Source organism: Hevea brasiliensis, chromosome 16 (genome assembly GCF_030052815.1).
Source record: "Hevea brasiliensis isolate MT/VB/25A 57/8 chromosome 16, ASM3005281v1, whole genome shotgun sequence".
Taxonomy (NCBI): Eukaryota; Viridiplantae; Streptophyta; class Magnoliopsida; order Malpighiales; family Euphorbiaceae; genus Hevea; species Hevea brasiliensis.
Window position 1 is genome coordinate 49,410,789 of NC_079508.1, and position 72,089 is coordinate 49,482,877.

General features: G+C 34.6%; 4 protein-coding genes and 2 pseudogenes across 6 annotated transcripts; all 6 read left to right on the plus strand.

Moving 5' to 3' along the window:
• The window catches only part of LOC131174641 (putative UDP-glucuronate:xylan alpha-glucuronosyltransferase 3), a 2,424-nt pseudogene extending 1,326 nt beyond the window's left edge, over positions 1-1,098 (plus strand).
• Positions 1,099-1,707: 609 nt separating this feature from the next.
• LOC110636024 (uncharacterized) lies at positions 1,708-7,498 on the plus strand. 2 transcript variants are annotated; one of them, XM_021785536.2, is made up of 5 exons: positions 1,708-2,343; positions 2,663-2,730; positions 2,823-2,998; positions 6,428-6,536; positions 6,952-7,498. In XM_021785536.2, the coding sequence occupies exons 1-5, from the start codon at positions 2,061-2,063 to the stop codon at positions 7,258-7,260; spliced, it is 945 nt and encodes a 314-aa protein (XP_021641228.2). In that variant the 5' UTR covers positions 1,708-2,060; the 3' UTR covers positions 7,261-7,498. The 2 variants fall into 2 exon arrangements, with proteins under 2 accessions (XP_021641228.2, XP_021641229.2); XM_021785537.2 differs by lacking the exon at positions 6,952-7,498 and adding an exon at positions 6,643-6,945 and having other exon boundaries at positions 1,720-2,343.
• A 15,184-nt stretch (positions 7,499-22,682) lies between these two features.
• On the plus strand, positions 22,683-40,811 carry LOC110635999 (serine carboxypeptidase-like 42; annotated as a pseudogene).
• A 1,270-nt stretch (positions 40,812-42,081) lies between these two features.
• Positions 42,082-45,992, plus strand: LOC110636018 (protein trichome berefringence-like 7). 2 transcript variants are annotated; one of them, XM_058137851.1, is made up of 4 exons: positions 42,082-42,221; positions 42,384-43,318; positions 44,938-45,096; positions 45,250-45,992. In XM_058137851.1, the coding sequence occupies exons 2-4, from the start codon at positions 42,513-42,515 to the stop codon at positions 45,545-45,547; spliced, it is 1,263 nt and encodes a 420-aa protein (XP_057993834.1). In that variant the 5' UTR covers positions 42,082-42,221; positions 42,384-42,512; the 3' UTR covers positions 45,548-45,992. The 2 variants fall into 2 exon arrangements, with proteins under 2 accessions (XP_057993834.1, XP_057993835.1); XM_058137852.1 differs by lacking the exon at positions 42,082-42,221 and having other exon boundaries at positions 42,242-43,318.
• A 450-nt stretch (positions 45,993-46,442) lies between these two features.
• LOC110635998 (protein TRACHEARY ELEMENT DIFFERENTIATION-RELATED 7A-like) lies at positions 46,443-47,315 on the plus strand. The gene has a single exon (XM_021785503.2). It carries the CDS (start codon positions 46,675-46,677, stop codon positions 47,149-47,151), a length of 477 nt encoding a protein of 158 aa, XP_021641195.1. The 5' UTR covers positions 46,443-46,674; the 3' UTR covers positions 47,152-47,315.
• Positions 47,316-67,408: 20,093 nt separating this feature from the next.
• On the plus strand, positions 67,409-68,881 carry LOC110654927 (stearoyl-[acyl-carrier-protein] 9-desaturase 6, chloroplastic). Its single transcript, XM_021811066.2, has 2 exons — positions 67,409-68,089; positions 68,177-68,881. Exons 1-2 carry the CDS (start codon positions 67,424-67,426, stop codon positions 68,741-68,743), a joined length of 1,233 nt encoding a protein of 410 aa, XP_021666758.2. The 5' UTR covers positions 67,409-67,423; the 3' UTR covers positions 68,744-68,881.
• Positions 68,882-72,089: the final 3,208 nt, after the last annotated feature.

Sequence of the window (72,089 nt, forward strand, 5' to 3'; positions counted from 1 at the left end):
CAGCTCGTTTATTAAACGAATTTAAATTCAAGCTTTAGTTTGGCTTGTTTAGAAATCTAGCCAGATCGAGTTGAACTTTTATTGAACCGAACCTCGAGTAGCTTATGAGCTGCTTGGTTCATTTACACCTCTAAATCCATACAATCCAAAGGATAGGAATCCAAAAGCAGAAAAGGATGCTTACAATGAATGGAACTATAGTAAATTTCGCCTCTGGCAATTGACAGATTATGATAAGATCATTTTCATTCATGCTGACATGCTTATACTGAGAAATATAGATTTCTCGTTTGAGATGCCAGAAATCACCGCTCTATGGAATAATGCTACGCTGTTCAACTCTGGACTGATGGTGGTTGAACCATCAAATTGTACGTTCCAGCTGTTAATGGATCACATAAATGAGATCGAATCATACAATGGTAGGGGAGCAGGTGTAAATGAAATTTTCACATGGTGGCACCGGATTCTTAAAACACATGAACTTCCTGGAAACACTTTTGGGAAGGTGATGAGGAGGAGAAGAAACGAATGAAAACTCGTTTCTTTGGTGCTGATCCTCCAATCCTTTATGTTCTCCACTATCTGGGTTATAAACCATGGATATGCGTCCAGGATTACGACTGCAACTGGAATGTGGACATTTTGCAGGAGTTTGCCAGTGATGTTGCTCGTAAGACATGGTGGAAGGTGCATGATGCTATGCCAGAAAACTTGCAGAAGTACTGCTTGCTTAGGTCCAAGCAGAAGACAGCACTGGATTGGGACCGGAGACAAGCCGAGAAAGGTAATTACATTGATGGTCATTAGAAAATCAAGATAAAAGACAAACGTCTGAAAACATGCTTTGAAGAATTCTGCTTTTGGGAGAGCATGTTATGGTACCGGGGTGACAAGAACTGGACAGACAATGCAACTGTTACTCCATCACTTCCTCCTATTACCAACACATCACTCTCATTTTTGTGAATGATTATTCTTTCGTACTTACAATTTACATGTAGATGACGCACAGAATTCAATGTATTGAGTGTTGAGCTATGGATTCAGCAACTGTATCAACGTATATAGGGTCAATTGGTTTTATTAGAATGCTCATCTTCAATTGTCCTGAATTTTTTCTAGTCTGGCTGGTGAGTGATAACTGATAAGGGCATCATAAATCACAGCGTTAAACTACTGCAAGTAGCTGCCGCTTACCATATAATTTTAAAGAATCTAAATAACACGATATAATTTTAAAGATTTAAAAAATTATAAGAGATTATTATAATATATGATGTATAATAATAATTTTTTTAAATATAAAATTTATTCTTTTTAATATATTTTCAAAGTGAAGAGAAAACATATCATAGCAAAAATTTTATAAAAAAAAATTCATCAAATAATATAGTTATTATTATTATTATTATTATTATTATTATAGTAAAATATACCATCTCACACTTAAATTTAATAAAAAAAATTTTATGATATCTTAAATTTTTAAAAATACATTTTAAAAGGATTTTTTATTAAAAAAATAAAAATAAAAATAAAAATATATAAATTTAAATAAGCCATTAATTTATACAATATAATACAATTATACTCAAATTTTCAAAAATATCTCAATATATTAATTATATATATTATCTGATAAATTTAATAATATAATACAACTTAAATGATAAATAGCTAGGCATGTGGCTTTTCTGCTAGTATCTATACAAAAGGCCAAATCAAGGATCATTCAGATCAAAAGAACAAGAATTATTCGGGAGATTCCATTAGCTGAAAGCAATCGCAAAATTCTATTTCGCTCTCTTAATGGCTTCCCTACCTTGAAAAATTTCAACCGGCCAAGGAGGCCTGGGAACCACAAGCATCGACGTCGTTTTCAATGCACTGCGTATCAACGACATCGTTTACTTGAAACATGGCAACCTGCTTAAAGCTCCACAAGCTTCTCTATCCCCCTAAAATATCAGTAACTTCTCCATTTTCTGAGAATTGCTCATGCTCTTCACACCGCTGTATTAAGGAGGGAAGGGAAATAAAATTCTCACTTCTGAAAAATGGATTTGATTTCACCTTGGAATATGAGAGTCTCTGTAATCTCAGTTCCACCAAACAAGAGCTTCTCTTACGGCTACCGGTCTTCTCTTTCAAACCACAACTTCGCGTTTTCATTTTGGATACAGCCGTTTCATTTAAGTCCAATAAAGTCTAGCACACTTCATGCCAAGAAGAGAAACTCGCAGCCTGAGCCAGTTCTCAAACCAACCATAATTGAAGAAGCATTAACGGACAATGAAGAAGAAGAAGAAGAACAGCTTGTCTTTGATGACCTTGAAGATGGTAATAAACTACCCATTTGCTTTCTTTTTATTAGTGATTGTTCATTTCCATGTCCCTCATTTTTTTTACACTGTGTTGGTTTTTTTTGGGATATTCTTTTCTGTTTAATTATGTTCTTGGTGAAGTAGCTCTATGTAATGGTTATTTATGGTATGAAAAATTGAAAATCTTTGGCAGCTTCTGGGTTAAGCTGCAATGCCTATGCTTTTTAATTAGTGTTTGGTAATGAAATTGTAGTAGTGGAGTTATATTCATGCTTTTCCTTGCTTTGAAATATTTAAGTGTTGATCATTGTCTAAATGAAATCTTCATTGTTTAGAGGCATTGATGGATGGTGATGATGAATATTTGGAGGATGAGTACGTGGAGAATGAAGCAGATCTCTATGTAAGTTTCTGTGAAGGTTATTAGTAAAACTTCCTTGATTTCATTGGCCGAAGTTAAGGCAATTTTGCTTACTGTATTCTTCTTGTCCTAAGGCTGGAGATGGGGGTGGGGGAGGTGGAATTGCCCTTGCTGGGACATGGTGGGACAAAGAAGCATTGAGAATAGCTGAAGAAGTTTGCCAATCCTTTGATGGCGAGTTGAAAATATATGCCTTTAAGACATTGTCAAATTCTACCATTCAAGTGCGCATCGAGAGGCTTACAAATAAGTAAGTCATTGTTTGATTTCATATATGACAAATGGTATTGAATTTGGTATTTGGTACTGTTAATACGTAGAATGATTGCATTTTCCTTTCCTACAAGAATATTCACAGATTGTGACTCCTCAGTACATTTTTTGTATCTGTTATGACTTCGTTATTGAGCGTGTCTTGAATGGTGTAAAAACAATAATAAATTGATTGAGAAATATATAATTGAACTTTTCTTATGCCTTAGGGCGTCTCCAACGAAGTAGAGTTAAAGTTTGGTGAGTTGCTTAAATTGCCAAATAAATCTAACATTAGAAGATAATGGTTGTAAACATTAAGCGGGGATCTGAAGGATGGTGCATTTGACAGATGTCAATCTGAATGGTGTAAATGTTCCTCGTTATCTTCCTGAATAAGTTTTCCCTTGTCTCTTCCCGCTTATCAGTTTATGCTAGGTGGCCCTTAAGTTATCCTTCTTTTCCATTATTTGTCTTCTTATATGTAGGTGCTAACCAACTTCTTTCATAGACTTACAAATCAATTATCATTAGTTCTCAGTAAATATGTGTTTTCAATATAAATAATGGTAATTTCTCAATCTTTTAACAAAGAAATTGAAGTTTAACTGGGCTGAATTTTTATCTGAAAACAAGGAGTTAGTTGAGATATGAATTAGAATGTAATGTGATGGAGCTTTTCTGAAAAAGAAGGTAGTAGCTCAAATTCAAGAATTGCCTTTTCTTTTTCTCTTTTCATTTTTACGGGTCTTGTGTTGGCAAAAAAAAAAAAAAAAAATCCTAGAATTTCCATCTTTTATTCCTATCCAATTATTCCTGTAGTTGAATTAAACTGTATACTGTGTTTTGATACTTCTAAATATTATTTGTGGCAATTGGACTAAGTTGTTATACCATTTTGAAGCTGATTGATGTATTTTTTTTTTTTTTTGGCTACTTGAGTTCGAATGTCAATATTTCACACTTGTCGCTAGATTGATTACCAAAGGTTGTGCTGATAGAAAAAAGTTGAACGAGGTGTCTATGCTCAAGTTTTGGATTTTTTTTGAGACCAGAGTACTGGACAACATGATATGTATATGTACTACTCATGTAGAGGGTTCACTTGTCTCCTTGGGCATTCACATTGTCAGTGTGGTTTGTAGTTTTAAATAACAACCATTATTTGATCTAATCCTCTACGAAAAGTAAGAAAGTCCGAATATTTTGACCAATTCAAGGTAAAATTGGGGTTGCTCCCTCAGTAAAACTAGGATAAAGTTGAGCCAAAAGATTCCGATTCATTATAAATTCATGAGGAGTCCTTTATCTGTGGTTGTGAATGACCCATTTTTCTCAATCTTTTCGACCTCTTGGTTCCGTAAGAGCAAGTCAAAAAGATTAAGAAATAGAACCATCTGATTTGATTTGTTCTCAATGGCCATAAGATGATCATCTTAGGGTGATCCTTTTGTTGACGGATGCTCCTATTACACTCGTAGTTAGAAATGAATGGGAAGATTAAAAAGTTGAAAAAAGAAATGATTTTTTGGTTAGATGTGTGGAATTAGCTAAGCATTTTATTTGAACAAATATCAAACCATAATGGATGGTTTTATGTCTAGGTTTTTTGTCCTCCATTTACTGTGACACCCATTTTTTAAAGACAAAAAAAAAAAAAATTGTTTTTGTAATGGCTGTTATGCATGTTACATAATGGTAATAGTTTGTTACCTCACTTATTCTTTTAAGCTAGGGCAATAGCTCTTCCTCATTCTTTTTTCTGGGGAGTTTTAAACTGTTGTGTCTCACTTTCTCTATCAAATTTCCATCCTAATTTTTCTATCTTTATACAAATCGTTTACTTCTCTCATGAGCTAAGATCATCAACTATTTTTGTAGTTCTACACATCTATATTTTGCAAAAGTGAGTTATTTTATTTATTTGTTTATTTTTGGGTGTTTTGTGCTTATTTGTTGAAGAATATTATGTTTGATGCTAGGTTTTTTTTGTTAAAGATAGTATAAAGCATTATTCTTTACTATCTACATAGTTATTTTAACTTTTAATTAATTAATGCTATTGATGTCTAAGAATGATGGATTTAATATCTTTATTTAATATATTTATGCTTATTATTTAGTTATGTATTTTAATTTTATTTATATGTTTAAATATCCATTCACTCTATGAACTTTGCTAAATTTTCATAAAAATTTGTGTAGTGATAGGCTATTACCGTTATATTACAACCATTATAGGCTTATTTCTATTACCTACGATCGTGGATCGTGATCGTGATCGTGGATCGTGGATCAGGATCGTGGATCGTGACTAGTGTGTTCGATTCGGTTAGGAGGTTTGTCTAGGAACTAGAACTGAGCCAAAATTTTGGTACGGTTATGATTCGGTTCTTCATTATTTCTGTTTGGGTTCGGTTCAGTATGGTTTCGGTTCAGTTCTCGGTTCTTAAAATAATTTTATGTAATTATTTCTTTAAAAAGTCATAACTGAATTAGCATTTAAGTTTTGAATTTGATTATTCATACATAATATATCATATAATATATATTTTAGCTATACCTAAATTATATAATATTTAATTATAAGGTGCATATATAATTTAAAATTAAATATATTATATAATATAATAGTATAAATATATCATATAATATACATTTTAGCTATTTATTAATCGCATAATATGTAACTATAAAATACAAATATAATTAAGAATTAATTTATATATATATATATATATATATATATATATATATATAAGATAATAGTATATTTATAATTAAGAATTATAAGGTAATTTAATTTATTTATAACTAAAATTATAAAGAAAATATAAAAAAATGAAATAAAATATTAGGTATATTTAGTTCACAATTATATATACATATATAAATATATATAATTATATTGAAAATATATAATACATCTAAAAAAATAGAAAAACATATGTATAAATTTGATTCTCGGATCGGTTTCGTTTTGATACGGTTCTGGTTTGGTTCTTAGTGAAGAACCAGAACTGAATCAAAGTATCAAAATAAATTTGGTTCGGTACGGTTCCTATCAGTTCAATACGGTTCTTCAGTTCGGTTCCCCCAAGAACCGTGCATAGCCCTAACTATGACTACGAACGGCCGTGACCGCTATTTAAATCCATTACTATTAACTGTTTTTTTCTTTAAAAAAAATGTCTTCTAACTAATTATATAATTAATGAGAAGGATTGCTAGCTAAAAATGTGTAGATGGCCAAATCACCTATATTGTTAGTTAATTACCATTTTGACTTGCATATTTGTTTGTTATGTTAATGCAACATTTATGAAATCTCTTGCTATTAGTTTTTTCTCTTTCATAAGTTGTATAGGGTGTCTTTTAGTAAGGAATGCTTTGCAGGCTCTAATTCAGAAGGATACATTTACTGTAGGTCTGGTTCCCCTAGTATGGAAGATATTGAAGCGTTTTCCACAACCTATAGAGCTTGGTTGGATGAAGCTGAGCTTGCTAAGACTATGCCAAACAATATATCTTTGGAGGTAATGATTTCAGTATGTGCTGTGTAAGAATGAGTTAGTCCTTTTCAGGTAAATTCTTGATTAAAATTAGGATTCATATGTGCCAACACAACTTCTTGTTTTATAGGCTAATGGGTGGGGATGTATACAAACCAAGCCGAGCTTTGAAGAGCGTAGGCTCTGCTCATTAAATTTTCATTAAGCTCGAGTTTGAATGTGAAGTTCGAGTTTGGCTCGTTTAGATTTATTATACTTGAGCTCGATTCAAGCTTGGCTTACATTTAACTCATTTATCACACTCATGAGCTTAGCTCATGTTTAGGTCATTTATTAGGGTTGTGACTATGAGCTGGAGCTCGACTCATCAAACTGGAATGAAGTTTGCCTTCTCAATAATTTGCTAATTTTAACATTTTAAGGCCCAAATTTGCCTCAGGTATCATCTCCAGGTGTTGAAAGGGTGGTCCGAATTCCAGAAGAGCTAGATCGGTTCAAGGATCGGCCTATGTATGTGAAATATGTCAGTAAGATAGTTGTGTCAGATTCATTCTCGGAAAGTGATGGCATTTTTAGGCTTATTTCCTTTGACATGGAAACAAAATGTTGCACTTGGGGCTTGGCAGATGTGAGGATAAATAGAGAAAAAGCAGGGAAAGGAAGACCTCTTAGCAAAAAACAAAGGGAGTGGCGCTTGAACACACCCTTTGATTCCTTGCGCTTAGTCCGTCTGTATTCTGAAATTTGAGCATACGAACATTTTTTTTGTTCATCCTGAGATCATGCTTACCTGTAGAAAACTTCAGCAATACTTATTGATGCATCATAGTAAGCTCATGTCAAAATATTTAGTGTAGTTTGCAGCTGGCCATGTCTGGCACACCAATCTTTCTTCCAAATAATGAGGTGTACCAGTTTTATTTTGCTGTACATATCTGAATAAAACTTGACTTTTTGTTTCAAATAAAATTGATTGTTCACTCAAATGAAGTGAGGATCAAAATGGACAACTATACAGAAGTGAATAGTGATGCAAACATGAAAGCTATCATACCAAGAATAGTTTGGAGAGCTTCTATGCTGTAGCTGAAGAAAAGTCTCTTGAACTTGGAAAATATTCCCTGTCTTGTCAGAGATTGAGAATGCAAAACAAAGGTTTCTGAACCCACAAACTGTTTCCTATGGTATGTGTGTAATTTACTGTACCCTATTTCATATGAAAGTAGTTATAGAGATTTTTTTTTTGAGTTTTTTTCTTCTAATGATTCATTTCTGTAGTAAACTGATTTTGCTAGTTCTAATGGTGTTTTCCTATTTGTGAATTTGTGTTGTGCATACAATGTAAATGCCACTGTCATTTCTTTGATGGATCATATTTGAAAGCAGTTTTATCCCATGATGAGTTTGTCATCCTTCATATCAACTGTAATCGAGGTTTGACTTTTCATTATTAAAATTTTTAATTTTATTCTTAAACTCATTACACATGAACACATTTTTAGCATACAAGTGTAGCTGCTACAGTGGTGTATGAGATAGTAGGGCTTCTATTGTTACATTGCTCTATATAGTGTGAGAAATTCCTTTTTTTAAAAAGAAAAATTTCTTCCTCATTCTCTGAATCAGTTTGAATGAAGAAACATTTATATTTCTTGAGCATATAACATGGTCTTCTGGATAGATGGAGGAATTGACCATTTGTGACTCGTAACATAGAAGTGCCTTAGTCACTCATTTTCAAACATAAGAGTTCCTTAGTCACTCATTCCTATTCTTCACACTCCTTTTCTTGGTACATTTGGAAACTTTTAAAGGGTAGAAGTTGTCGGAGATTTAACCCTTGACCTTCTATTGCTTCTTTTGGCTTGCATTATTCCACTTCTTTGAGAGGAAATGACTTGATCATTTTCCTGGAGTGTCATGAGTTCAACTTTTTGATAGGCTACAGGTTCATTTCATTTGCATCTTTCTTTTTGACAGGCTACGGGTTCCTTTCATTTGCATCTTTCAAATTGAAGGTATGATTCACAAATAAGGTCCTTCATGATGATTATTCTAATGGTCTGATTATGACACTGATTTGAGATAGTTATGATAACTCTCTTTTTTTTCTTCTTCTTTTCTTCCTTATTCACAACATTGTCCTTTTTAAAATCATCTCATTTGTTGCCTAGCTTACTGTTGAAATGAATCATTCTCTAAATCTTCTTTATGTGGATTAATTTAATTATAAAATTGGCCTTAATAGTTTGATTAATGGATGGATTAACGTACTTTCATTCTGGCTGGCTCAGAGGTGATGAGTGATGCCTAGGAAACTAATGCACAGTCAAAATTTACTATTTCTCACCAACTTAAACTTTTGCCTACTAAATTGGAGTGGTCATAATTCTTAAGAGTTTGAGATTAGCCTAATACTCTCTCTCACCCCCACACACGTGAGTGTACACATACTCACTCGACTCTCTATATGGGCATGAACATGCCTTTGACTGATGTAAGAATGATGAGAAAAATTCCATCTTACATCATTATAGGATCATTCTTTAGTCTTTTTTTTATTCGGGTTTCTCACAAAGTCTTTTATGTTTTGATAAATTGGACAATTGTTATATATGTAAAATACAATCTTGTAATCTGGTATTCACTTGGTACCTTTGTTAAATATCAGACACACCGCCCTCACTATTTTACTCCTTCCACATATAATTACAACCGTTATTCTCCTTACTAGTATTCATTACATCCTTCCTTTGATTCCTTAAATGTTAATCATGCCAATGACAAATTGACGGTGCAGGATATTTGCGATTGCGAGTATTACCTGAGATTTGACATCAAGAAATACGTGCATTTATTTACATTATGGTTTTTCTCTCAAACAAGGCATCTGATTGTCAATACCAAATAGTACTTTACTCCTCTCTGTCTCTCTCTCTCTCTCTCTCTCTCTCACACACACACACACACACACACACACGTGTGTGTGTGTGTGTGTGTGTGTGTGTCTTCACACAAGAACATTTTTATGAGATAAGAATCAATTATTCTTTTGGTCTTCATTTTTCTGATATATTTTAACAGTGTGGAACTCTGGGATCAAAGTTTCCTTTCACTGAATTAGTGAAAGAAAACTGGCAGCACGCAGGGGACGAATGCTGGGGACCAGAAAGTGATTGCTACTTGTTTTTCAGCTTATAATATCCAAAATTATACCATCTATTTACTTTTCCTACACTTTTTCTTTTTGGAGAAAAGCTTAGCATGGCTGCTCATTCATTATAGATACGAGAAGGTAGCTTACTAGGCAACTTTCTCCTTCAACATGCCCCACAAATTAATACAGTGACTTGGGAGTTGGGATGCTCTTCTTCTTTCTCTCCCAAGCCTGTCACAGTGCCCAGAACATAAGCCAACAAAAAGGAAACAAATCAAGAGAATCATAGAACAAAGCTTACAGTCCAACTAAGGACTTCAGCAAAGATCATATACCACTAGACAAACCAGAACTAAGATGCAAAGTAGGATACTAGAATATAAAAAACTGACAGGAGAGAACCCAAAATGCTAATGACTACTGCTAGATTGTCGGTATCTTAAAGAATTGACACTTTACAGCTTCAAAGAAAGAAACTGAAGCATTACATTATTTGTAACTTAGATGTCTTATTATTCCAAATCTTCATTTTGAGATCAAAATATGCAATAATCAAATGGGGAATGCTTTTAGAAGACAACAGCTTTGATGATGTTTTTATTCCTTAAATTCTAGTGATTTGCAATACTTTTGACTTTAACCAGAGATACTGTATGGAGATAGACGGTAAGAAGAAAAAAAATGAAAGAAATGAGCATCATCAAATTGTGAATATGTGCTTTCAGGATATGCATAATTATTTGTTGTGCTTGGGGAGCTGATACACTGGCTATTAAGACTGATAAATTATGCTTGCAGAGATAGTGTTTGACTGAACATTTCGAATATGAAAGATTGGTTAGAGCTGTGGAACCGAAAGGTGAAATCTGCACTAAATATGGTTGGCCTTAGATGCTGTCTAATTAACCAACAGATTTCTCGGATTCTTATCCCCCAGATTTAATATTCATTATTTACTGAATTTTTTTCTTGTCATGCATCATTTTGCTTGGGATTGATTTTATCCCACTTGCTATGGCCATTCAATTCAAAGAAACACACCTCATCCAATGTTCTCAGACTCCTTGTGTCATTAATGGTGTGTTCCCATTTACTGAAGTTGCTGTTGTGGGTAGTGCTGGTGCCACTTTAGTATGGTCGTGACAGTTGTTGTGGTGGTCATTTTTGGTTAATGTAGGGCTTATGCAATTAAATGGGCCTTGTAAGTTGATTTCAATTCTCCATTCAGCCGAAAGCTGCCCAATTGTCGGGCACCCATACGTAATATCTGAGATCACCATTTTGGCTTTACCCAGCAATTTTGTAGGGTAATTTGTAATATACGATATCTCATTTTTATAATTGTATAATTAGGTGCTTAACAAGCTGGCCATTAGCCATGTACGCTCTTCTTTTATGGCTAATTATAGTATACGTTAAGATTATTGAAAAATAATTTTCTTTAAATATAAATATAAAATTTTATTATTTTTTTTTTATTTATAAGGAGTGGGATTCATATATTTACGAAGAGGAAGTATCTGTTTTGAGATGACTGAATAATCTCTTCTATTTTTTTATTAACCAGTTAAAAGTCAGCACAACATGAAATTTTTTTAATAAAATATCAATAAAATAAAAATATAAACCAGTAGGTATTATAATGTAAAGAATTATTTGTAAAAAAATTTTTAGAGAACGGTTTTATTATATTTATGTATAAGATATATTGACATAAATGTGTTATTAAACTCGAACTGAATCGATTGATTGAATTGGTGAATAAGTCATCAAATCGGTTCAGATTTATAGTTTAATCAGATAAGGAAGTGACTCAGTAGACCTGATGGTTGAATTGGTGAATTCGTCTGACCATTTCAATTATTCAATAAAATTTTTCTTTTTTTTTTTAATTTTTGATATAAAAAATTAAACTTAAAACATTATGAAAAATCTCTAAAATCAAAATTAATTGAGCTAACTTAGTAGTTATGTGTTTTATATTTTAATATATTTTTCAATATATATTTAATATTTCATAAATATAAAAAAGAAAATTATACATTTACAAAAAATTTTATGTTACTTGAGTACTTTTATATAAAATTTAAAAACATCATTGAAATTTATTAAATATAACTTAATAAATGTGGAAGATTTATTTTAAATAATTAAAATTTAATTAATTATATTATTTATAGTAATAGGTATTATAATTAATTAATTTTAATTAATTTATATATTTAATTAATTTTTATTTATCCACTAATTAAATCATGTACTCATTCACCCAATCCTTCGCTTAGTCAACCTCTAGATCGGGTTTAACAACAATGGTGTTTCGTCTTAAAAGCTTAGAGAAATTGGTTAGTGGCCGCATGCAGCTAATTAAATTTCAGAGAATCAACTTTCTACCGACCCCTTCTTCTAATTGATTATAATCCTTTGAAATTTAATTGAATCATATGCTTATAATTGTCATACTCATTTTCACTAGACATAAAGGGCTGTTTGGTTTAGCCATAAGATTCGGCTGATGGCTACAAGTGACGGGCTGATAATTGATTTGTATTAAATATTTAGTAAAATTTTGCCTAATTGTTAATGCTAGTATGTAAAATGATTGATAAAAATATTATTTTATTATAAAAATAAATAAATAAAAATTAAATAATATAAAAAAATATTAGTAAAATGTAATATATATATACTGCCTACGTAATATAGAGATAAATATAAATTTGGAGAATGATAAAATAATTTTTTTATCTTGAAATAACAATAGCTGATTGAAAATAACTCTAATTTCATAATTTTTTTAATTGCTACAGTGTATGAGATGTATTGGCTAAACAACAGCTGTTCGGCATAAAACGTTCATCAACTGCCCTACATTTCTAAACCAAACACCCTCGTAATTATCAAAATTTTCAATACAATTAAATTCTAATTAATAGAAAATAATGATTTTACTTTTACTAACCGGAATATGTATATTATTTTCTAATGTATCAATTGGCAAAGGCATCAGTGATGATGAATTTAAATCACTATCTGTGTAACACCCTCACTTTAGCTGGTCCATATATTCAACTATTCCGGTGACTCATGTTAGTCCGGATAATCAGAATGTTTGTAATTACATTTAAATGATAGTAATGAGACATAAAATGATAGAATAAATAATAAGAAAATTCAAGAAAAATTAAGAGAAAATAAAAGAGATAAAGTGCAATTAGGTTAAACGAGCCGGAACCCTAGCGATGGGTGACCACATCGAAAAGTCGCTGCGTAGACAATTGACGACCCTAGGACCGTGGGGAATCCTAGGAAATAATTTTCGAGACCTAATTAAAAAGGTTTATTGAAGTACAAATGACATTAAAAATGTCAAAGAAAAATTTAGTGAATCTATACAGACGAAAATTTAAGGAACCATCGAATCAGGAATTAAATTGGTATTACCGAAAAATTTGAAATACAATCCAAAGAGGGGCATTTTGGTCATTTAACATATAGAGTTGACTTTTGACCTAAATGTCCATTAAAAATGAGTGGTATTAAATTTTGAAAACCCATGAAAACATGAAATTACATGTGTAGTGTAATTAAAGGAAATATAGGGGGGGTATAATTAGAAATACTAAAACTTGATTATTATAATAATGTTAAAATCATTAGTGAGGGTATAAATATACATATGAGGACAGAATTCTCCACTAACAACTTCATCTTCTTCAATCTTCCAACAATGGCCGAATTCATCACTCTAAAATCCTCCGTAGAAATCCTTCATGCAAGCTTGAAATACCTCTCATCTTCAACATAAAATCATCAACTCCCTTCACTAAAGTTGATCCTCACATCTTGGAAAGTATATAGGCAGCAAAAAGAAAGAAAAATCTTGAAGTTTCACAAGGTTTGGAAATTCTTGGTTGAAGGTTAGCATCAATTTTCTCTTCCTTTCTTAATTAAACTTTGAATTAAGATTGTGATGAGTTGATATGTTAAAAAATTTGAAAGAAATTGATGGGTAATGGTGAACCTTTATTTCAGCAGCCTTAAATCCCATGAGAACTTTTATTAATTCTTCCACGTATATGGTGATTAGTGAGGTTGATTAGAGTGATTACATGTACTAAAACTTAATTATATGTGTATGTTTGAGGTTGACTAATTTGAATTAGGGTTTTGCTAATATGCTAGAAATTGACTAAATGGAGACTTGATTGATGTTGCTAAAATTTGATTGATGATATTTAGAAGTTCCATGAATGCTATTTGAAGTAAGGGAGTTGGAGGAATACAACTTGGGAGTGTACAATTTTCTTGCAGGTTGAGAATTATTGAGATCAGTATGTGTTTTGAGCCATAAGTGAATTTGTGTGATCCCAATTGGAGGTAAAATTAGATCTAAAATGCACCAATTTTCATGTAGAATTCATGTCCAAATTCTTCCTAAAAAGTGACTAAAGTTTGCCCTAATCTGGATTGCCATTTAGTGAACCTAGAAAATTGACCAAATAAATAGTGTTCCTTCATTTGGTCATATCTTATTGTAGACAGATCCAAATGACCTGAATTTTATACCATTGGAAAAATTAGACATGGGGCTACAACTCTTGTGAAGACACCAAAGCCTAGAAATGTCATTAACCAAGTCAAATTGCTAGTCTAAGTAGGGATACCAAAATTATCCAGAATTGAAACTACCCAGAATTGCTAGACAAAGGCAAACTAACCAGTTTTGGTAAAGAGACCATAACTTGGTCCATAGAACTCCAAATGACATGAAATAAGTGCCAAAATTTCAACAAGACATAGGCCTACAATATTGGTATTTTGACTAAAACCCAGAAATCAAGAGAATTAGGTCATTTAGCTAGGTCAAGACAGCATACAAAATCTGAAAACTTGCATAAGTAACCATTGAGTCTAGAATAGTCTTTTAAGCATAACTTAAGCTAAAAAACTATAAATGGAGTGATTCAAAAAGGAAATTAGAGAAGACACAATAAGGAACAACTTTGTTGAAGAGAGTTTAGCCAAATTATTACTGTAGCAATGACCAATGGAACAATAAACTCAAGGCATGAAATCTGAAAAATTGAAATAACATGTAATAAGCTTTGAAATGGATTTGGCAACAAATGCCAACATTTGTGGAATGCAAAATGTGGTATGTTGGTGTTATTAGAACCAACATACCTATTGCCTATGAAAAAGTCAATATTTTGGTTGATTAGTGAGGTAAATAGTAACTATTGAATTTCAATTGCAAAGAACTTCACATTTAAATTTGTAATATACCCTAGTAGGCCTAGTGTGATTGGTTTGGATAGATTGATATGCCAATAGAGTTTTGTTAGTAGTACTGCATATGGCATTATTCCATTCTATGATTTATGGTATTTTGTATCATTCTGTGATATTATGGCCTATGGCCATTCTGCTATGCTTGATATACTTGGCCTTGTGCCCAATGATTATTACGGCTCATTAGCTATTTTGTTGCACACCTGGAGATACTTTGTAATCGATGGTGTGATGGCCCAAGGTACTTGATACTTAGTGCCAGTTTACCCGTTTATCCAGTCCAATCAGTCGGTTATAGGTTACTTGGGCAGTGAAAAGTATTAATGAAATTAAAAATGTATTGAAACAAAGTATAGGAATTGAGTAATAAGACAAAGAAGGAAAAGAAAGATTGCAATATAATAAATATTCCCAAAGTTCAATAAAACTTAAAATGATGTTTAAGATCAGTATAGGATCAACCTATAAAATGCTAGGAAGAGTTGATACTATAAATTTTAATTAGCCTTCAACTAATCCATAACTTATTTAGTATACATTTTTCTTATAAGTATTACAATTTAGAAATTATTATTCTTATCTGTATAATATATTTTCATTATATTATTACACCACTAAACAGAAATGCTTAGTGCGCTGGATTTTCCATCACGTAGGTTCTGGAGATAAGGAGAAAGTCCAGTGGATATCGAACTGGGAGTTTGAGATTTTGGATCTGCATCAGTGTCAGAGAGTATCACCTCATCCGTGCAGTGCATTAGGTAGGGCCCACTAGGCCATGTTAGTTATTTTTGGTGTATTGTGAATATTCATTAAATTTTGTAATGTAAATTAGGAATTTATAGAATTACAATTGTACATGATGTAAATTATAACTTTTTGCAATAAATTGTATAGTGATGTAAATTGATGAAATTTGAGAATTCCATGTATAAATTGACTATGAATGGATGAACATCTGAATGAATTTGATGACTTGAAATTGAGTAGTGTTAATTGAGATTTTAAATTGAACTTGAGAATGTTGATGAGTACATGAATTGATATGAAATTGTTTTGAACAGGTGAATAATGTAATACGTCAAATATTAATAAATTAGGGGAAATTCCATCTGTTTCTCCGATAAAGTAAATCAATATGAATTTATATAAAATTAAATGTGATAACCAAGAATATAATGGAATAATTTAAGATGCTCCGATACACTGTGTGGCATGCCTTGCTCACCTACACTATAGACGGGTAAGGGGTGTTATAGTATGTCTCTTTTATTTTGGCCCCATTTGCTTTCTTCATATATTAATGTTGCTACATCAAAAATAATTTTATATATATATAAGTAAGTAGAGTTTGTTCATCTTATCAATTTAAAAAAAATTATTAAATAAAGAAAAAATATAAATTTTCATATCACTGACTAAAGTAATAGCGAAAAATTATAGCATATATTAAAAGCATTAAAAAATAGTATTTTTAGACAAAAAATTTCAATTTTTCCTTACTATAAGAAAGTAGAATTCATGTATTTATAGAGATAAAGCATGTGCTCGAAAAGTATTCAATAATCCTTTAGTAATAGCTATAATAAAAAAAACTTAAATATGTAAAGTGGTTAATGAAAAATTTTAACTCCAAATGCCACAAGTAATTGTAATACTTATAGAAATCTTAAAGAGTTTAAAAATTTTTCAATTTAAAAGGATTAAAAATAAAGATAATAACAAAAAGTATTAAAGATTTTAAAGGTTATAATAAAATTTTTAAAATTTAAGGGGTTAAGTATATATTTTTAATAAAAATAATAAAAAAAATTGTGCATAAATAGATGTTTACAATGTTTGAGAGGCCAAATATATATATATTTTTAATAAAATTTATAAAAAAAATACAAGGATATAAGTAAAATTTTTATAATGTTTGAAAAATTCTTTGTTGATAAAGCACGTCAACTGCCAATTAACGCCCTTGCTCCAACCACTACAGGAATTGTCTGCTTTGGCCCACCCCATCCTGAGCCTCACGATTTTGTCTCATAAATGGAATGAAGAACTTTCCAAGAGGTCACCCATCCTAGCATTTCTCTCGAGTGAGCATACTTAATCCCAGAAGTTTTCTAACTCTTCAGGCCATTCCACTTAAAGACGCCTTTAGTGATTAGTTTCCCTCATTTCAATGTATGATTTGATTCATTCCTGTGCCCCGCATTTCACTACCCTAGGTAGCCTCGCCATCATAGAAACTTATCGGGAGTTTTCTCTCTTATGCCACTCCACGCTCTCATAGGACCGCTTTCCCGGGTCAGGTCGTCACAAGCCCACCAGTTTCCGCCTGGTTTGTCCTTGAACCACACATCTACTAGAGGGGATTCAGCTCTGATTCCATCTGTAATGCTCCTACTCAACCACTAGAGGAATTGTCCGCTTTGGCCCACCCCATCCTAAGCCTCACGGTTTTGTCCCATAGGTGGAATGGAGAACTTCCCAGAAGGTCACCCATCCTAGCATTTATCTCAAGTGAGCACGCTTAATCCCGGAGTTCTTCCAACTCTCGAGGCCATTCCACCAAAAGGTGTCTTTAGTGATTAGTTTTCTGCATTTCAATGTATGATTCGATTCATTCCTGCACCTTGCATTCCACTACCCTAGGTAGCCTTGTCATCCTAGAAGCCTGCCGGGACTTTTCTCTCTTATGCCACTCCCCGCCCTTTCATCGGACTGCTTTTCTGGGTCGGGTCATCACAAGAGCAAATCAAGCTCTATAGTTTTATCTTATCAATCTTCAAAGACACCAAGGGAAGGGATCTTTTGTAAGCAATCTATGTATTCTACTGTTTTGGTGACCGGTGTCTGTCCGGACAGCTAGGATGTCTGGAATTATACTTAAATGATATTGAGGAGACATAAAATGATGAAATACATGATAAGAAAATACAAGAAAAATTAAGGAAAAATAAAAGAATAAAATGCAATTAGGTTAAATGACCTGGAACCGTAGCGATGGGTGACCGCACCGGGAAGTCACTGGGTAGACAGTTGACAACCCCAGGACCGCGCGGAACATCTAGAAATAATTTTCAGGACATAATTAAAAGTCTATTGAGGTCTATATGACATTGAAAATGTCAAAGAAAATTCAGTGAATCGGTACAAACGAAAACGAAAATTAAAGAAACCGACGAATTTAGAATTAAATCGGTATTACTGAAAAAGTCCGAATATGACCCGAAGAGGGGCATTTTGATTATTTGACACCTAGAGTTGACTTTTGACCTAAATGTCTATTAAATATAAGTGGTATTAAATTTTGAAAATCACATGAAAAATGAAATTATGTATAAAATGTAATTAGGGAAAAATAAGAGGTGATAAATGGAAATATTGAAACTTGATTTATTTAATTAATTAAATAAACGATTAGCGGGGTATATAAGGCCATTAGAGGACAGATTTCTCCACTAAGTGTCTTCTTATTCTTCATTCTTCTTATTTGCTGAATTGATTCTCTCTCAAGCTTCCTCCATGGCCGCACCATGCAAGAGCTTCATCTACCCATCTTCAAGCCATGATTCTTGCAATTGTCTTCATTAAAGTTGATCACCACACTTGGAGAATGTAATGGCCCGGCCCACTAGTGAATTGTCCGCTCTAGGCCGAAGCCCTCACGGTTTTAAAACGCGTCAATAGGGGTTACGAACTATCAACTTATGAACCCAGCATCTCTCCCGTGTTTTGTCGATGTGGGATTTGCCTAGGGTGTTACAATCCACCCCCCTTATGGGACTCAGCGTCCTCGCTGAGGTTTGCCCCACCATCGTTCAAGGTTGCACGCGGAGCGGCTCTGATACCAAATTATAATGGCCCGGCCCACTAGTGATATTGTCCGCTCTAGGCCGAAGCCCTCACGGTTTTAAAACGCGTCAATAGGGGTTACGAACTATCAACTTATGAACCCAGCATCTCTCCTGTGTTTTGTCGATGTGGGATTTGCCTAGGGTGTTACAGAGAAGGATATTGGTCGCAAAAAGGAAGAGATTTGGTGAGGTTTTTAGCAAGCTCAAAAAAGGGTAAGCGTCCATTTTCTTTTCCTTGCTTAACTAAACCTTGAATTAAGGTTATGGTGAGTTGAATTATTGAGAAATTTGGGAAATTTGATGAATATTGGGTGAGACTTAATTTCGGCAGCCATGGAAGTTCAGGGTATTTGGTTTATTTTTACATGTAATTGATGTGAAATAATGTTGATTAAGGTCATAAGATATTCTAGCAAATGTATTTCATGTGTATGTTTAAAGTTAGTACTTTGAATTAGGGCTTTGAAGGAAGTGTTGAAGACCTTGAGAATTTGTCAAATTTGGCAGCCTTGATGAAGTTAGAAGATGGATATTTCCATGAAATTTAATGTTGAATTATGGTGTTGATGCCGTTGGAAGTATATGGAAATTGCTAGTTTTTTTATTTATGTATATTATGTTGACTTTGACCTTGTGAATTAAAGTTTTGTATTGAATATTGAGGATTTGTGTACACTGCTAGAAAATGACCAATTGAGATTTATTTGATAACAATTAGAAGTGCTATGTATGTAATTGGATGTTTGGGAGTTAGAAAAATTTAGTTAGAAGTGTAATTGTTATTGCAAATTAAGAATTGGTTGAGGGCAGTGTGCATTTTGAGCCCTAACTTAAATTGTGTGAACCTAATTGGTATGAGACCAATTGGAGATAAAACTAGACTTAAAATGGATCAACTTTTATGTAGAAACTTTACCAGAATTCTGCCTAAAAGTGACCTAAAAGTTTGACCTAATCCGGATTGATAATTTGCAAACCCAGAATTTGATCATATGAACAGTATTCAATCAAATGGCCATAACTCATTGTAGACAGGTTCAAATGACCTAAAATTTATATCATTAGAAATCTTAGACATAGGGTTACAACTCTTATGAAGACACCAAAGCTCAGAAATGTTATTAACCAAGTCAATTTGCTTGCCCAATTTGGATTACCAAAACTGTCAAGTCCCCAATGTTGCTCAGAAATTTTAGGTAGATGCAAATCCGACCAGCCATATTAAAATTAGCATAACTTGAGCTAGAAAAATCCAAATGGAGTGATTCAAAAAGGAAATTAAAGAAGACACAATAAGGAACAACTTTGAAGAAGAGAGTTTAGCCAAATTTTTACTGTAACAATAACCAATGGAACAGTGAACTTAAGATATGAAATTTGGAAAATTGAAATAAAGTGCAATAAGCTTTGAAATGAAATTAGCAAAAAATGCCAACATATGCGGAATGTAAAATGTGATATGTTGGTGATATAAAAACCAACTTACCTATTATGTATGAAAATTCAACATTTTACCCAATTAGTTAAATGAATAGTAACTCCATAACCCTAAATACAAGAATTCAACTTATAAGACTTAATAGGTAAATTTAGTATGCAAAAACAAAATTATTAGAATTAATTATTAGAAATGGTTCGAATGGATACTGAAACACTTTAAAATTATGTGTTTCAGTTGGAAAGGGATATTCGAAGAAAGAAAGAAAGAAAATTGGATTAAATTAAGTCAACAAAAAAGGTTTGTGCACAACTAGCCTATTTCTATATTTTAAATTTATAATAGGTTTTGAATGAACTTGATAATAGTATTTTCTCTGTATACAAGAATTTTAATTTATTGAATGACTTTGTATAATTTAATTATGTTTTCTCCTATGCATTTAAGAATTTATTGCATGGTTTGGACAATTATAAATTGTGAATTGTATACTTGATGTATTGATAACCTTATGCATGAGTTTACAATTATTAAAAATGTTTATGGATTTGTAAAGATGCTTATAAGTAAAAATTATTTGAAATATGTTTTGAAACCACAGTCGGCATGGTAATGTGATTGAATTCCTCATTGGCTTATCTAATGGGATGAATTGAATTCCCTCTCTGACTGAAGTGTTGAGGTGTGTGCCAGTTGAGAAAGAATTGAATAAGTACTCATATTTGCTAGCTAGCCCGTGTATACCCCTTTAGCCTTTGGTTATTAAGAGAATTGGCTTTGTCATGGTGTACAACCTGACATTGTTTTAGTGTCATGCTCTAAGCTATGTGAATGTTTTTAACATCCTCAAATTATGCATACTTGATAAAATATGATTGAAACAAATATTTGTTAGTGGTTGGAAAATGATATATTATTTCATGGTTCAAGAAAAATATAAATAATACAATTGCTTTATTATTAATTGGATAAATTGTTATTACTAGATCAAACGCTATTCATTAAATAATCTGTGTGATTGGAACTATCGATTTTGATTTTGTTGGGTTTTGAAGAATTTAAATATTTTGAGTCTTTTTGCTATGGTTTGTCAAAGTATATTTTGTATTAAATTTTAATTTATTTATTGTGCACTACTGAGTTCACAGCTCAGCGATAGCTTTGTATGCTGTCGCAGGTGAAAGAAAAGATAGAGTAGCTGAGTGAGATCACTTGAAGTTGTGACTTGAAAACAAACTAGGATTATATTGGGTATAGTGTAGATATATTTTTAGATATTAGATTTTGACGTAAGCATGTAACTATGTGTATGTAAGTGCTTTTGAGCAGTTGTACAAAAACTTTTATAATATTATTTTAGTATGTAATCAAATATAAATAATTATAATAGTATCTAGAGATTTTAATTACTTGTTTATTTTTGTGAAATAAATTGTATTACCCCAATGAATGCAGTACTTAAATTTTCTTCTGAATTTTGAAATAAATGAATTATTTCCTTTATGATGAGTTTGTTAAAAATGAATTGAGATGATTACTGGAAATGATTTATCAATTGTTGAGATTGGATTGTGACATTTTTTTTTTGTAAATTGGTTTTTCAGGTAAATTGAAGAATTGTTTTTATCTAGTTTTAGCCGTAACCATGCGAATTTTCAGTAAAATTTTAAAAATGCCAAATTATTACTAAATAAATTTATGACACACCCTTGAGTTTAAAATACTCAGATAAATTTTTATTACCATGTTAGACTTAAAAACAAAATTGTTTTGCAAAATCCCTTGTCGTATATTTAATAGATTATCGGTAGGCAAAGTACGATAATTTATTAGGTATATTATGGGATCATGTTATATCATACAGAAGGGTAGAGTGTGACACTTTTTTAACAAATATTAAACATTAGCATGGTTACATTCCCAACACCTCTCTCTACAGAGAATATCCCTCACCTAGTAGTGCCCCGCTAGTCTGTAACTTCTTAACCTCTTTCTCTCTCACCTTTAAGGATCTGTTAGTTGTTATAATAGTGGCCAATTATTTAACCGTTTATATAATGATTTAAAGTAAATGTGTTCAGTAAAAATAGTGTTAAATTAACTATTAAATATATATGATCTAGTTAAACCATTCTCTCAACTTCTATAAGCTAAGTCGATAATGTTTCATGAATCCCTCACACCTCACCCTCTAAATAAAAATTAAGAGGGGTGGTGTTGAAAACACTAAATGCCTGTTGGTGCAGAACAAGGCCTAAATGCACATGTACATTCCATGTACTTCTAGTTCTTAGGCTATAAATAACATTGGCAATACATGTGTCTCTTCAAACAGAATTTGTTTCATAATAATTCATAAACTACTTATACTCTACATGCATACTTGAAGTATTATCATTTGATTTCTTAGAGAAGTGATTTTTCATGGAATGGATAAAGGGTGTGGGTCTTGTGTGACTTTGAGTATCATGGGGTTTTGTGAGATGGGTAAGTGCTGCTTCAGTGGGTTATTGATTGCTCTATTGTATTCTACGTGGTTGTTGAGTTATGGGGTGGAACGGAACCCTGCTAAGGATCTGGTGGTGGACTTGCTTGGCCAACCCAAGGTTGGGTTCAAGTAGTTTGCTGGGTATATTGATGTGGATGTCAAGAATGGGAGGAGCATTTTTTATTACTTTGTTGAGGCTAAGAAGAACCTTGAAAAGAAGCCCCTTTCCATCTGGCTCAATGGAGATCAAAGCTCTCTCCCTCTCTCTCTCTCAGATGGAGGTTGTTTATATTTGATAGGTTTTGACTATTGTAATTGTTGGTTATCTTATCTCGAAAAATGGGTTCTTCTATTTTGTTTCTTTTTACTTGTTTTTTTAGCTCTAGCTGTTTTCTTTTTTCGCTTCTCCTGTCACTGTACTAATTGGTCTTGTCCTTCCATTATACTTTCTTTTTTCATCAGAGATTCATTTTCTCTTTCCTCTCTCTTTTCCAATCCTTTTGAAAATACCTAAGGAGTCAAATTTCGAATTTTGTTTGAAATAATGTTCTTTTATACATGTCAAGCTGCTATAATTTTGATAATTCTCCTGAAATAATTTCGCCTTGCTTTTTAAATTAGAAAAGAAACCATCTGCAAATTTGACAGTGACATTCCACGTTCAAGTCCTGGTTGTTCCTCCATTGGTGGTGTTATAAATAGTTAGTGATATAAAAGTTGTCCCATATCAAAATAATTATATCTGTTCATTAAAAGGCATCAAAAGAAACTGTTCATTACTAACAATTATATCTTTTATAAGAGGTGTATATGAACTAAATAATTATTTTATTTTAAGAGGTATAAGTAAACAGATATAATTTTTTTAAGAGATATGAAGTGAATCATTGTATCTATTATAAAAGTTGCAAGTAAACAAATATGATTATTCTAATAGATATAAGGTGAACTGTTATATCTGTTTAAAAGAGGTGTAAATGCCGTAACACCCCTATTTGCATAGCCTGGTATATTTTACTGTTCCGGTGACCGGTGTCGGTTCGGACAATTGAGGGGATTAGAACCACACTTAAAACAACTAGATAAGCTCTGAACACAAATAATTAGTAATTGTTAATTAGTTAAGTATAAATAAGAAAAACAGAACACAAGAAGTTAAATGAGCCAAGAGTCAGAGCGATGGGTGACCTTCTCGGGAAGGACTGCAAGGTCGATTTAAACTCAAATTTCGAGACGTAAAATGTGAAGCCGCGGTCCGTAGGACTATTGCAAACACAGTGGAAAAGAGAAAATCATGAAAAAGAATTGTTAAGCCAGTCAAATAATTAGGTCAGGGATCCGAAAGAAATATTGAATTATTTACAAACCGGGTCGAACTGGCGAGGGGCAATTTGGTCAATTGACCTCGAGAGTTAACTCCTGACCTAACTATCAAATAAAATCGAAGAAAAGAAAATTTCGGAATTGAGAATTAAATTAAAGAACTAAAGAAAAATAAATGAAAAAAAAAAGAAAAAGAAAAAGTGGAAAGTGGTGACATCATGCATGACATCATGCATGATGCAATAAACACTAAAAATAAAAATAATAATTTGGATAATTTTGGTCTTCCAAGAGGATAAAAATTGATAAAAGAAAAGAAAAAAAAAAAAGAAGACTCATTTTTTCATCAAGTTGCGTGATGCGTACTTGGCACATGTGATAGACACTCAAGTGGGTAGTCCAGCATTGAGGGACATCCTTACGGTATGTGACTTTCCGGATGTATTTCCTGATGAATTGCCAGGATTACCTCCAGAAAGAGAAGTGCAGTTTGAGATTGATGTTATGCCTGGTGTGGACCCAATCTCCATAACGCCATACAGAATGGCACCAGCAGATCTAAAAGAATTGAAAGTGCAGTTGTAAGAGTTTCTTGACAAGGGCTTTATCTGCCCTAGTGTGTCACCTTGGAGAGCGCCAGTGTTATTTGTAAAGAAGAAGGATGGCACTCTCCAGTTATGCATTGACTATCGGCAGTTGAATAAGGTGACAATAAAGAACAGATACCCATTGCCCCGCATTGATGACTTGTTTAATCAGTTGAGAGGTGCAGCTGTGTTCTCCAAAATTGACCTGAGATCAGGTTATTATCAGCTGAAGGTACAAGAGCAGAGTATTTCTAAAACTGCCTTTAGAACCCGCTATGGCCATTATGAGTTCTTGGTCATGCCATTCGGGTTAACTAATACTCCAGTTGCTTTTATGGATCTGATGAACACTATCTTCATACCATACCTCGATCAGTTTGTAGTTGTGTTTATAAATGATAAATTGGTTTATTCAAGGAATGCAGAAGAGCATGATAGACATCTGCGCATTGTACTGCAAACTTTGAGGGAGAAACAGCTATGCGCCAAATTGTCGAAGTGTAAATTTTGGCTAAAAGAAATATCTTTCTTGGGGGCATGTAGTATCGGTAGAGGGCATCAAGGTAGATCCAAGTAAGATAGAAGCTGTCCTTAATTGGAAGCCACCCAGAAATATCATAGGGATTCGCAGTTTTCTGGGTTTAGCTGGATACTACTGCCGATTTGTGAAAGGATTCTCCATGTTGGCATCTCCATTGACCAAGCTGCTTAGGAAAGATGTGAAATTTCAGAGGACGGATAAATGCCATCAGAGTTTTGATGAATTGAAGAGGTGTTTGACTGAGCTTCCAGTCCTGACTTGACCTACACTGGGTAAAGAATATATAGTTTACATCGACGCTTCTCACAATGGGTTAGGCTGTGTACTGATGCAAGATCAGAATGTTATTGCTTATGCATCATGCCAGCTAAAACCGCATGAGAAAAACTATCCGAGACATGACTTGGAGCTTGCAGCTATAGTATTTGCTCTTAAGATCTGGAGACATTATTTGTATGGGGAGAAATGCTACATCTACACAGATCATAAGAGTTTGAAGTATTTGGACACCCAGAAGGAGTTGAATTTGAGGCAGAGGAGATGGTTAGAGTTAATAAAATACTATGATTGTCTGATAGACTATCAGCCAGGGAAAGCTAATGTTGTAGCTGACGCCTTAAGTCGCAAGACTATGGCAAGTCTACGGGCTACTCCTTTATCTTTGGTACATGAGATGAGATCATTACATGTCAGCTTAGAGATTAATGATGAGGGGCAGACAGTAGTTGCATGGCATGTACAGCCAGTATTGAGTGATCAGATCAGAATGGCTGCTCAGAATGATCAGAAGTATCAGAAGCTGTTGGAAGAAGTCCGGCAGGGTAAGAAACCAGAATTCTCAATAAGAGATGACGGTCTACTACTACATCATGGTAGAATGTGTGTTTCTAATGATGTTGATTTAAGGTAGATCATTTTGAAGGAAGCACATGAGTCTCCTTTTGCCATGCACCATGGTGGTACAAAAATGTATAAAGGGCTAAAGGAGCATTACTGGTGGATGGGTATAAAAAGAGATGTGGCCGAATTTGTTTCCAAATGCCTAACTTGTCGACAAGTGAAGGCAGAGCACCAAGTACCTGCTGGGTTGTTACATCCACTATCACTACCAGAATGGAAATGGGAGAGAATAACAATGGATTTTATGATGGGACTTCCGAGGACACAGAAGAGTCATGATGCAATATGGGTCATTATTGGCAGACTGACTAAGTTTGCTCATTTTCTGCCAGTCCGAATAGACTACAGTTTGGAAAGATTGGCTAAGTTGTACATTGATGAGACTGTGAGACTACATGGAGTGCCAGTAGCCATTGTATCAGACAGAGATCCTAGGTTCATTTCTAGATTCTGGGGTAGTCTTCAGAGAGCCCTAGAACTAGATTGAACTTCAACACGGCATTCCACCCACAGACAGATGGCCAGTCTGAGAGGGTAATTCAGATCTTGGAGGACATGCTACAGGCTTGTGTGATTGAATTTGAGGGTAGTTGGGATACATACTTGCCTTTGATTGAGTTTTCTTACAACAATAGCTACCAATCAAGCATTGGGATGACTCCATATGAAGCTTTGTATAGCAGAAAATGCAAAACTCCCCTGTGTTGGGATGAGGTAAGTGAAAGAAAAATGATTGGGCCAGAAATTATTCAGCAGACTGAGGAGAAGATCAGGATGATTAGAGATCGACTCAAGGCTATATCAGACCGTCAGAAGTCCTATATTGATTTGAAGAGAATGGATATTGAGTACACAGTGGGTGAGAAAGTATTCCTCAAGGTTTCCCCTTGGAAGAAAATTATGAGATTTGGCAGAAAGGGGAAACTAAGTCCTCATTTCATTGGGCCATATGAGGTTCTGGAAAGAGTGGGTCCTTTGGCATATCGGTTGGCACTACCTCCAGAGTTGGAGAAGATACATAATGTCTTCCATGTGTCCATGTTGAGGAGGTATCGAACAGACCCATCTCATGTACTACCGGTAGAAGAAATTGAAGTGAATCCAGACCTCACATATGAAGAAGAACCCATAGAGATTCTGGCTTATGAGGTGAAGCAGCTACGGAATAAGCAGATCCCGTTAGTGAAAGTATTATGGAACCATCATTCGGGCCAGGAGACTACTTGGGAATGAGTGGAGGACATGAGGAGATAGCACCCACAGCTGTTCAGAGATTAATACCAGGTAAAATTTTGAGACGAAATTTATTTTAAGGCGGGGAGAATTGTAACACCCCTATTTACATAGCCTGGTATATTTTACTGTTCCGGTGACCGGTGTCGGTCCGAACAACTAAAGGGATTAGAACCACACTTAAGACAACTAGATAAGCTCTGAACACAAATAATTAGTAATTGTCAATTAGTTAAGTATAAATAAGAAAAACAGAACACAAGAAGTTAAATGAGCCAAGAGTCACAGCGATGGGTGACCTTCTCGGGAAGGACTGCGAAGTCAATTTAAACTCAAATTTCGAACTGTAAAATGTGACGCTGCGGTCCTTAGGACTATTGCGAACACAGTGAAAAAGAGAAAATCATGAAAAAGAATTGTTAAGCCAGTCAAATAATTAGGTCAGAGATCCGGAAGAAATATTGAATTATTTGCAAACCGTGTCGAACTGGTGAGGGGCAATTTGGTCAATTGATCCCAAGAGCTGACTCCTGACCTAACTGTCAAATAAAATCAGAGAAAAGAAAATTTCAGAATCGGGAATTAAATTAAAGAACTAAAGAAAAATAAATGAAAAAAAAAAGGAAAAGTGGAAAGTGGTGACATCATGCATGACATCATGCATGATGCAATAAACACTAAAAATAAAAATAATAATTTGGATAATTTTGGTCTTCCAAGAGGATAAAAATTGATAAAAGAAAAGAAAAAAGAAAAAAGAAGACTCATTTTTTCATCAAGTTACCGTCTCCCTCTCCCTCTCCACAAACTCCGTGGAAGCTCATTTTGAGCTTGATCAAACCCTAAATCCCACCATAGAAATTTAAACTTCCATCATTAAATCTTGAATTTAAGCTTTGATAAAGAACTTGACAAAAAAAGAAGAAGAAAGGAAGAAGTTTTGAAGAGGTGAAAATTCAAAGTGAGGTTAGTAAGCTAAACCTTTAATTTCTAGTTGAATTATTATGTTTAAATGCATGAATTAAACTTGTTAGAATGCTTAAACTGAAATGAAAATAAGTATTGGAGGCCTAGGTAGGGATTTTGGCTAGCTAGGGTTTGCCATGGTAATACATGAATTTGATGTAATTAAAAGTGTATGGAAGCTTAATTGAGTTGAGGAATGATGTTGGTAGGTTTGGATTTAGTGAAATGTAACAATTAGGGTCATTAGGGTTTGGCACCTAGGGTTTGGAAGATAAAAATTGGAGAAGTAGTCAAATGGTGTGTTTGACCTTGTTTAAGATGAGAAATGGTCATTTGTGACCAATTGGTGTATGTTGGAAGTGTTAGAACCAAATGGAAATTTAGACTGGTTAAGGGCAGTATGCAGGCAGCATGACCAAGGTCCCTTTCAGGGACCAAAACTAAAAATTTTCAAGCCCAATTGGTGTGAGGCCAATTGAGAATGAAACTAGACACAAAATGACACATTTTTCATTTAGGAATCATGCCCAAAAAGTGACTAAAACCTAGTGAACAAATTGGCCAAATCTGGACTTAGGCAATCTGACTTGTACAAAAAATGACCAAATAAACAGTGTTTGTTCATTTAACCATAACTTGGGCTAGGCAGGTTTAAATGACCTGAAATTTTACCAGTGGAAAGCTGAGATATAGATCTAAAACTTTCATGAAGAACATAAACCCAAATTATGCCCTTAACCAAGTCATTTGGCCACCCAAAGTTGGTGACCTAAAACTGCCAGAACTAGTTTGGTGCCCAGAAATCTAGGTTAAGTCCAATCCGGCAACCATGATTCAAATGGCTATAACTTGAGCTAAAAAACTCCAATTGGAGTGATTCAAAAAGGAGAATAAATTTAAGACAATAAGGAACAATTTCTATGAAGAAAACTTAGTCAAATTCTAATAGAAAAATGACCAATGGAACAGTGCAACATAAGACACCAAAACTGAAAATTTGCAATTTTGCCTAAAAGACCTAAGTTTTTAGAAAACCAACAAAATTGGTGACCGAAATGTGATATGTGAGTATAGTTGGTGTTCCCATACCTTTTAAGTATAAGAAAGTCAATATTTTAACTTAAATAGTACCATAAATAGTAACCTCAACATGAAAATTTGCAAGAATGTAAGTTTAAACATATTGAAATTAGTTATTGGAATTGTTATGAAGTAAAGATATTGAGAAACTATAAATTTTGTGTTTCAGCTGAAAAAGACTTGGAAGGTCTGAGAGACTGAGTCAAGGCCTAGAGGCGACTCACGTCAGGTTTGTGCACAATAAACCTTATTTGAGCATTTTGTCATTGAAAAATTGATTTAGTATGATTTATGAAATTTGGTGTTAATTATGAGTTGTGTTGCCACTTTGTGAATGAAACTATAACTTTGGAAATTTATTGGAGTCCTCATGAATTATTTGAATAAAATGTTTAAAATTAATTTCTGATTCACACTTAGCATGACAGTGCCTTATTATTCCTCCTCCATTTATGGGGTGAGATCGATTCTTTTCCTCCCTCTCTAGTTTACCAGTTGAGGTTGTAGATCGGATGAGTACTCATTAGCTAGCTAGCCACCTCCCTCATTGATTTCGATTAGTGGGGTTGTAGATCGCTTTGTCGTGGTGTACAACACGGCATTGATCAGAAATTTTATATCATGGCTTAAGTTGTGTATGAATTGACAACACTATGTTTATTAAATTGTTTGATCAAAATTGTGCTATAATGAGTTTTGATGATTTGTGTAATATTTAAATGGTGATTTATCAATGAATGTTTTATGTACTGTATTTTAAATTTTTATTGTGCACCACTGAGTATTTTTATTCTCAGCGATAGCTTATTTTGCTGTCGCAGATAGGAGCAAGGAAAAAGTAGCAAAGTGAGCTGCTAAACTGGAAAAAGCCTTCACTGATTTTGTACGGGTATTATTTTATACCCAATGTAATTTAGTTGATGTAAATAAATATTGTTCATATGTATTAATGTAAAATTGAGCAGTTGTATTTATAAATTGTAATAATATTATTTTTGAATTTTATATCTGTAAATTAAACTTGTGAATGTAAATTAGCTTTATTGAATGCAATGTTGATGGAATTATTTTGAAATGGTTTGATTTGAGAAATTTGAGTTGATTTGGATGGAATTATGTTGATGGAAAAATTTATCGGAAGTGTTTTTCTCAGGTATTTGAATAACTGTTTTCTCAAAATACAGACGGCACTCTGCCGAAATTTTTATAAAATTTGCGAAAAAATAAAATGGGACAAAAATTTTAAATAATTTTAAAACTTCAAATAAATGATTTTAATTCCTACCCAAATGCTTACCACTTCCAAAATGTAAGAAAATGGTTTTAAAATCCCTTGTAGGATACTTAATGAGTTATCGGTAGGTGGGGTTCGATAGTTCATTAGGTATTCTACGGGATCATGTCATGCCTTACAAAGGGGTGAGGTGTGACAAATGCTTTATAAATAGCAGTAGTTTTTTGAACAAAAAAATAATTATCTCTTTCTCTTCTATCTCTTCTCTTCACTTCTACTAGCAATCAACATTATTATTTTTTAATTCGTTCTTGGGAGAATTCTAGAATTGCTGTCTAAAATTCTGTTTTGGCTTTGTTATCCTGGAGGGATCTGCTCAAATTACTCAACAGCAATATAATGGGAGGCATAATTCCCTTAAGGAGAGTGATTACACAATCGAAACTTATTGCTATTGTTATTGTTATTTTTCTAACAATTTAAGGGAATTAAACAACAATGGAGGCTTCTAATACCGATGTTTTTTATTCTACTTTCAAAAAAATTATCAATTCTGATGTCTTTAAACTGGAGTGTTTTGATGGAACTAATTTTACTCTATGGAAGGACAAATTATCATTTTTGTTTACTGAATTGAGTGTTGCATATTTGTTAAGTGATAATTTGCCCAAAATTCCTGAACCATCTGATAGTGAGGATGTCACAATCACAGCATCTCGAAAGAAATGTAAAAAGGATGAAGTTCGATGCAGAGGATTTATTCTGAATTCTCTTTCTGATAGGCTGTAGATTTATTTTGACCTATCAAAACTCTACAAGAAATTTGGCAGGCCTTAGAAAATAAGTATACTTTTGAAAAATAAAGTACGTATTGATTTTTAAGTATGAAGTTTTTTGAGTTTCAAATGTCAGAAAATAAATCTATTATGAATCAAGTAGATGAATTGCTTGTTTTGGTATCTAGACTTAAAGATTTGAAAATAGAAGTGTCTGAAGAACTTCAAGTGGCTGCTGTGATTGCAAAATTACCCACCACTTGGAATGATTATAACGAGAAACTATTGCACACTTCTAAAGGTTATATCATAGATCAACTTATAAAGCATATTCGTATTGAAGAAGAGACTCGCATTCGCGAGAATAAATTTGTTTTAGAATCTAGTACTAAGGTAAATAATATAGAGTCTAGTACTAAGAAATATGAAAATAATAAGTCTGGAAAAAAGAAGAAGTATACTGATGTCGCTTCAAGATTTGATTTTGCAAATAATAAGAAAAACAATTCATGTTTTTTTTGTGGAAAAAACGGTCATTTTAAGAAAGAATATAGGTTTTGTAAGAAGTTAAAATTGGAAGAAAGTATAGGTCAAAAGAAAGCAAATATTATTGAAAATAAGCCATCTATTTCAGAAGTTATTGCCATGGTTTTTAAACTTAATATCAGTATGGTAACAGAATGCAATATGACAATAATTGAGAAATCAACTAATTGGTGGTATGATTCTTGTGTTACTATTCATGTCTGCAATAACAAAAATCTATTTAAAAATTATGAAATTGCAGCAAAAAATGAAAAAGTTCTGATGAGAAATCAAGACACAACCAAGTTTCTTGGAAAATGAACTATTGAACTTTAATTCACTTTTGGAAAGGAGTTAATTTTAAAAAATGTTTTTCATATTCCGGACGAGAGGAAGAATCTGATTTTTGCAAATTTATTATGTAAGAAGGGTCTGAAAGCTGTCCTAGAAGCAGAAAAAGTTATTTTCTCTTTAAATGGTGTATTTGTTGGACTAGGATTTTCATGTGATAAAATGTTCAAATTAAGTATTAATAAAGTAAATGTTTCTGTTTATATGGTTGAGTCTTCTTTGAATTTATGTCATGCTCATTTATCACATATTAATTTTCAATCAATTAAATATATGTCTAAGTATGGATTGATTCCTAGCATTAATAAAAAATCTGAAAAATGTGAAATATGCATACAAGCAAAGATGACTGAGAAACCTTTTCCAAAAAATGAAAGAACAACAGAATTGCTTGAACTTATACATTCTGATATTTATGAATTAAATGGTCATTTAACTAGAGGAGGTAATAGATATTTTATTACTTTTATATATGATCATTCTAGATTTACTCATATTTATTTAATGAGAACAAAAGATCGAGCTTTTGACATGTTTAAAAATTATAAAGTCTTGGTAGAAAATCAATTGGAAAAGAAGATTAAAATCTTACGTAGTGATAGAGGAGGTGAATACTTTCCAAATGAATTTTCTTTTTTTTTTTTTTAAGAAAATGGTTTGATTCATCAAACAAGTGCTCTTTATACTCCACAACAAAATGGTTTAGCTAAAAGGAAAAATAGAATATTGGCAAATATGATTAATGCTGTGCTTATGCATGCAAAATTATCAATGAATCTATGGGGAGAAGCATTATTAACAGCTTGCCATGTGCATAACAGAATACTTTTAAATAAGTTTAGAGTCTCTCCATATGAAATATGGAAAGGAAGGAAGCCTAACTTAAATTATTTAAGGGTATAGGTTGTATAGCCTATTCCAGAGTTCTAGATTCTAAAAGAACCAAATTAGGATTTAGAGCTCTTAAGAGTATTTTTGTGGGATATGCTGAAAATTAAAAAACATATAGATTATTGGATTTAGATTCTAATGTAATTATAGAATCTAGAGATGTTGACTTTTTAGAATCAAATTTTCTTGGTGATACAAACATCAATCCACTCTCAAATACATAAGGTACTAATCGTACATTAAATCAAGATGTCAATTTGAATTCTAGTTCTTTTTTAAATAATAAACAAAAATAAATTGATTCTCTTATTGAACCTCGGAGAAGTCAAAGAGTTCATAAAGAAAATAACTTAGATTCTGATTTTATTTCTTCACAAGCAATAATCTTTCTAGTTGAAGATAGTAGAGATAAGGTATTAAATAAAATGCCTATTATCTTAAATATGGAAGAGAATCCTAAATCTTATAGTGAAGCAATTACTTCAAGAGATTCTGCTTTTTGGAAAGAAGCAATAAATGATGAAATGAATTCTCTGTTATCAAATGGTACATGGGTATTAGTAGATTTACCTCTTGGTTCTAAACTTATTGGATGGAGAAAATATAATACCGATGGTTCTCTACAAACTTTCAAAGTTAGACTAGTTACAAAAGGTTTTAAACAAAAGTAGGAGTTGATTATTTTGATACATATACTCAGGTGGCAAGAATTACTTTAATAAGAGTGTTATTCGCTTTAGCATCAATTTATAATTTATTTGTTCATCAAATGGATATTAAAACCGCATTCTTAAATGGTGATCTTGATGAAGAAGTATATATGGAGCAACCTGAAAGGTTTGTATTTCCTGGAAATGAAAAGAAAGTTTGCAAATTAGTAAAATCATTATATGGTTTGAAGCAAGCCCCGAAACAATGGCATGAAAAGTTTGATAATGTGATATTATCACATGGTTTTAAACAAAATGGAGCAGATAAATGTATTTATTCTTAATTTATAAAAGATTATGGTGTAATAGTGTATCTTTATGTAGATGACATGCTAATAATAGGAACAACATGCAAGGTGTGAATGATACTAAGAAGTATTTAGCTTCTCAATTTAAAATAAAAGATATAAGAGAAGTAGATATTATCTTATGTATCAAAATTAAAAAACATAGTGGGGGTTTTGCTTTGAGTTAATCTCATTATATTGATAAGATTTTGTCTAAGTATAATCATTTGTGTATTGAAGCAGCTAATACTTCTTTTGATGTTTCAAACAAATTAGTTGAAAATTCGGGAAGATCTGTAAGTCAATTAGATTATGCTAGTGCAATTGGTAGTTTGATGTATGTTATGCATTGTACTAGGCCAGATATTGCTTTTGCTGTTTGTAAACTTTCAAGATATACTCATAATCCTAGCGTTGATCATTGGAGAGCTGTTGGAAGAGTTCTTAGTTATCTTAAAAAGACAAAGTCTTTTGCCTTGTTTTACAATAAGTTTTCTTCAGTACTTGAGGGTTATAGTGATGCCAGTTGGATAACTAGTATTAATGATAATAAGTCTACAACTTATTGGATATTCACTTTAGGTGGAGGAGCTATCTCATGGGCTTCTAAGAAATAAACATGCATCTCCCATTCTACAATGGAATCTGAGTTTATTGCTTTAGCAGTAGCAGGCAAAGAGGTAGAATGGCTGAGAAATTTATTGTTAGATATAAAATTGTAGCCACAACCGATACCAGCAATCTCTTTGCACTGTGATAGTGGAGCTACTATGTCTAGAACATTTAGCAAGATTTACAATGGTAAGTCTAGACATATTGCTTTAAGACATGAGTATGTTAGACAATTAATTTCTAATGGTATTATCACAGTTATATATATCAAATCAAAAAATAATCTTGCTGACCCATTAACCAAAGGGCTCCCAAGGGATATGATTAGAAGCACTACATGTGCGATGGGTCTAAAATTTTTCTAACTTGTCACTAGAAATGGGAACATTACCTTTATTATTACTCTGTAATTTTAAAGGTTTAAAAGGTAATAACAAGTTATAGTTTGTGACAGTTTGCGAGCACTAGAAATTTAAGTAGTGCTTAAGAAAAAGAAGTTGAGTATTTATTACTCTTAATGAAGATGCTGGGTTTGGTTTAGAACCAAGAAGTTTAAACTTCACCTATGTAAACACAAGAAGTGGTGACCCTTCTATCAAAGTTTGGATAATAATACTTTATAAGTATTTATGAATTTAGGAGGTAGCACAAGGCCATAATATGGTGCTAAAGCTCACGGTAAATGTGTTAAAGAAGTTGATAAGAATTATGCGTATAATATTTCCGATCTTGTCAATATAGGAATTATGGTTTAATATTTAAATATAACCAATAATTTCAATAAGATTTTGAAATATTTATGCTAATAGTAGGTTTAAGTCGAAAGGCACCTTCTGTATACATAAATCTTAATTCATGTTGATTGTGTTTATCACTAACTAAGTGGGGGATTGTTATAAATAGTTAGTGATATAAAAGTTGTCCCATATCAAAATAATTATATCTATTCATTAAAAGGCATCAAAAGAAGCTGTTCATTACCAACAATTATATCTTTCATAAGAGGTGTATATGAATTGATGTAATTGTTCTATTTTAAGAGGTATAAGTGAACAAATATAATTTTTCTAAGAGATATGAAGTGAATCATTATATCTATTATAAAAGTTGCAAGTAAACAAATATGATTATTCTAATAAATACAAGGTGAACTGTTATATCTGTTTAAAAGAGGTGTAAATGCTATAAATAGCAGTAGTTTTTTGAACAGAAAAATAATTATCTATTTCTCTTCTATCTCTTCTCTTCACTTCGACTAACAATCAACATTATTATTCTTTAATTCATTCTTGGAGAATTTTAGAATTGCTATTTAGAATTCTGTTTTAGCTTTGTTATCCTGGAGGGATCTGCTCAAATTACCCAACAGTAACATAGTGGGGGCATAATTCCCTTAAGAAGAGTGACTACACTATCGAAGCCTATGACTATTATTATTGTTATTTTTCTAATAGGTGGAGGCGCCTTCACTGAGTTGGGTTCATTTTTTCCTAGTGGGGATGGCCGAGGTCTTTGAAGAAATTCAATGTCTTGGAACAGAGGTGACATATAGCTAGCATAACAATCCAATTTAAGTATTTGATTTTTAAGGAACTTCAATTTGCACTTACTTCACTATTATTTTGTTTAATCTTTTGTAGCATCAAACATCCTATTTGTTGAGTCTCCTGCTGGGGTAGGGTGGTCATACTCAAATACAGCTTCTGATTACACTACAGGAGATGCCAAAACTAGCAACAAGAAATATCTTAACAAGATATGATGCTGAAATAATGAGTTTTGAGTCACAGTTAATATTAAATTGATAAAAGATTCTTACTATTTCTTATTCTTTACAGCCAACGATATGTATATGTTCTTATCGAAGTCATATGAGAAGTTTTCAGAATTTAAATCTCGGGAACTGTTTCTTACTGGAGAAAGCTATGCAGGTGTGACAAAATGCAGTGAAATCTACTTCATTGGGTTATTGAGCAACAAAAGTCAATAACAATTACTTTGGGTGAATGAGAGACAAATTTTTAATTTTCATCTGGAAATGCTTACTAGTCTTTTTATTTTATTTTTCCTCTCTGTTGGTGCCATGTTGATTAGTTTTAGTAAATTCCTTGTGTGTATTGTTATACAGGGCATTACATACCACAGTTGGCTGAGGTTCTTCTGGATCATAATGCACGTTCAACTGGTTTCAAGTTCAATATCAAAGGAGTTGCTGTAAGAAAACCTGACTCTTCCATGTCTATGTTAAAATATTTGAATTATCTTTTGCTTGATGCATTTGCATATAGATTACATTTTTTTTTCCCTTGGTTCTGAATGGTTAGATCGACAATCCACTCGTTAGACTTGATCAGGATGTTCCAGCAACATATGAATTATTTTGGTCTCATGGGATGATTTCTGATGAGATTCAATTTGATGACTACACCTTTTCAAGCCCACACAATGTAACAGTTTCATGTAATGAAGCCTTAGCGAAGCAAATAGCACTGTTGGTGATTATGTAAACAAATATGATGTGATCTTAGATGTTTGTTATCCATCTATAGTGGAGCAAGAACTATAACTGAGGAAAGTGGTATGTTCTCTTTTTCCCTTCTACTTGCTTCGTTCAATCCTTATTGGAGGTTCATTTTTACAATTGTGCAAGCTACAAAGATAAGTGTTGGGGTTGATATGTGTATGACCCTTCAAAGAAGTTTCTATTTCAACCTTCCTGAGGTTCCAAAGGCTCTTCACGTCAATCGAACAAATCTACTGTATAGATGGTCCATGTGTAGTGGGTAAGAAAGACTTAAATTGGGCTTTCAAGTAAAACTTAGTTGAAGTTTTAGTGATGTCCTAGTTCCTGTATGAGCAAGTTTTGCAAGCTATCATGAATATAATTAATGTCTAATGTATAACTAATGTTTGTGTCCTGGTTACAGTGTTTTAGAGTACAGTGATACTGATGGTAATATGGACATACTTCCCATTCTCAAAAAGATTATTAAAAATCATATTCCAGTTTGGGTGTTCGAGTAAGTTCTATGTTGTACAGGACAATATATATAAACACATCTTCTGAGTTCTTCTGTGGTTTGCTCTGCAACATGATTATTGTGTAATGTATATATCAATTTTCAATTAATCAATGCAGTAGTGATGCGGATTGTAACACCCCTAATTTTTAAATTTATTATTTTATGGGTAAATATTAATATATTATTTTATTTTAATTTTTGGAAAATTATTTAAAATTTTTCGAATTTTAGAAATCGGGTTCGATTTTCCGAAAATATAAAACTTTGATGATTTTTAAAAATTTATTTAAAGACTACATGGCAAAACTAAAAATATATTTGGACTCTATGAATTTTTCTGAGTTTTTTAGAATCATTTCGGAATTTTTGGGCCTCGTTTTCGGTCCCAAGGCAGAGTAAAAAATTTAAAATTTTGTATCTTGAATCGGACCGACCGAATCGGATCGGTGGAATCGGACTGGCCTTTCTTTTTCTTCTTCCTCCTCTCAAGCGAGCCCAACGTCTCTCCTCTCTCTTCCGTTTTCTCTCTCCTCTCACCTCCCCTCTCCGCGCTGCCGCCATTTTAGCCCTCCCCACTCGCCACCCCAGCACCTCCCCGCCACCGGCCGACACTCCAAGCTGCCGGAAATGACGCACGAAATTCCCCTAAAATCCGGCCGATCCGACCACCATTTGGGCTGGGACTTGTGTCAAAACTCTTCTACACCTCGAGAGCTTTCCATAGAAACCAAGAACATCAAAATCCATCAAGCGGTTTGCCCAATTTTTGTCCGGGAAGTTTTAGCCCATTTAGATTTTTGGGAGAGATTTCTCGCAAACCGTGAACCCCATGAAAAAATCGAGAGTACCGAGCGCTCCACTCGTCGAGAGCTTCGTGGCAATATAAATTTTAAAATTTTCCGACACCATTTTTTGGTGGATCCCATGAAACTTCGTAGCATTTTTCCGACCACTAAATGAGCTTAGAAAATTTTGTAAAAATTATATACTAACCCCCGTGTTGTGTGCTTCGTGTAGGTACTTTCAATTCGTGGAAATTCAACGGTTGCCCGGGTTTATAAATTTTGGGCCAGACAGACAAGCTACCGAAAAAGTCTTGGAATTGGGTTGAGATTTTGGCTACCCCACCATTGTCAGATGTCCCAAGAGCGTTCCGGAGGTCGGAATCGGCATAGGTAAACCCGAACCTTACTTTTTCTTAATTATTTAGTGTTTGAATTGGATTAAAAATCTATAAAATATTTGTGGTAGCTTAAAAAATTATAATTCCTTTTGCATTAGCTTATTAATAATGCTAAGGACTGCGAGGCAAAGTTTTAGAATTTTTAAAGCTCATTTGGGTAGTTTTTGCAAAAGGGTTAATTATAAGGACTAAACTGTAATTTTTCATATTATGATTGTTGACTGTTTGGATGGGCCCAGGAGGGGCTGTGTGATGTGATTGAGTTATAGGTGTACAATTTGTGGATATAAAAGTGCGTTTTAAACCCTTTTGCAGGTTGGGTAGGTCCTAGATATAGGGGAGACTCTGCCAGATTTTCGGCACGACTTAGGACATCTTTGATCTTTTCTTGGTTGTATTGAGTCAAATGTATTAAATAATTATAATATAATTGTCAGGTGAGCTGGGATAGCCTTCCTCCTCCGCCCAGCTGCCACAGTGACTGCGGTTAAGTTTGTGAGTAAAATATTAATTTTAATTGTAATTTCGATATTATTATATGATCAAGCATGCCCATGCATCACTTATATGTACATATCTATGTAGTTAAATACTAGGGACATTTTATATTGCATTCTTAATTGATGAATTGCCATGAGTATTGTTTGTGGTAATTTGGAGCAATGTGCATGTGTTGGCGTGCATATGGTATGGTGTTGGATATGGACAGGACGGATAGACACGGCTTGAGGGATACTCGCTGGGACCTGATCCTTCGGGGTAGACACGGCTTGAAAGATTCACTGGGACCCCGTATTTAGTTTATTAAACGAAAGTTCGGCTTGAGATCTTCGCTGGCAATGGTTGAATTAAGAAGGCTGTATAGGGGATCAGCTCCCGTATATATATTATTTGACGTAATCGGTTATGTGAGTGCTCCAAATAGCCTTTTTGCTGTTATGATGTGAATTGTATGAAAATTTATGATGATATTGCATGTCACTCCACATGGTGCATTAGCTTTAGATAGCTATAGAGATTATGGTTAGAATTAATATTTTACTCTCTGAGTCAAATGCTCACTCCTATTCACCTTATTTTTCTAGGATACAGGAAATTTCTTGTTAAGTTCTAACATGCCTTTCTCCCTCGCAGGTCGTCTATTAATATCTGTAATGTTTGTATAATTCTGTTAACTCCTAGAATTCCGCATGTGTTAGAAATATTTATTTAATTTGAGTCTATAATTTATTTGTCATGTTGGACCTGTAAACTTATTAAATGCATGTATGTTGGACTGGATGAGGGAGCCGAGCTCCCATTTATTTTTATGGCATCATGATTATGTGGAAGGTGAGCTGAGCTCCCCAGATGATAATATATATTGTGTTTACAGGTCGGGTGAGTCAAAAACTCTCTGTTAAATGATTCATTTTATGGCCGGATTCTGTCCAGTTGAATTCTTGAAATTGGGCCCAAATGGGCCTTAGAGTTGGGTTGATGAATAGTTAGGCTTATTGTGGGCCTCAGGGGCTTTAGGCTAGCCCAGGTCCTAGTGTCGGTCCGGCCCATAGGTTGGGTCGTGACAAAGATTCTGTTGTACCACTTCTGGGCTCTAGAACGCTTGTTCTTGAACTAGTATAATTTGATCATTTTCCTTAAAGCATTGGTCTGTGCTATATGATGACCTGATATTTGCAGGTGGGAGGTAGGGTAACAGAGTATGGCAGTTTATTGACTTTTGCCACAGTCAGGGGTGCTTCTCATATGGTGCCATTTTCACAGCCATCAAGAGCATTGCATCTGTTCAGTTCATTTCTGCGTGGCCGGAGACTACCTAGTTCGACACACATTCCGAATGATAATTAAGAATTATTTTATCATTTGTCACAAATGATGATAGGGGTTTATGTTGTTTCTCAAATCAAAATTCTAAGAACAATAAGAAACAGGGTTTCCAACAATAATAATTTCAAAGAAAAAGGGCATTTCAATTGTGAATTATAGTTAGGGAATTGAGTTTTATCTTGATTTAATTTTTGGAAATTGCATGTAATTGGAATAGAATATCATATTCATAAAAGAAAGCTACCTCCCTTGTCTCAAACTTGGGTTTTGGTCAAAAGTGAAGAGTGTAAGATTGAGCACTTATCATTGTGCCAATTTAACTCTTTAATTATAGCATAGGCCAAGGGGATATGAGCAAGAAGTTGGTCCACTAGGCTATCCCAAGCTAGTAGCACTCAGTGCCAATAAAAAGGTACCCTGTTGAGAACCTAGTGAACTTGCCTGGTCAATGATCATTTTCTGCTAATTGATTAGTCTTTTGTTTTAATATTACAAGTATATTAAATAGTGTTTGAGAAATTCAAAATTCTGTAGCCTGATGCTGATTGTTCTGGTAATTCACCAAGAAAATTCATGGGGCTTTAGCAATTTAGTGTTTGGTGTTAGTTAAGAAATCGGTGTCCTAACCAACTGGCTGGCTGTTAGAATACAGAAATCCCTTGGCCCTAGTTTTAGTAATGATGATAAATTTCTCCCTAAATAAACTTTTGCTTTGCGTGTGGCTGTGCCTTGTGCCAACCATAAAACAAATTATGCAAGCCACAATGTCTTTGTGACTCCACAAGCCATAAGTTGAATTATATTGATGTTAAAGTAGTGCATTAAATAGGAAGAAAGAGTTAAACAGCCAAAATAAAAGTGGAGGGAAAAATTATTATAAAATTAATATAAATATAATAATTTTATTATAATTATTAATAGTACCAAATAAAAATTTAAATGAACGGTAACATAAAAAGAGTAAAAAAAAGTAAATAAATAAAAAAAATTTATTATTAAATATTTATTATAATTTAATTATATTTAATAAATTAGCTGGCAATGAGCAACATTTAATTATATTTTAATTTTAGAGATAATTTTTTTAACTATTTTATAATGCAACTTCCCGAAACTGAAAATGAAGATCAATCAAGTGTAACCAAGTTTAGATGAACTTGAAGAGCTGCCATGTTTTCATTGGTGAAGGAAAATTTTTATTTATTCTGATTCTCAAAGCCAACTATAAGTTAATTCACCGACAGCCTCCCTTTGTGTTTTAGAAGATTCGGCCTTTTATTTAAGTATCACGAATGAAATGACCAAAAGCCCTCGCCCTTTTAACTATAATTCCCTCTGTTCAATCAACACAACACCTTTACTTGAGCTGGTGCTGCTACAAGCAATTCCACCCCCGAGCTCTGGTTTCTCGCAAAACCAGTTGAAGAAACAGTAAGTTCTCTCTTCTTTGAATGGTAAAAAGTGCAAAGAGTATATTTTTTTTTCTTTTCATTTACTTCAGCTTTCGGTTATTAAAGATTCTCTCTTTGCTTGTGTATTTGAACTTTACTTTTGATTGACGGAGTTGTTACTGATCTGGTTGTACTGAAATAGGAGTATCAGTGTTGGTTTCACTTCTGGAGGTCATCTTTGGTTCCATTTGGTTTCTGGGTTAGTTCTTTTCACTTCTGTGGTTCATCTATGTTGACGAATTGAAGCTGTTTATGGGTTATTAATAGAAAGATGATTGAGTTCAACCCAAGTGCATTTGGCCATTTGAGGCCCTTTTGCACGAGGGTTTTCAGTTTTGGCAAGGGAATAATAAAGCGTCACTGTAGATTCTGGATCTTTCCATCATTCAATTGGGTTATTGCAGTTGGGTCATTTTTAACATTTCTTTTAGCCATGGCATGTGCATATTTGTTTCTGTTCTCCAGATTTCAGCCAGATATTCATAGTTATGAGATTCCTAAGTCCAATAGTTCAGTTAACGAGTGCAATGTTTTTAGAGGAAGTTGGATCAAAGATGAAAGTTACCCTCTGTATAATGCCTCACAATGTCCTTTTGCTGAGCGTGGATTTAATTGCTTAGCTAATGGGAGAAGAGATAGAGGTTATACAAAATGGAGGTGGAAGCCAAAGAATTGTGACATACCAAGGTTTAATGTGCATCAAATTCTTGAAAAAATGCGTGGGAAACGGATTGTTTTTGTTGGCGATTCATTGAGTAGAACACAGTGGGAGTCTTTGATATGTATGCTCATGACTGGTGTGGAGGATAAGAGGAGTGTTTATGAAGTCAATGGGAATAAGATAACTAAACAAATTAGGTTTTTAGGTGTAAGGTTTAGTTCATTTGATTTAAGAATTGACTTTTACCGATCAGTTTTCCTGGTGCAACCTGGCCCGACGCCAAGGCGTGCTCCTAAGAGGGTTAAATCAATACTTAAACTTGACAAGTTGGATGATATTAGCAATGAGTGGATTGATTCTGACGTGCTAATATTTAATTCTGGGCACTGGTGGACACCAAGTAAACTTTTTGAAATGTAAGTCGTCTACCTTTTCTCATGTTTCTTAAAATGCTATCATTTATTTTCCCCTATTCTAAACTTTGTTTTGCTGTGTATTAATTTCTATATTTATCTCGTGAACTGTAATGCTTGTTGATAAATGCAGGCATCACAAAGCTTTCAGTGCATCCTCACATCATATCATCTTTTGCAATTTCGTCAATTAACAAGACATTTTGGAATCATAAATATTTGGTTTCTATTAGGAAGGTTCAGATTACAGATTTTCCAACCATAGCACATCCTAAAGTTATCCAGCTAGCTGTTGCACTGTCAACATTTCTGTATATACATGATTGATGACTGGTTGAATGAAGGACTAGGAGTTTGCTTGTTAAGCTATGGTATTTTCTTTAATGCATAAAGAATTATGCATTTTTTCCTGATCAATCAACTAGAGGAAAATCTCTTTTGATTTAGGTGGTCTTAGATAAAGCTATGCAAGGATATGAACACCATTTCTTGGTGTTTTGAGCTCCTGCTTATTTAAGTTTATGTCATTTACCTGACCTGTATGAAACTTCTTGTTAGTCTCCAGAGGTCTTCAGCTAGCTAAAATCATTTTGCTTTCTGCCTGAATTGTATCATACATAGCTTGTGCCATCAAGTAGCATATCAGTTCAAACCCTTGTATGTTTGAAGGAGATTGCAGTAATGCTGAATTTAAACAAGTATTAGATGGCAACTATTTGAAGATGTGTGGAAAAGATTTGGTTTTGTGAAATTAAGTGCATGAATATCCATCCAGGGACATATTATTAACCCTCTCATTCTCCAATTTTGGCAATGACCATGCATGTTTATATGTGTGGTTCTGTTCTGCTACCATTCTGTTGGACAGTGATTAAGTTACTGCTCAAATTTTAATGAACATTGTCCATTGTGACATATTTAGCTGTACAAAGTTAGCAATTTTATGCTGTTTTCTGTCTGATGTAATGATGTGCACTTGGTGCCTTTGCTAGCTGTTCTGATTAATAAGGAGAATAGTAGATATGAGAATGTATAGGAGAATATTTAGTATAAATAGGAAATAACATCGAAATTGATAATCAGTCAAGAATTCAATAATACAACAAATCCTTCTCTCTCTAATTCTTTCTATCTCTCTCTATTTTATTTCTTCTTCTGCTGCAGGTTTGGGTCTTGGCAACTCTGTTACGTAATACTAGCTAAAATAGTGATTCGGATAAGGAAAAGCTATGACAAGATAAATAGTTTATGATAAGAAAAGGGTTGATTAGATTGTATTGCAACTAAAATTATCCTTCTTATCGTTGTGGATGTCAACATGGGATGTCCAAATTATCCACCTAATCAAAACAAATAATATCTTCTTCTGAAAAAAAAAAATCATAATCTGGGGCGAATTATCTGGGATTGTATTCTTGTTATCTCCCCTGTCAACCAATCCATATGGAATTGATATTATATGCATCTGGGGTTATTTGGAATGGCATGCTTCGTCAACATTATTGTAGTCTGTCCTATAAGTTCTCTACATATTTAAACCAAGAGAATTTTTGGCCCAATGTTTGCAAATTTCAGTGGACATTTGGCAAATATGAAGTGCTCCTAACATGTTTTTCAGACAGGGGCTGCTATTTTCAGATTGGTGCTTCACTGAAGCTTGGAATGCCTATCACTACTGCCTTCAAAACAGCATTAAACACGTGGGTGTCCTGGGCTGAGACTACCATCAATGCAAATAAAACAAGTTTATTCTTCAGGACTTTTGAATCTTCCCATTGGAGGTGTGCCATCTGCCATTCTGTTTGCTTCCTTTTTGGTTTTGTTCGTCTTTAGTTTAATAGGTTGCCTATAGTTTGTATTGTATTTGCCAATTTACTGGAAAATCTATGCAAAAGTAGACTGATAGTAACATTTACACTTGTATGATGTATCAGTGGCCGGAACCGTCTTTCTTGCAAAGTGACACGGCGCCCTTCATCAAAAACTGGAGGGAAAGACTGGAGCTCAGTTTCAGACATAATAATTAGGGCTGTGAAGAAAATGTCAGTTCCTGTAACAGTTCTACATGTGACACCCATGGGGGCATTCCGGAGTGATGCACATGTTGGTACCTGGAGTGACAATCCATCTGTGCCTGATTGCAGTCACTGGTGTCTACCCGGAGTACCTGATATGTGGAATGAAATTCTCTTGTCATATCTGATGTCCAAGAATGAGCTATCTGTTCCTTAAGAATGAAGTTGCAGGTTTTCCCCTTATCTTCCACCCTCAAGTCCAACCTGTTTGAATTCTTTAAGCTTTTATTCACCTAATTTCGGTTCATACAAGATTTACAGGACAGAAAAGCTCAACTGCAATTTGGATCAGATAATACTTCTTACATCTATTCTTTTGCGGTCATTGGTGTCATCACTGTGACATTGTCATTCACAATGTTTTATGCAAAAAAGAAAAAAGGAAAAAAAAAAGGTTGTTGATGGCTGTAGCTTAAGAAATGAACAATTTGGATTTTGGATGCTGCTGTATTTTGTACCTACAGAAAGATCAATGCTTAGAAGTTAAAGTTGTATTCGGCTTGAATTGTATAGAGAGGTTAATTCAGTTCCTGGTCTTGGAATGCTGCAAGTCTTTGACAATTGTATTGGTATTATAAAACTTTTTCTTCCTTGAAACTCAATTTTTTGGAATCATTTTATATAAGAGCACACTTAATTAATTCTCTGACTTGAAACATATGTTAAATCTGTGTGGTGATGAGTGAGTGGTGACGTTTTTCCACATGTGTTTATGGCAATTAGATGGATGGCTTGAAGTTTTAACCAGTTGATGCTTTGTTTGAAGTAAAAGGGAAAACAAAGGGAACAAAAAGGAAACTGGAAAACAGACGTATGATGTCTCAATTCACTTTGGTACCATTTAGAAATTGGACAAAAAGAAACTCGATTGCACATGTTCGACTGTCTACATCATATACAAACAAATCCAATACGTACACCAATCTAAAGTCGCTTAGCAGAGGCGTAGCCTGACATAAGGACATAAGATTCTCAAATTGAGTTCTCTAAAATACAGGCTAACAGGCTACTTTTATCATATAGTTCAGTTCCATATTGTGCTTGAGAAGAAAAACAATGGGGATTGGAAGCAACAAGCAAAGAAGTGTTTTCCAAGTTTTTACAACCAGTTCCAGAAATCTTAGAATGAGAGTCAAGTCACTAAAAACTTGTTATGGATTTTAACACTAAAAAATTATTCACAGCCTCACTACAAATAGCTAGCCACCTGCCTAGATGCCTGCCACATCCATCAATTATCATTAAAAAATCTTCTAGCTCATTCAAAGTATCTACCATCTTCACATGGCCTCTTCTAATAACTTCGACTTCCCATATTTCCCTCCTCCACCACCAAGTCACCCTTTCCATCCACCACCACCACCTCATGTACGCCCACCTCCACCCCCTGCACCATCACCAAGCGACAACACCACAATCATAGTCGTGGTATTTGTCTCACTTGGTGGCCTTTTCTTCCTTGCATTTCTTGCGGTCGCTCTGTGTTGCTTCCTCAAGAAAAAGAAGAAAAAGGAAGTTAAAGAAACCGATCTTATTCACGTGGATGAACACAAGAAGGCGAAAGAGGCCATCGTAGAAGGACCTCATGGACCACAAGTTGTAATTCTTGATATTGAAGACGATGTGCATGTTGATGAAGTAATCAAGAAGGAAGAGAAGTTGGGTAAAGGTTTGCATGCTAAGTCCGTGGAGGGCAGTGCCCTTCAGGAAGGTGCACCCTCTTCTTCTTCTAATCATCCCCAGCTTGAACACAAGGCCTGATCTATATAGTTAATTAATTATTCGATCAATTTTAAATTTCCTCGTCATTACAATGATCACTTAATGTTAATGTGCTCATTTGAAAAGATTGAAATGAATTCTGCTGTATAATAAAACTGTGTGACAGTTCAAGAATAATTTAATTTGTTTTGGTTCTTGATTAATTCGATCAGATTATTATAGTAACAGATTTGCAATCTGAATTCAGTGTCTAATTACTCCAAAGGTTGTGTGACAATGTTAATCAACCAAAAAAATAATAATTAATAATTCACGTGTGCTAATAATACCTTGCTATGAGTACTTGTAAAAATTAAAATAAAAAAAAATTACTATTTAGTCCACACGTTTTAACGAAATTGATTATTGCATCTTGTATTTTAAAAAATATACTATTTAGCTCTTATATTTAATTTCCTTTAAAATATTTAGTCCATCTATCAAATTTTAGGTTGGTCAAATGATTTTTAATATTTGTCAAGCTACTATTTAGTCTTTCTATTAGTGAAACTAATTAATTAATCTCTATATTTTAAAAAACACATTAATTAATCTGTAATTTAGTTCTATTAACTCTTTAGTATCTCATATTATTTTTTTTATATCCGAACTACTGTAACACCCCAAGAATTTTAAATTTTTATTTTTTTATTTTTTTATGAGTATTATTGATATTTTAATTTTATTTAAATTTTAAGAAATTATTTGAGATTTTTCGGATTTTAAAAATCGGGTTCGATTTTTCGAAAATATAAACTTTGATGATTTTTAAAAATTAATTTAAAGACCACATGGCAAAACTAAAAATATATTTGGAGTCCATAAATTTTTCTGAGTTTTCTAGAATTTTTTCGAAATTTTTGGATCTCGTTTTCGGTCCCGAGGCAAAGTAAAAATTTAAAATTTTGTATTTCGAATCAAACCGGACGAATCGAACCGGACCGGATTGGACCGGTCGAATCGGACCGGCTCCCTCCCCTTCTTCTTTTTCTCCCGCGCGCGTCCCCTCCTCCTTCTCTCTTTCTCCCGTTTTCTCTCTCCTCCCGCCCCAGCCCGCCGGCCAGCCACCTCCCCCGCCACTCCAGCTCACCGGCGTGCCGCCCCACCTCTTTCCCCAGGCCAGCCGCCGCCCCAAATGGCCGGAAAACGCGCGCGAACGCCCCTCCCTTGCGTGCGCGACTTTTTGACTTCCCGGCCAAAATCCGGCCGATCCGGCTACCAATCGGACCGAGTCTTATGTCTAAACTCATCTACTCGTCAAGAGCTTTTCATAGACACCAAGAACACCGAAATCCATCGAGCGGTTTGTCCAATTTTTGCCCGGGAAGTTTTAGCCCATTTTGACTTTCGGGCTAGATTTCTCGCAAACCGTGAACCCCACGAGAAAACCGAGAGTACCAGAGCGCTCCACTCGTCGAGAGCTTCGCGGGGATATAAATTTCAAAATTTTCCAACACTGTTTTTCAGTGGGTCCCATGGAACTTCGCAGTGTTTTTCCGAGCATTAAATGAGCTTAGAAAATTCTGAAAAATTTATGTACTAACCCCCGTGTTGTGAGCTTCGTGTAGGTATCCTCAATTCAAGGAAATTCGGCTGACCGTTCTGCAATTTCCACTGCAGACACTGCTATCGGAAAAGTCTCCGAATTGGACCGAGGTTTGGCTACCCCCCCATTGTCAGACGTCCCGAGCGCGTCCCCTGAGTCAGAATCGGCAAAGGTAAACCCGAACCTTGCTTTTTCATAATTTTCTAGTGCTTAAATAGGATTAAAAATCCATAAAACATTCGTGGTAGCTCAGAAAACTATGATTCTTTTTGCAATAGCCTAGTAATATTGCTAAGGACCGCGGGGCAAAGTTTTAGAATTTTTAGAGCTTGTTTGGGTAGTTTTTGCAAAAATGATCAATTATAAGGACTAAATTGAAATTTTACATATTGTGATGGATGACTGATTTGATGGGCCCAGGAGGGGCTGTGTGATGTGATTGAGTTGTGGATATATGGATTGTGAATATAGAAGTGTGTTTTGAGCCATTTTGCAGGTTGGGTAGGTCCTAGGTATAGGGGAGACTCTGCTGGATTTTCAGCACGACTTAGGATGTACTTAGTCTTTTCTTGATTTGTATTGAGTCAGTTGTATTAAATAATTGTAATGTAATTGTCAGGTGAGCCAGGACAGCCTTCTTTCTCCGCCCAGCCGCCACAGTGACCGTTGTCAAGTCTGTGAGTAAAATATTAATTTTAATTATAATTTCACTATTATTATATGTTCAAGCATGCCCATGCATCACTTATATGCATATATCTATGTAGATAAACTTTAGGCACGATTTATGTTGCATTCATAACTGTGAAAGTGCCATGTATGTTATTGTGGTAATTTGGAGCAGTGTGCGTGCGTTGGCGTGCGTGTGATGTGGTGTGGACTATGGATAGGACCGGTAGACACGGCTTGAGATCTTCGCTGGGACCCGGTCCTTCGGGGTAGACACGACTTGAGTTCTTCGCTGGGACCCCGATTTGGTTTATTAAGCGAAAGTCCGGCTTGAGTTCTTCGCTGGCACCAGGTTGGATTTAAGAGAGCTGTATAGGGGATCAGCTCCCATATATTATGATTGATACTACTGGGTGTGTGAGTGCTCCAAATTACCTTTTTGATGTTATGATGTGATATTATTGCTGGTGTTGCATTTCACTCTACAGGGTGCATTAGTTTTAGATAGTTATAGAAATTATGGTTAAAATTGATATTTTACTCTCTAAGTCGAACGCTCACTCCTGTTCAATATTTTTCCAGGCCACAGGAGGATATTTTTAATGTTAACCTGCTTTCTTCCTCGCAGGTTGATTATTAATGTTTGTATAAACTTGTTAAATTTTAGAATTTCCGCATATGTTAGAAATATTTATTTGATATGGGTCTGTAAACTAAATTATTATTTTGGACCTGTAATCTTAATATTCTATGCATGTTTGATGGATTGGATGAGGGAGCTAAGCTCCCATTTATTTTTATGCTGATGAGTATGTGGAGGGTGAGCTGAGCTCCCCAATTGAGTATTTATTGTGTTTACAGGTCGGGTGAGTCAAAAACTCCCCGTTGAAAGGTCCATTTTATGGCCGGACTCTGTCCGGTTGATTTCTTGAAATTGGGCCCAAATGGGCCTTAGAGTTGGGTTAAGTGAATAGTTAGGCTTACTACGGGCCTCGGGGGCTTTAGGCTAGCCCAGGTCCTAGTGCCGGTCAGGCCCATAGGTTGGGTCGTGACAATTGTGGTATCAGAGCTTAGGCTCCAGATTCTTAGGGAATGTTCATCTAAAGTGTTGGGAAGAGTCTACTAGGAGTCACATGCGGAAAAATAGGGTCCACATTCGTCTTGCATTGTCATCTTTGCTTCTAGTTTCTGCTTCATATAATTATGTATAAATATGAGTCTATAGAGCTGTGTAACATGTTGTTTTGAATTTTGTGGGCTAATGCTGCTGAATTTCAGGAAAATGCGTAGAAGCAGGAGAGCTGCCACTGCACCAGAACCAGATGTGCCTGACGAGGTGTCAGCACAGGATGAGGCGCCTGCCCCGAGGAGGCGGGGTAGGAGGCCTAGAGCTGCTCAAGTAGAAGAGCAACGCCAGCGATTCAGATCGCTTTCATGGCCCAGGGTCCCATGGACCCCATGGCAGCTACTCTAGCTGGATTGCAGAGAACCATCGACATGATGGAGCAATATATGGTCCACCCTCAACAGCAGCAGCAGTCCACCGCACCAAGAAGGGAACCTTACAAACAAATCATCAATTTCAAGAAGTTGGTGCCTGGTACTTATGATGTGTCAGACGATGCATATCGGTTTTTGGATTCCTACAGACAGGCAGGAACAGAATTGCAGTTGACTGATAGAAGACTAATAGAGTGTATGCAGCATGTCATGGGGCCTATGCCTAGACAATGGATGAATGACTACATATTACCTCGGATGGAGGGTTTGTCGTGGACTCAGTTTGTGGAACTGTTCATCAATCGGTTTGTGCCAGAAAGCTTCAGGGATCAAAAGTAGTGGGCCTTTGAGGCCTTAAGACAGAATGGCAGGTCTGTAGATGAGTATGCTACAGAATTTCTAGAACTGAGCAGGTATGCCCCTACAGCAGTAGCTACAGAAACTATGAAGGTGAAGAAATTCCTAAAGGGGCTGGACAGGAGCTATGCAAACCTGGCCATGATGTCTGATCAGTCTTTTGATGTGGTAGTTGATCGAGCCACACAGATAGAGATTAGCTATGCTGTGGATGACAGCGGAAGAGCAAAGAAAAGCAGAGCAGAGGGTTCTTCAGGTGTTCCCCATATGGGTGCTCCAGATAGTGGTGGCCAGAGTAATTTCAGAGGAAGAAGTAGGAACAAGAAGAGTGGTTTTAGACACAAATCCCGAGGGTTCAGACCAGGGTACGGATCCAGCAGTGGTCACAGTTCAGGGTACAGCAGTTCTGGGTCTGGTTCAGGATCCTCCTCGGCACCTTGTGCACAGTGTGGAAGAGGACATTCAGGACCTTGTATGGTGGGTTCAGGAGTATGTTTCAGGTGTGGCCAACCAGGTCACTTTGCTAGGGAATGCCCCGTGTTCAGTGAGCCACAGATGGGGTCACAGGGTTCTGTTGCAAATGTTCCGCGCCAGTTGTATTCGAGTGCTTCCAGCATGGCAGGCAATCAGTTCAGTGGCCAACAGGGCCGAGGACAAGGGGGACGTGGATTTGGAGGCAGATCAGGAGGTAGAAGTCAATATCAGGGTTCTGCCACTCAGGGTAGGGGTCAAGCTCGGGTTTTCACCCTGACCCACCAGCATGCTCAAGCTTCAAATGCAGTTGTGGCAGGTATTCTTCTGGTCTGTTCTTATGAGGCTTGTGTTTTAATAGATTCGGGTGCTACGCACTCATTTGTCTCCCCTGTGTTTGCCATGAGGTTGGGTAAAAACCCTACAACCTTAGAATGTCCTTTGTCGGTAGCTACCCCACTTAGTGACAACATAGATGTAGATATAGTTTTTCCGGGTAGCCCAGTAGTAGTGGATGGAAAGATCCTCCCAGTAGACTTAGTTCCTCTACCAGTGATGGATTTCGATGTAATCTTGGGGATGGATTGGTTGGTAACTCATTATGCCACTTTAGATTGCAGGAACAAAAAGGTGTATTTCCACATACCTGGTGTGGAAGAGTTTAGCTTTAATGGTGACAGGAGCGTGGCTCCATATAATTTGGTGTCAGCAATTAGTGCTAAAAAAATGTTGAGGCGTGGGTGCCAAGGGTATTTGGCATTGGTGAGAGATACATCTGTAGAAGGTGCCAACATGGAAAATGTTCCTGTTGTCAGAGAATTCATGGATGTCTTCCCTGAAGAGCTTCCAGGGTTGCCACCAGAAAGGGAAATAGAGTTCTGCATTGATGTTGTTCCAGGTACAAACCCCATATCAATGCCACCTTACAGGATGGCCCCAGCAGAATTGAAAGAGTTAAAAGAGCAACTACAGGAGTTGTTGGACAAAGGTTTCATACGTCCGAGCACTTCACCCTGGGGTGCTCCTGTTCTATTTGTGAGAAAGAAGGATGGGTCATTGAGGTTGTACATTGACTATAGACAGCTGAACAAGGTGACTGTGAAGAACAAGTATCCACTTCCTCGGATCGACGATCTGTTTGATCAGCTTCAAGGGGCTAGATTCTTTTCCAAGATAGACCTGCGATCAGGCTACCATCAGTTGAGAATCAGGAATGAGGACGTGTCCAAAACGGCATTCAAGACAAGATATGGTCATTATGAGTTTTTGGTGATGTCTTTTGGACTCACTAATGCACCAGCAGCCTTCATGGACTTGATGAACAGGGTGTTCAAGCCATTTTTGGACCGTTTTGTCATCGTATTCATAGATGACATTTTGGTATACTCTCGGACCGAGGAAGAACACGTGTGGCACTTAAGAATGGTGTTGCAGACTTTGAGGGAGCACCAGCTATATGCCAAATTTTCAAAATGTGAATTTTGGTTAGAAAGCATCTCATTCTTGGGACACGTGGTTTCTAGGGAAGGTATTCAAGTGGATCCCAAGAAAATTGAAGCTGTAACTGATTGGCTTAGGCCTACAACAGTCACTAAAATGCGAAGTTTTCTGGGCCTAGCTGGCTACTATAGACATTTTGTGCAAGATTTTTCCAGGATAGCAACTCACTTAACTAAGTTAACTCGGAAGAATGTTCCATTCATTAGGACAGATGACTGTGAGAAGAGCTTCCAGAAACTTAAGGAGTGTCTAACCACCGCCCCTGTGTTGACACTACCTATGAGTGGTGAAGGATACACCATGTACTGTGATGCCTCCAGAGTTGGCTTAGGGTGTGTTTTGATGCAGAATGGAAAGGTAGTGGCTTATGCTTCAAGGCAGCTGAAGAGGCATGAGCAGAACTACCCCACCCATGATTTGGAAATGGCGGCTGTAATCTTTGCACTAAAAATCTGGAGACACTACCTGTATGGTGAAGTGTGCGAGATATACACCGACCACAAGAGTTTGAAGTACATCTTCCAACAGAGGGATTTAAACTTGAGACAGAGGAGATGGATGGAGCTTCTGAAAGACTATGATTGCACCATCCAGTACCACCCTGGGAAGGCCAATGTAGTGGCAGATGCTTTGAGCAGGAAGTCTTCTGGCAGTTTGGCGCACATTTCAGTGGAGAAGAGACCGTTAATTCGGGAAGTACATGAGTTAATGGATCAAAGGTTTAATCCTAGATCTTTCAGATGAGGGGGTATTGTTGGCTCATTTTTCAGTGAGGCCAGACTTGCGAGACAGAGTTAGAGTTTCCCAGCACAAAGACCAACAATTGATGAAAATCATAGAAAGAGTACAACAAGGTGAAGGTGGTGAGTTTGGATTTGCCAATGATGGCGCCCTAATACAGGGTTCTAGGATATGTGTGCTCGATGTGGACGATCTCAGAAATAAAATCATGCAAGAGGCACACTATACACTGTACAATGTCCACCCAGGTTCCACCAAGATGTACCATGATGTGAAAGATAGCTACTGGTGGAATGGCATGAAGAGAGACATAGCAGACTTTGTGTCCAAGTGCTTGACTTGTCAGAAGGTGAAGTTTGAACACCAGAGACCGTCAGGGAAGCTGCAAGAGCTCCCTATCCCAGAATGAAAGTGGGAAATGATCACTATGGATTTTGTGACTGGGTTGCCTCGTACCACGTGAGAATATGATTCGATATGGGTAATTGTAGACCGTCTAACCAAATCAGCTCACTTCTTGCCTGTGAAGACTACGTATTCTGTGGCACAGTACGCCCGACTCTACATTCGAGAAATAGTCAGATTGCATGGAGTTTTGGCTTCCATAATATCTCGGCAGGGCTGATTCACTTCGGTTTTGGAGAAAGTTGCAGGAGGCACTTGGCACATAGTTGAACTTCAAGATGACCTTCCACCCTCGAATGACAGACGGTCGAAAGGACAATCCAAACACTGGAAGACATGCTTCGCATGAGTGTTTTGGATTTTGGAGGTCAATGGGATGATCAGCTAGCTTTGGTGGAGTTTGCCTACAACAACAGTTACCATTCTAGCATAGGGATGGCACCCTATGAGGCACTATATGGAAGAAAGTGTAGGTCTCCTTTGTGTTGGACGGAAATGGGAGAAGCGAAGGTGCATGATGTAGACCTAGTGCAGTACACATCAGAGATAGTTCCTTTAATCAGGGAACGATTGAAAACAGCTTTCAGTAGGCAGAAGAGTTATGCAGACCCCAGACGGAGGGATGTGGAGTTTGCAGTAGGCGACTATGTATTCCTGAAGGTTTCTCCAATGAAGGGAGTGATGAGATTTGAAAAAAAGGGCAAGTTGACACCTCGGTATATTGAACCTTTTGAGGTTACTGATAGAGTTGGACCAGTTGCCTACCGGTTGGAGCTACCACCCAACCTTTCTCACGTTCATCCTGTGTTTCACATCTCCATACTCAGGAAATACATTCCAGATCCTTCTCATGTACTACAGCTAGATGTAATAGAGCTAAAAGAGAATTTGACATTTGAGGAGCAACCTGTAGCCATAGTGGACTATCAAGTGAGACAGCTAAGATCAAAACAAATCCCTATGGTTAAGGTTTTGTGGAGGAGTCAGTCAGTGGAAGAGTGCACCTGGGAGTCAGAACGGGACATGCGTAGCAAGTACCCTTACCTGTTCAATGTATAATCATGTACTTTATTCTGCCTTGTGTAAAATTCGAGGACGAATTTTCTGTAAGGGGGGAAGAATGTAACACCCCAAGAATTTTAATTTTTTATTTTTTTATTTTTTTGAGTATTATTGATATTTTAATTTTATTTAAATTTTAAGAAATTATTTAAGATTTTTCGAATTTTAAAAATCGGGTTCGATTTTCCAAAAATATAAACTTTGATGATTTTTAAAAATTAATTTAAAGACCACGTGGCAAAACTAAAAATATATTTGGAGTCCACAAATTTTTCTGATTTTTCTAGAATTTTTTCGAAATTTTTGGACCTCGTTTTCGGTCCCGAGGCAGAGTAAAAATTCAAAATTTTGTATTCCGAATCAAACAAGCCTAATCGAACCGGACCGAATCGGACCGGTCGAATCGGACCGGCTCCCTCCCCTTCTTCTTTTTCTCCCGCGCGCGTCCCCTCCTCCTTCTCTCTTTCTCCAGTTTTCTCTCTCCTCCCGCCCACTCACGGCCACCACCTCCCCTCGCCACCCCACCACCAAGACTCCCACCTCTTTCCCCGCAGTCGCCAAACGGCCAAAAAACGCGCGCGAATGCCCCTCCCTTGTGCGCGCGACTTTTCGACTTCCCGGCCAAAATTCGTCCAATCCGGCCACCAATCGAACCGGGTCTTGTGTCTAAACTCATCTACTCGTCGAAAGCTTTCCATATACACCAAGAACACCGAAATCCATCGAGCGATTTGTCCAATTTTTGCCCGGAAAGTTTTAGCCCATTTTGAATTTCGAGCTAGATTTCTCGCAAACCGTGAATCCCACGAGAAAACCGAGAGTACTAGAGCGCTCCACTCGTCGAGAGCTTCGCGGGAATATAAATTTCAAAATTTTTTGACACCGTTTTTCGGTGGGTCCCACGGAACTTCGCAGTGTTTTTCCGAGCATTAAATGAGCTTAGAAAATTCTAAAAAATTTATGTACTAACCCCCATGTTGTGGGCTTCGTGTAGGTATCCTCAATTCGCGGAAATTCGACAGTTGACCGGGTCTGCGAATTTCCGGCCAGACAAATCTATTACCGGAAAAGTCTTCGAATTGGACCGAGGTTTGGCTATCCCCCCATTGTAAGACGTCCCGAGCGCCTCCTCGGAGTCGGAATCGGCAAAGGTAAACCCGAACCTTGCTTTTTTGTAATTTTCTAGTGCTTAAATAGGATTAAAAATCCATAAAATATTCGTGGTAGCTCAGAAAACTATGATTCTTTTTGCAATAGCCTAGTAATATTGCTAAGGACCGCGGGGCAAAGTTTTAGAATTTTTAGAACTTGTTTGGGTAGTTTTTGCAAAAATGATCAATTATAAGGACTAAATTGAAATTTACATATTGTGATGGATGACTGATTTGATGGGTAGTTTTTGCAATAGCCTAGTAATATTACATAAAAGTTTAGATGACTTGAACAACTACAATTGCAGAATTCGAATAAGACTGGGATATAGGTGAGGTGTTTCAACCAATAGGAAGACAGAAAAAAATGGAAGGCACCAATAGGGAATGAGGAAGAGGTGTGGTAGGATTTGGAGTCTTAGGATGATAAAGTTTAGATGACTTAAACAACTACAATTGCAGAATTCGAATAAGACTGGGATTTGGGTGAGGTGTTTCAACCAATAGGAAGACAGGAAAAAATAGAAGGCACCAATAGGGAATGAGGAAGAGGTGTGGTAGGATTTGAAGTCTTAGGGTGATAAAGTTTAGATGACTTAAACAACTGCGATTGCAGAATTCGAATAAGACTGGGATATGGGTGAGGTGTTTCAACCAATAGGAAGACAGGAAAAAATGAAAAGCACCAATAGGGAGTGAGGAAGAGAGTGGGGCCAAGGAGGAGAGAGATATTTTGTTATTTTAATTTTTAGAAAATAATTAAATGGGTCTCATTTAAAATTCCTAACTAGGCTTTCTTAGGCCCATGGAGCCCAATTAAACTTAATTAGATCCATTTAAAAAAACTACCCATATTAAATTTAAACAAAATAAAATTTTATTTAAATTTAATTAAATTAATTTTCCCAAAACTTTATTATTATTTTTATTTTTTTCAAGATCATGCCACGAAATTAATAATTCAGCTCAATGCCTCCAATTACTCATATAATTTTTCATCATCGGGTTTCCCACGGCCTCAATGCACATACTCATCACAAAATAAGGGTCTACAGTTTGCCCCCCACTTTGGCGAAAGTTGAAATCAATGCGAAAGCATTGCTCAAGTTTCATCAAAGTGAAACTCAAATTTCTAATAACTATGAAACATTGGCTATGAGGATCAAGTATATCTTGCTCGGTCGACATACTCTATATTATGAGACTAGCTACGGTCTCATAACAGTAATAACTGTGTCATGTGAAAAATGAGTGTATCTTGCTCTGTCGATACACTCTGCATCATGAGACTAGCTACGGTCTCATAACAGTGATAACTGTGTCATGTGAAAATTGAGTGCATCTTGCTCTGTCGATACACTCTGTGTCATGAGACTAGCTATGGTCTCATGACAATGGCAACTGTGTGATTTGAAATGTTGTGGATTCGTATTTAGGACCGCAGTCCTAAACTACCTACGTATCCCCCTCATTATCCTGAGGAAGAATCAGACCCACTCGTAGTTCGACACTTGAAACTGTGGTGATGCATGTTCTTCTACGCCTTACACACCTACAGGTGACATGTTGATGCGTGTTCTTCTACGCCTTACACAACTATGCCATATGCCCTAAACAACGTCTAAGGACTTACCAAAAAAATATCTGTCATGAAATGTTGTGGGTTCATATTTAGGACTGCGGTCCTAAACTACCTACGTATCCCCCTCGCTATCCTAAGGAAGAATCAGACCCCCTCGTAGTTCGACACTTGAAACTGTGGTGATGCATGTTCTTCTACGCCTTACACACCTACAGGTGACATGTTGATGCGTGTTCTTCTACGCCTTACACAACTATGTCGTGCGCCCTAAACAACGTCTAAGGACTTACCAAAAAATATCTAATTCGTGATTTGAAAAAAGTTGGGATAAATTGGTCTCAAAATTCTCTCTGATTTTTGTGCTTCCTGTATGCTATTTCCTATCATGAGAATGCAAATTTTATTGGAGATTCTATAAAAAACATAGTCCTCTGAGGGATCTCTTTTGCAAAAACTTTCTTTTAGCCTCAAAATTTTTGAGAAAAACCATTCACTAAAAAGACTTCCTTAAGGTCACAATACAATTTCCCTCTAATTTTTCTTTTTCTTCTCTCCCCCTATGGTTTCTTCCTTGACTCATTTCTCTTCCATGAACTCCATTCTCTGTGCCCTAACTTTTGCCTGAAATGCCTTTTTCAGTTTTCATCTCAGCGGGCTTGCTCTAACTTTTGCCTAAGCGGCCCTTTCGGGTTTTCCACTTAGCGAGCTCTCTTTTTTCTTTTCTTTTTCTTGTTCTTTTTCTCTTTTTTTGAAATTAGACAATCACCAGGATATTCATATCAAGCACCTATTCTATCATGCTCACAAGACAATAGGTTAAATCAAAACAATGCAGTTCAATTACTTAATCTTTTGATGTATCCCTCAAGACACAAACATTCACAATCATAATTAAATAAAACCTATTCCTGGTTAATGCAATAAAAACTTCTTTATTTATTCAGGTACACCATTACTCCCTCTTACATTTAGTTTTGCTAAATTTATAACCTTCCAAAGTTAGAAATAAGCTTTATAACCTGCTGAATGGCCTTTTCAGGTTTTCCATCCAGATCTTCTCTCATCTCTCCTTTTGCCTAGACTGCCTTTTGCAGGTTTTCGATCTAGCATTTTTTCTTTTCTTTTCTCTTTTTTTTTTCTTTTTCTTTTTTTTTTTGTTCTTTTTTCTTTGACCCTTACTTTTGCCTAGACCGCCTTTTGCAGGTTTTCAGCCTAGCGGGCCTGTCTCACACAAAGTACCATTTGAGCCTGTCTAAATTGACTAGTTCTTGAAATTCATTCCCATCCAGGTCTGATATTCTTACAGTAGCAAGATCTTTTTTACTATGTATGGACCATCCTAGCTTAGGTTAAACTTTCCTCTTAAATCAAAAGGGACGGGCCAAGCTTGTTTCAAAACCATGTCTCCCTCTTTGATCTTTCTTTGCTTCACCTTCCTCTGATAAGCCTGCATATGATACAAGGCTCATATCCTCTTTTCATCAATCAAAGCTAGTTCTTCATATCTCTTCTAGGCCCTACTCATTTTCTAGGATCTTAGCTTTTAGCATCACTCTTAAGGATCTGACCTCTTACTTAATGGATAGCATTACTTTAGTCCCATACACTAAAGAGAATAGGGTTGCCCTCATGGATGTCCTTGTAGTACTACGATAACCTTAAATAACATTAAGGAGTTTTTCAGGCCAATCCTTATATGTTTCGAACATTTTTTTCCAACTAGAACATTTCCATTCATATGGGGACCACACATTTCCTGCAAGTATTTCTTTCATTATTTGCTCAGCCTATTTTTCTATCACACATAAGAGTTTGTAGAATTGCCCCCCAGCTAAAGTAGGTTGAGTGGCTAATCCATGAATTGTTGCTCTATCTCTTTTGTAGGCTTATTGCGAGTATTCTCTCACTTCCAGAGACCTCCTTATGTCTTCATATCATTTTCCTTCTCCCTCTAGGTCCACATGTGTTACTATTAATCATTCATAGCATGAAAATTTACTCCTCATTAGGATAACTAGCTAAGTCAACTTTTGATCACTCTTTTCCTATGGGGACACCAGCGTGGCTTGGGAATCGGCCATCTGATTTTAAGCTCGAGGCATGTGCTTCTTGGTACTTTGTTAACAAGGCTATAAATTTATCTCTTTCTTTTTGGGTTAAATCTTCAGCTAACTTAATGTCTTTAGGATTATTTGGTGTACCCAAATTAATAGAGATCGATTTTGATGCATTAACAAAAATAGATTCTAAATGATTATGAATGCCATGCATATGCCCATTAGAATAAACATCAAACAAGTAAGCAGAAGGACTGCGAATGTTATTGATCTTTGTCTCGAAATCTTTATCAAGTACATCAGAATTGGAAACATCAATATCACTACTGTGAGCATTACAAAAGATAGACTCAAACATAGGGGTATAGCTTTAGGTGTTTGGCTTTTCATGCAGTCCTCAGATCAATGGTGCTGATTTTCTGCTTTAGCTCTTTCATATGTGGTAACCCATAATCATATGTCAAGGTAATTGCCCCCTCTTTCAAGAACTTAGGAGACTTTAGCTCTTCTTCCTCTTCTGTTAGGTCATAGCCTAAACCATGACTCGTGATCTGCCCCATCATCTCAAGAAAAGTCACCAGACTATCTATACTTTCTCCTAAGCCTTTGCTATCCCTTTCTTCATAGTAGCCACTTTTAGATCCATCTAGTTTTTATAGATCTCGACAACTTGAAAATCAGACACTAGTGGAACTGAACCATTTAGTTGTAATGCAACTATCTCCTCATCAGAATCAGTCCAGACATCCAAAGGACCCTCATCATAGCTAGAATTATCACAAATGTCAATAACCATTATAGACTGAGGTTCATTGAGCTTTTGGATGGGTTGGATAGGTTCACTGGGCTTTTGGATGGGTTGGATAAGGTCATTGGGCTTTTGGATGGGTTGGATAAAGTTAATAATTCTGTTAGAGTTTTTTGGGGTGATGGAGATCATGTAGAGACCTGGTGTAGGTAGAAATTTTGGCTAGGCATGGGGCTTTTGGGTTGATTTTTTGGGTCAATCATCCTTTTGGCATCAATTAGGTCTTAGATATCATGCTTAAGTTGAAAGCATCAGTCGGTGTCATGACTGTGGGCTTGGTAAGACCGGTAACATTGGTTGATATCATAGCTAGGTGGGAGTGGATTTGGTAGTGGTTTGGGTGCTAAGAGCTATAAGAGGTCTTGAGCTTTGAGATGCTCCAAAACTTCAGATAAGGGTTGGCTGAATTGGAAAAATCTCCTTGGGGTGTGAGACACAATTTGAACCTCAATAACTTTAATGCCACTTAATTGGCCTACCTTGGGGCCTCTTTCTAAAGTTGACCACAATTGTTTCTTCTAGCTCAAACATATTGGCATTCAATATTTCATCAAGCACGGCCATAATTTCTTCCATCTTAAGTAGTGCAGGTGAAATCCTTACTAGTCTCCTCCCTTCCCTAACCCAAGTGACCTGATTGGAAGTCTCTTTGGTGTGTTTTGAGGCTATGTTTGCTCAAAAAAATAGGATTTAAGGGTTAACCTAAGCATGCTATGTACATGAATGCAATGCATGAATGGACTATTTTTTTTTCTTTTTTCTTTTTTTTTTCCTTTTATTTTTATAAAACCAAAACTGAACCATACCAATAGAACCAAAACTGAACCAAAACCAGACCACATAAACTGAACTAAAATTGGACTAAAGACTGAATCAAAACCAAAAAAAAAAAAAAAAATCTCCAGAATTGAATCTTCGCCCCCTTATACCTTCAACTCTCACGTGCAGGGTAAGAAAAAATTCTATTCTAGGCTATGGTACACTGGACACACCAACAGGGGGTGGTCCAAGACGATCCTTCCCTCACAAACAAAGGATTTATATCCTTAAAGTTTAACCATAAGTAAGCATCCTCTTGCTTAACATGGGTTTTGAAATGGACTTGGGCCTATACACACATTGGGCCTATGCATAGGCCTAGGTTCATCTCAACTACCACTAAAACTTATGGTTTGAACAGTAAGGTTATAAATCTAGCACAACAAAAATCTATGGGGTACCTAGGGTTAAAATCTATGGCTCATGGGCTTCATCGGGTAGGAAAAGGGTCACCCATGCGAGAGCTTGTCCATTAAGCACAACGGCCGGAGCTGTGGCTCTTTTATATACTCGAAGGTATGGGCATGGAGTGCTAGCATTCACCAATTCGTCATAGCTCGAGTAGAACCATGGTCTCCTTGGCTAGTACTAACGAGGCTGAAAGGGTAAGGGTGATCCGTGTGATAGTGTAGTGCAATGCAAAAAGTTTAACAAAGGAATAATATTAGACTAATAGAAACATGTTGGAGTAACTATCCATTTAGTCCCCAGTGGAGTCGCCAAACTGTGGGAGGTGGGGCGTGAGGCGAAATATCATCCATTAGAATTATATAAAATGCACCAGGTAATGCCCAGGAAAGATGGTGGAGTCACAATGGTCTCACTTAAGTACCACCTCCTTAGACAAAGATTTCCTAGACATGCACTTCATACAATCCTAATAGAATCAAACCACTGGTAAGTACCGTCTTCCCATAACACTACCACGGTACTAAGGATTTATGCCACAAAGGCATAGATAGACAGGAGTCGCCACCCGGGTAATAACCGGGACATATTCAGTGTTTCTTCCGAGGGTCATGGATGTCAACTTACTCCTTGCAGAGTTTCCACAACCGTCATTACCATAGCCCAATGTCTAGGTTCGGGATAGTGGGTACGTAAGGGGAAGGTGTGAGGCACCCCTTACGCCTGGTCTAACCTCGTTAATTCGAGTGCCAGTCCTCTACTAATGTTTCTAGAAGTCTTGTTTATTATTCCTTTATTAAACTTTATCCTAAAAAATGCAATTCTAATCCTACACACGCAAGTAATTCACAAAAAGGGTTGTTGTTTACACACAATTTTCATGCATAAGTAATTCCTATCTATGGGGTTGCTAATTATTTAAATGATATTTACCAGATGACTAAAATTAATTTATTATTGGGAATTTAATTTACAAACAAATTCAATTTCAAATAACCCTATGCTTCTATTTAACCTAATTAATTAATTTTCACCAAGTTACCCTAAGGATAATTGAACTAAGTTAATTATGTACATGTGTAATTTATTCTAATATCACATAAGTCCCAAACAATCACAACCTAATAAAGATTTCTAACATGCAAATTTATTTTACAATTACCAAGTACTAAATTAAATTTATTTTACATGCCAATATTAGTTTAATTTACAAACAAGATTAATTTTAATTTACAAAGTATTTATTTAAATTAATTACATGCAAAAGTCAGTTAAATTAAAAACAAAGTTAATTTTAATTTACCAAATGAAAGTTCTATTATTACTACAATTTCATGCCAATGGTTATTTGAGAAGTTTAGAGCTACTTACTTGTTGGTAAATGCAGTTGCCATTGGGGCAAGCTACCCTTAAAAAAGGGTCTTCTCTTCTAGTATGGCAATGATATCCCTGGCTTACTCCCGTTTAGCTCCATATAAGCTCCGCGCAAATGCCCTCTTTGGTACTTACCTTAGGGCTACTTACCAATTTTGTTTGTAATAAAAAATAAAGAAAATAAAGAAAAATAATAAAAGTACGAGAGACAGAAACTAAACATGTGCAGAGTTGTGTATCCCCTCAAATTAAACATGATTACATGATCTATATGAACATATAAAATAAATTGAAGACAAAGAGCATAGAATTAAAATATTGTGTGGCATAGATCTTGAAAAGAAAACAATAAAAAACTGACCTTATAGAAATCTTGTATGCAAATCTTCTTGAAGAAAAGAAAAAAAAAATAAGAAAGAACTCAAAGAGTCTTGAATATCTCTAAATTTCCTATAGCTCTGAATTTTCTCTTCCTCTTTCCTCCCATCATCCCCTTCTTCTCTTCTCTAGTAGGGTATTTATAGGGTTTTGGGAGAGAGGTGTGATAGGGTTTGGAGTCTTAGGATGATAAAGTTTAGATGACTTGAACAACTACAATTGCAGAATTCGAATAAGACTGGGATATAGGTGAGGTGTTTCAACCAATAGGAAGACAGAAAAAAATGGAAGGCACCAATAGGGAATGAGGAAGAGGTGTGGTAGGATTTGGAGTCTTAGGATGATAAAGTTTAGATGACTTAAACAACTACAATTGCAGAATTCGAATAAGACTGGGATTTGGGTGAGGTGTTTCAACCAATAGGAAGACAGGAAAAAATAGAAGGCACCAATAGGGAATGAGGAAGAGGTGTGGTAGGATTTGAAGTCTTAGGGTGATAAAGTTTAGATGACTTTAACAACTGCGATTGCAGAATTCGAATAAGACTGGGATATGGGTGAGGTGTTTCAACCAATAGGAAGACAGGAAAAAATGAAAAGCACCAATAGGGAGTGAGGAAGAGAGTGGGGCCAAGGAGGAGAGAGATATTTTGTTATTTTAATTTTTAGAAAATAATTAAATGGGTCCCATTTAAAATTCCTAACTAGGCTTTCTTAGGCCCATGGAGCCCAATTAAACTTAATTAGATCCATTTAAAAAAACTACCCATATTAAATTTAAACAAAATAAAATTTTATTTAAATTTAATTAAATTAATTTTCCCAAAACTTTATTATTATTTTTATTTTTTTCAAGATCATGCCACGAAATTAATAATTCAGCTCAATGCCTCCAATTACATTTTACAGTCATATAATTTTTCATCATCGGGTTTCCCACGGCCTCAATGCACATACTCATCACAAAATAAGGGTCTACAGAGCTGAGCTCCCATTTATTTTTATGCTGATGAGTATGTAGAGGGTGAGCTGAGCTCCCCAATTGAGTATTTATTGTGTTTACAGGTCGGGTGAGTCAAAAACTCCCCGTTGAAAGGTCCATTTTATGGCCGGACTCTGTCCGGTTGATTTCTTGAAATTGGGCCCAAATGGGCCTTAGAGTTGGGTTAAGTGAATAGTTAGGCTTACTACGGGCCTCGGGGGCTTTAGACTGGCCCAGATCCTAGTGCCGGTCCGGCCCATAGGTTGGGTCGTGACAACTACCTTAAAACTCTCCCTCATATTTCTTTCTCCTTTGTAATCACACATTTTTCTCTCTCATTCTTTCTTTATTTTTCTTCTTTGATAGAAATAAGTAGGAACTGTATATAACACATGTAAAAAAGATAATCAATTTCTCTAAATTTTCAAACAAACAAGACAATAATTCTGAAAGTTGTTTTTTAATAAAAAAAAAACACAAAGATGATAAACAGGGAATTTGTTGAAAATATTCGAACATTTGTAAAAAAAAAAAATAAAAATTTATATTTAATCTCCACACGACAAATTTTGCAGAAGAATATATTTTTTAAAATATTGTATTTTTAAAATATAAGAATTAATTAATTAGTTTCATTAAAATAAATAAATGAATTAAATGGTAGTATTTTTAAAATACAAGAATTAATAAATTAATTTTATTAAAATAAATAGATTAAATAGTATTTTGACTGGTACTGACAAATAAAAAAATTTGATAATAAAATTAAATAGTTTAATAAAAATAAAATATAATGATTAAATAATATATTTTTTAAAATATAAATATTAAATAATTTTCTTAAAGATTAAATAATAATTTTTTCTAAAAATTGATATGAATACAATTAATATGAGAGTTAAATCATGTTTGCACATTAAATTAAATGAACTTTAATATATATATATAATTAAAAAAATGTTTTCATAAATATAATAATATATTAATCCTAATGAGTCCTAATGGAAGTATTGTGTGGCAAAATTAAGTTAAAAAGAGAGAGAAACGAAGACTTTTTTTCTTTTAGAAAAGAGAAATAAAGGCTTAAAAAAAAGTGAAAAAAGGAAGAAAAGAAATGCATTTATCATAATGAGTTGTAGAGTGCAGAAATAGGCATAGTTGTTACAGCAAAATCAGGACTTGCGCAACTATATTTTGGTCTACCTGTTATTGACTAAAATCCAAGCACCGCCATGGATTCTCCAACTCATTAACAGTTGGATTGCTAACTATTAACTAATAACTATCATCGTAATGGCTATTAAAAATTGGTGAAAAGAAAGTCTATAAAATCTGCATATTTATGGGCTAAACTCAGAGATTAGTGATTTAATTGGTCTAATTAGAAAACAAATTTTCGATATTACCAAAGAAACTGTGGTGTCATTCATTAGCATCTCATGCCCAAATTCACAAAAAAAAAATATATATATCTTCTTTTTCCAAAACCCACAGTTTTTTATTCCTCTCCACTCAAAACCACTGCACCCCTTGTTTTCTTACCTCCCATTTTCTTTTCCAAAATTACCCTTTCACCCTTTTTTTTTTTCCACATTTCTTTTATTTCACCTGTAAAATAATTCAGGTACTCAAATTTAAATTTGATTAATATTTTTAAATTTTAAATTTATTTTAAATTTAATTAAAAATTAATTTTTAATTATTTAAATTCATTCTAAATCTAATTATTATTACTAAATAAATATTCAAACTCATTTAATTTTATATATTTTAATTAATAAATTATATGAAAAATTATTTTTATTAATAATTTATATTTTAAAAATTTAATAATTTTATAAAATATTTTAATTTTATTTTATATAAAATAAAATATATAAAAATTTATAAATATTATTATAAAAAATATATATATTTTTTATATTTAATTAAATATTTATATAAATGAGTTCGATAACAGATATTTAACGTGTAATATCTGAACTCATTACAGGTATTAAATTTTAAATTTGAATCTATCATAATCTCGATTATATATTACTCAATCCTATTTTATTATGATTCAATCAGATCGACTACTCATAAAACTCTTACCTGTTACTATCTCTAATTTCATATCCAATGATTTGCCTATTACATATTTTTGTTTTTATAAAAATACATTAAATTAGTTTTTATTTCATTTTAAAAAAATATATTAAATTATTTTTATTACATTTTAAAAATTATATAAATATTTATTAAAAGAAAGTTAAAATTAAAAAAAATAATTAATAATTCTTAATTTTTAGGATGTAATATAATTAAAAAAAATCAAATGCGTTGAAGTTTTAATTTTTTTAATTTTAATTTTATTTAATTTAAATTTTGATTCTTGCGAGCGTTTAAACTCTGAGTGGTACTACTGTGATTTTGTGGAGAAGAAAGGTTGTATTGATAGTAATTTTTTCTATATATGTAACATGCCCTCCCGTGCTTCTCTTGCTACTCCACGTGTACTCGACGAGCAGCACCGACGAACTACCATGCAAGCCTCACACTACCTCCATCAATTTCCATGCACCTTACATTCTCGTCACTGCCTTACACCACCACCATCGTCTACCGTCAGAATCCGTCGTCTACCGTCCATCACTGCCATGGCTGCTCCACCAACACTATTAAAGCACCAGAAGACCCACTCTATGCCACCAGAGAAAGTAGAGATATTCAGTTCGCTAGAGAATTGGGCCACACAAAATGTGCTGCCGCTTCTTAAACCAGTAGATCTGTGCTGGCAGCCGCAGAACTTCCTTCCTGACCCCGCAATACCATTCGACGAGTTTACCGATCAGGTCCGGGCGCTACGTAATCGGACGTCCGAGATGCCTGATGAGTACTTCATAGTGCTGGTGGGTGATATGATCACTGAGGAAGCACTGCCTACGTATCAGACGATGATTAACACGCTGGACGGCGTTAGGGACGAGACCGGAGCCAGCCAGAACCCATGGGCCATGTGGACCCGGGCCTGGACCGCTGAGGAGAACCGGCATGGTGATCTGCTTAAGAATTACTTGTATTTGTCGGGTCGGGTTGATATGCTCATGATTGAGAAGACGGTGCAGTATTTGATTGGAGCTGGCATGGTGATTTTTCTGTTTTAAATAAATATTTTTATAATTGAGATTATAATTGGGGATTAATAGGTAATTAAGTGTGTGGTTAACGTGCAGGACCCTGGAACGGAAAACAACCCGTACTTGGGCTTCGTGTACACGTCCTTTCAAGAGCGAGCCACATTCGTATCGCACGGCAATACGGCGAGTTTAGCTAAGGAAGGCGGTGATCCAGTACTGGCGCGCATATGCGGGACCATCGCAGCAGACGAGAAGCGCCACGAGAACGCCTACACCAGGATCGTAGGAAAGCTCCTTGAGGTGGACCCCAATGGTGCAATGCTAGCGATAGCCGATATGATGCGAAAGAAAATCACGATGCCGGCCCACTTGATGTATGATGGGCAGGATCCACATCTCTTCGAACACTTCTCGGCGGTGGCGCAGCGGATGGGAGTATATACCGCTGATGACTACGCAGATATTTTGGAGTTCTTGATCGGACGGTGGGCATTGGAGAAGTTGGAAGGATTGACAGGGGAGGGGAGACGTGCACAAGACTTCGTGTGTGGTTTAGCACCTAGGATTAGAAAGCTGCAGGAGAGAGCCGATGAGAAGGCTAAGAAGATGACGCCACAAGGCGTGAAATTTAGCTGGATTTTCAATAGGGAGGTCCCCTTGTAAAATCTGTGGGACCTTTTTTTAATTTTCGTTGTTTTTTTTTTTCCCTAAACTCTGAAATTACTTTTTTTTTTTTATGTTTGGAAAACTAAATTAATAAGTTATTTGTTATAAATGAATTTCATAAAAAATTAGTTAAAATTTTATATCAGTAATTTTAATTAATTAATTAATTATATTTGAATCCTTTATAAATAAATTTTATTTATTGAGGCCCAAGGCATAATTACAGATAAATGAGCCCAGAAACTCAAATTAAAACGACAGAATTTTTAAATTCAAAACTGGCAAAACCGAATTGTTTTCTTGGCTCAATCAAATTGTTTTTGTTCTTTTTCCTGTAGGAGAGATGAAAAATACACATATATCGAGTTTAGCGATGATAATGAATAATTATTAAAATTATGATAATTTTGATAAAATTTTTATTTTTATATATATTTAATGTAATGTGCATACATTTTCACAAGCGATGGAGGAGGATGCCTCACATAACCAGCAGAAACACTCACACACATAATCCCACACAACGTACTTTCTATTTTTTTCTATCGAAGAGATGAGAAACACAAAAGACTTTAATTTGTTTCACTAAAATGAATTTCATATGAATTTTTTTATATATATTTTAAAATTTTTAAAAAGGAAAGAAAATATTTGAACTCATAGTATCTTTCTCAATTTAAAATAATTATGATATATAAATTTTAAGTAGGTAATTAAGTTTTTTTTTTTTCAAGTCTTTGAATAATTCAAATGAATAGTAGTATAAGTGTTATAATTGTCAACTAGATTTTTTCCCAGGATGAAATCTTTTGTGTCAATCATAGACACAAATTCTTAGCTAATTAGCTAATCTTTCGTGTAAGTGGGTCTTTTGATCCTCGTGCTACTTATATTGGTTAGAATTTGAGTGATAAAGACTGAAAGAGTGAAAATTCAGTCCAAACATCTAGGATGACAAAAGTTCTCCTACTCAATTTGACTTATTTCGAATTAAATTAATTTTTTTCGATTTCATCTTAATTTTGATACATGAGAGGTAGAGATGGATAGTCCTTCTCCTGTTTTGAATCCTCCTAATCTGTCTGCACAATAATATATTATTATTTTTTATTAAAAATAATTTATTTTTATACATTTAAATATTTAAATATAATAATTTTAATAAAAAAATAAATATGTGTTAATAATGTCTAAAATTTTTATTTCTAATTATATTTTATTTTTTAATAAATAAAATTATATTTTAAACTAATAAATTAAAATAAAAAATAAAAAGAAAAACTCCTTGTGTGAAAATTCGTCCTGCCTCACCCTTCGACAAGAAGTCCCTATCCCTATCCCAAATTTCTGTTGGAAGAGGACGAGAGGAGTAATCCCCGCCCTTGGCCCCACTTATCTCATTGCCATTGCTACTAACACTTGCTAAATGAGTAATTTACCTCTAATTACTTGATTAATAGATTAGTTTGATTAATGAAATTTTAATTTATTTGATTTTTACATAAAATGTGTGAATATAAATTGGGACTATAAAATAGGCTACAAAATAACGAGAGAAAAGACAAACCAACAATCAATTCAAATCTCAAATCCGTCTATGTTATAAAGTAGGTTTTTTTTTTTTTTTTTAAGTTTTCGCATGACACTTTATAAAAAAAATTTGGGTTGCTAATTAATATTATTATATTAAAATTTTATTTTTTTAATTAATTATATTAAATTTATAATTTTAAAAAATTGAATAATAATTTACATTAAATAACCATTGATTTGTAATTTATAGATATCAAAAGTGATAAAATAAACTAAAATTTAAAAAAAACAAATTGAATATATAAATATTAAAAATAAAGTAAATAAGAGTATTATAATTATATGTTACAAATTTTAATAATAAATTTAAAAATATAAAAATAAAATTTTAATAAAAAGTAAAATATTAAAATTTAAATTAATGTTATTATATTAATGTTTTATTTTTTTTAATAATCATGTTAAATTTATAATTTTGAAAATAAAATAATAAATTACATTAAATGATTGATTTATAATTTATAGTTGTCATTTTATTAAATTGATAAAAAATATAATCTTATCAAAAAATTAAATTAAATATGTAAATATTAAAAATAAAATATTAAATGAGAGTATTATAATTATATATTTTTCATGATTAAATTTTTAAAAGAATGTTTAAAATAATTTTAATAAAAAATAAAATATTAAAATTTAAATTAAATATAAAAAATTAATTTTTATTAAATTTATACATAACAAAAATATTTAGATAATTTTAATAAAAAAAAATTGTATTTAATTTTATTCTTTTTTCATTCGTTCTTGTACTACATTATCCTTTGATGTTGACTTTAGACCTCTCTCTTTCTTCAGATTTGCACGTAATCCTTAATTATTTATTTATTTTTTCCAACTTTCACACCAGCCTCTGCCATTAATAAAAAGTAGAGTTATTAATTCTTCACCTCATTTAAGTGTTGAGTGTCTGTCCAATCATCTGTGTTCTTCTATCCTCCTACCTACCTCTGTTAGGTTGAAGTTAACGCATTTATTAAAAAATATTTCTTAAAAAAATAAAAAGATAATTTTTATTATTTTTTAATTTAAAAGTATATTATAAATAAATTAAAAGAATTTTCATAAAATAAAATTAAATTCTAAAGATTTTTTTAATAATAAATTAAAATTAAAAAACGTACAAAACTGTATATATTTCTTTTTTTTTAATCAAAAGATAATTAATTAGCTTAATTATAACATTATTATTTATTTATTTATTTATTTCTGCTCATTTTATTCTTCCTTGTGTTTACATTGAGAATGTATATATGCAGATATGGGCCTGTATTAAAAACAAGCTTGGCTGACAGACGTGTTGCGATATTATCTGATGCAGATTTCAGATGTTTTATCCTTCAACAAGAAGGAAAGTTGGTTGAATTGTGGTACATGGACTCCTCCACCAAGCTTCTTGGCCAAAATTGTTCTCTTCAAGAAGGTTCAACCAATGTAACAGGACTATTTCACAAGCATGTAATTTGAAATGCTCCTCCCTGAATTACAAGAAATGGCCAATAAAGCTGTGTAATTGGTCTGGGCTCAACTCTGCGGAAGTGAAGCATGAATGCTCCAGTGTTTGGTTCATTTGACACATATATACAGGAATATGGACTTGTAATTTTATATAATTGCCTTTGTCACCATTAATTAATTAATTAACATTTCTGGTTCCCTCTCAGTTGATATTGAATTTTACTTGAAGGCAACTGTTTGGTTATGATCCTGAAAAATCCAGGATAAAATAAATGAAATGTACACTGTTTTC

What these genes read in the sequence shown, in the direction of transcription:
- LOC110636024 (XM_021785536.2), top strand. Translation starts at nt 2,061, where the DNA reads ATGGATTTGATTTCACCTTGGAATATGAGAGTCTCTGTAATCTCAGTT. An exon ending in CTTTGATGACCTTGAAGATG is followed by an intron (nt 2,344 to 2,662) that starts GTAATAAACTAC and finishes TTCATTGTTTAG; the next exon opens with AGGCATTGATGGATGGTGAT. An exon ending in ATCGAGAGGCTTACAAATAA is followed by an intron (nt 2,999 to 6,427) that starts GTAAGTCATTGT and finishes CATTTACTGTAG; the next exon opens with GTCTGGTTCCCCTAGTATGG.
- LOC110636018 (XM_058137851.1), top strand. Translation starts at nt 42,513, where the DNA reads ATGATTGAGTTCAACCCAAGTGCATTTGGCCATTTGAGGCCCTTTTGC. An exon ending in CCAAGTAAACTTTTTGAAAT is followed by an intron (nt 43,319 to 44,937) that starts GTAAGTCGTCTA and finishes TTTTTCAGACAG; the next exon opens with GGGCTGCTATTTTCAGATTG. An exon ending in TTTGAATCTTCCCATTGGAG is followed by an intron (nt 45,097 to 45,249) that starts GTGTGCCATCTG and finishes ATGATGTATCAG; the next exon opens with TGGCCGGAACCGTCTTTCTT.
- LOC110635998 (XM_021785503.2), top strand. Translation starts at nt 46,675, where the DNA reads ATGGCCTCTTCTAATAACTTCGACTTCCCATATTTCCCTCCTCCACCA.
- LOC110654927 (XM_021811066.2), top strand. Translation starts at nt 67,424, where the DNA reads ATGCCCTCCCGTGCTTCTCTTGCTACTCCACGTGTACTCGACGAGCAG. An exon ending in ATTTGATTGGAGCTGGCATG is followed by an intron (nt 68,090 to 68,176) that starts GTGATTTTTCTG and finishes GTTAACGTGCAG; the next exon opens with GACCCTGGAACGGAAAACAA.